The sequence below is a fragment of the Triturus cristatus genome, chromosome 7 (genome assembly GCF_964204655.1).
Source record: "Triturus cristatus chromosome 7, aTriCri1.1, whole genome shotgun sequence".
Lineage (NCBI taxonomy): Eukaryota > Metazoa > Chordata > Amphibia > Caudata > Salamandridae > Triturus > Triturus cristatus.
The window spans coordinates 1,230,850,819-1,230,922,907 of NC_140590.1; positions in this window are offsets into that span (position 1 = coordinate 1,230,850,819).

Genomic DNA, 72,089 nt, shown 5'->3' on the forward strand with positions numbered 1-72,089 from the left:
ATTCGTCAACCGGCGCCAAAGTTATTCAAAATAGAATTTTCAGATTTCCTACGGAAACACGGTCCTAACTATAACTATCTACTGGCGACCGCCAGTAGATAATATAATATATATATATATATATATATATATATATATATATATATATATATATATATATATATATCCACAAAGCACCAAGTCAGCGTGCTTTCAGCGACAAACGGACTCCACCGCTATCAAAGTATCCACAAGGTGTTTACACCTTGTGGATACTTTGATAGCTGTGGAGTCCGTTTGTCGCTGAGAGCGCGCTGACTTGGTGCTTTGTGGATTCAATTACCGGCGTGCTCCGCCGGTATGCGCGCCACTACCTCATGGGTCCCCGGTAGTTAAACGGAGCAAAGAAACATATGGAATATATATATATATATCTACATATATACCCCAACCTACACAAAAAGTCGCTTAATCTTCCAGCCGCTTAGCTACATCGACTCGCAATGGGGTAGCACACCCCTTCATATCCAAAATACCCAATCTTCAATCGAATCACTCCCATCCATGGGGTAAGAAAAAGACGATCACAACTCCTGTGCAATATAACAAGGATTTATATGAAAATAGTAGTGACAGACAACAGCCAAACGCATTTTGGAGAACGGGTTTCCTTGATCACATATCAGGTGACGTCCATGCCAATCTTACTTAAATCACCAAATGTGCTCAGTTTTAACAGTATTTAACAAGTGAATACAGACTCACATGTGATCTATGATGCCCTATACAAAATGCTTTTATTATCATGACTATAACCATTTTAAACAACACAGGGGCATATACACAAGGAACTATCGCCGAGTTAACGGCACTTTATCGCAACCAAAGATGAGATAAATTTATCGCCCCATTCACAAGCTGGTGTTAACAGCCCACAGCACCAGTTTACCCGCGATAGCAGCCGCAAATAACATCGCCACGGATGACCCCCGCAACTGTCGCTATTGAGATGCAGAGTAGGCATTCCCATGCCAAAAGCCGCGATAACACAACTCCACAACATTCAGAACGAACAGCCAGAACTGCGATAAGAACACAAAACAGGTGATAAGGCGCGTTAGCAGCAGGAAAATAACACCTGCTCTGACCTGGTGTTAAGTTGGACCGCAGCCTGCACCACAAAAGGGAGCACAGCCCACAGCCACATTGGAAGGGCAGCAGATGCCATGGAGACACTGTTCATGCGGCCCGGACACCCAGGAGGGCCACAACACTCACCACCACCACCCTGGGACCCCATACAGCACCCGGAACATCCACCCCGGACCACCACCCAGGCAGCGCAAAGACAGCGGACCCCAGGAAAGGCACCAGCCTCACAGACCCAACCCCTGATAATGTCATTGCCCACTACAGGCCTAAAAGGACAACCATCCTACGCATCCTGACCAACAACGCCCAACAGGCCAATGGCACCAACACAGCGGACAACCAACATCCCACCCCACACAAAGCTGCTGGCTGTTGTGTACCTGTTGGCCCCTGGCACCCCCCAACCAACACCCGCCACAATCGGAGAAGTCACACAGCCAGCCACATACAAGTCCCTCACACCTGACCTGGACAACACCATCAGCCTGTCACCCCAGTCCTCATATGTCCAACACAATGCGCAGGATCCGCTGGACACCAAGCAAGGACCATATGCCATAGCTGGATGCACGCACATGTTGGGGGCAATCCACAGCACACATGTCATACCTGTGCCCCCTGCTGACACAGCACACAATCACTGCAACAGAAAGCACACGTCTCACAGCAATGTGCAGACAACAACAGAACACCATGGAACCTCCACCAATCTGGCCTCCAAATAACCAGCCACTGCATGATTCCCCCATCCTCCGACAGTCCATCATCAACCAGCGCTTACAGGATGGCACCAATGGAAATGCACAGCCACTTGGCTAGTTCCGAGTGAACAATCCACTCAACTCAACTCCACAACCATGCAACTCACAACTCTGGCAATGCACACGCCACAAAATCAAAAGCAACATACAAAACAACATGTCCACCCACCAAACACGACAGAACAACTCACAATGGTAACCTGGGCAAGCCCTGCACATGAGCCATCAACAGCATGGCACCTCAGCCACACACTATCCCAATGTGGGGAGAGGTGGGGGAGAGGTGGCAACCAGGCATGTGTGAAGGAGGCAGGAGAACCATGACTGGGAAAGCACACAATTCCAAGAGTGGCGGAGATGTGCTGGACAGACCGCAATATGCAGAACACACCCATATCCATGGCGACATACACGGAGTGTAGTGGACAGTGGACGCAACCATGTCACCCCGGCCAGTGGGGGAGTTCGCGCAAATCTTGTCTGTTACGTCCTACCCTGTAAGCGTGAGCGGAGTGGGATTGCCCGGCGTATTCCAGGCCAGTGTAGGGGTGTGAATAAAAAGCACGTAGCCCTGGGCGTTGTCGACATCCGGAAAGCCCAACGTCTCTGCCAGGGCGGCGCCTCTCACCACAGCACGAGGCAGTCGCCGTCCGCATGAGCGGAGTTGACTGTGAACCTGTGCGCCTGCCGTACCACCGCCCGCTGGACCCCGAACCACCAGGCCCACCCCTGCACAGCCAGGCCACACTGATCACCTGCCGACAGAGGTGTGTGTCAAGGAGGGTCCACCACATGCCGGTGCAAGCTCCAAGCACCAGTTCCATGACTTCTGTAGCCTCCGCAGACCATTCCTGGCCCCCCGACGCTAGCCCACATTACTCCTTCCACATTCACATACTACACCGGCGTCCTCTTCGGCCCAGTAAGTTTTATATGTGAAACTGTGTCCTGAATGGCAGTGACCCCAAAGCCTGGGCAGCGGCCACAGCACCAGACCCTCCTGGTCAGTGAGGTAAAGTTCCATATGGGCATCTTGCAACACGTGGTGCCACTAACCCTGTTCAATGCCAGCCGGGGACACGTGGTGCCACTAACCGTGTTCAACGCCAGCCAGCGACACGTGGTGCCACTAACCCTGTTCAACGCCAGCCGGCGACACGTAGATGAGGGACCAGGACTACCCTGCAGACCAGTAGGTCCCACATCCAGCACCTAGTCGCGAATCACGAATGGCAGAGTTCACACCAGTGGTCGCACGGAGAGGAGTAAGAGGAAAATGCGGCTCAGTCCGGACGAAAGCTGGGTCACAGTCACAGAGGTGCCCGAACCCTATCAACAACTGATCTGGTGCCATCAACTCTGTTCATCGCAAGTCCGCGTCACGTGTTGCCACTGAACCTGATCTACGCAGGCCAGTAGGGCCATCCAACCTATGCCGGTGACACTCATGAATGGCCCGTGCTGACCGCTACCTCAGGCCTACAATGCAGTCCATTAGGGCACACATGTAGAACTGTGTCTTGGGTAAGATGTGGAGGAATCCACACCATTGGACACACCTCATCGCATGCAGCATCCCCTAACTGCACTGGTGCCACTGACTCTGTGCGCAATGAGTCATGGGCACCATCTGTTTGGATCCTGGTGTCGTCAGAGCCCATGGCCTGGTGTTTTTCTGCATCTTCTTCTGGCTGGATCGGACTTGGTGTCCAACATGTGTCTGTTCTATTCATCTCCACAATAGTGACTGTATCAGCGTGGTCCTGCACTCTGCATCTTGCCCTGGGGGTACACCTTCCACTATCCATAGAGACACCCCGTGACAAGGCCCCTAGTCATCTCGTGGACCTGCTCTGCACCCTGCCCCAGTGCACCGCAAGTCAGCGGCCTGTGGCGGCAGGCCAGTGCAGGACGTTGTGCATCTGGGCCACTAACTCTGTGCAGTACCCGTCATAGGGCCTTTATGGTTGTATGGTTGTATCCTTTATGAAGTACACTGTTGTTGATTTCTGACTGCACCAGGCAGCCCTTGCCGGCTGTTGTGCACACACCCCAGACACATCCAACACAGGTGTCACTCAGTAAGTGTGCCTGCTAATAAATGTGGCCGTGCGCCTGTGCCCATAGCCATTCACACCATCTGAGCAAGTGTGTCCGTGTGTTCATTGTGTCAGCTTGATGAGCACGGGCCCTGCAACAGTGTGCTGTATTCTGCGGACGTTGCCATGTCACCTTAGCATTGGCAGTGACCCCGTGACATGTAGCCCCGCACCTGCCCCACGGCATGCACAGGCTGCGTGTGCTGGTTCGGCAGGGGGGCAGAGCATGGTCCAGATCTGGCCCGGTGCAGGAAGTGCAGTAAGTGTGTCTCTGTATTGGGGTTTTGTCGCCACCAGGGCCACAGTACACGATGTTGAAATGTGGCATGTACCAGGAGGGCAGGCCCGCAGGTATGGGCACATGTAGGTGTGCTAGGATGCTCCGGTTCCTGGCACATGCATGCCAGGTGTGATGTGTATCAGTCTTCTGGATGCATGAGTCTGTTGTCTGGCCTCATTCGCTGTGCGATCCCAGTCAGCCATGGGCTGGACACCTGTGTCCGCCCTGTCCTGACCATTGGCCTATACCCAAGTGGGCGCACACCTTCAAAGGCCAGCGTCGCGGTGTTGTTGGCATGGCGCTGTACATGGGTGGACAGACATTAGAATAGTGTCCGGTAGGAGTGCACGTGATGCAACTGTGCAGCGCACACAAGTGTCGGTGCCCAATTCAGGGCAGAGCAGCTGTGTGGCAACGTAACACACTGAGTCCGCTCATGTGCATCGTGCTGGGCATATCATCAATGATTCACAGGGTTGCAGACATCCCACCACAGCCACGACCGACCTCTGTACGTCACTTGTATGCATGCAGCTGGTGAAGTTAACATAGGGATGAAAGGTCCTTTGTCTGTACTATCAGGCGATAGCAGATCTGCAGCTCCGAGCAGGAACTTGCATGTGCCCAGCACCCCCTGACAGCTATGATGGCATTTGCTTGTGACTCCCACAACACGCACTGCCCGGCGTGAGACCAACTTGTACACATCCCACATGCAGTGGTCCTTGTTTGTAGTTGGCGTGCATGATATGGCCTTCACACGTATTCCCACCCCACCCAAGGCCTGCACCCGTTGCACACAGACACTGATCATTGCACCGAGATGTGCCATTTCATCCACCGGACTGTCTCAGGGCAAGCCAGTGCTGCTTCAAGCAGAGCCACTGACGCAATGGCAGACCATCCTGGACACATGGTCTACTCCAGCCACATAGAGCTGTACCGTGCATGTCTGCTGCATGTACTGGGGGCACTGCCATTGGCAGTGCTGCAGATCAGTTACCGGGTGGGCTTCCCCCTTGCGCACGTCACCTGCGTGCAGCCTGTGTTGCATTGTCGCTCGTGCATATTCGAGTGGTCCATGGATGTCTGCCTCTCCAATATAACGGTAGCTGACCTGGATTTCGACGTGTGTGTGTGTCCCCTGTTAGACCACGACCAGGAGTGTCACCAGGATGACCGCTTATGGCATGCATGGATGCTCGGCATGCAGGCTGGAGACTGGACCTGGGAGATTGCACAAATCGTCGTGTGGAGTGAGCACATTCAGCTACTACCCGATTGGGCTTTGGTGCACATTGGGTCCACTGGTTGGAGTCAGCACATCTGTCCTGGTCAGCTGATGGATTACATCGACGACATGTCAGATGTGATGGCCGACGATCACTCGTTGGAGATGTTGGCCTAAGCAGCTGCACTCGGATTCATGGACGAGTGACAAGGTACCTGCAGCCACAACTGGATGTGAGCCATTGCACTTGTCATGACACATCGTTGCATGTTGTGGATATTGTCACAAGTCCAGAGACGACAGTGGATATGGCTACATTGGCTATCATGTTCCAGGCGCAGGCAACCAATGCGAGTTGGCACTGACTTGTGTTGGTGAGGGACTCCTCCGAGATGGACATGGGCGCTTTCCTACGTTCCTCATTCAGACATGCTGCTGCATTGGTCTGCATATCATGGCACTTCTCTTGGCCATACTGACTCCCATTTGTTGATAAAGTTTCCGCACTTTCACTTGTTGTGTCTTGATTTGTATGCCAATGTGTGTCACAAACTCTGGCTCCCTGCCATCCGTGCATTGCTACCCCATCAGGACTGTGTGTTTGTACATGTGCATTATCATGTCCCTGTTTCGTGCTTTGCCAGATGCGTATGGCTATTTACCGGCCACAGGTGGGTGCACTTGTGTCCTGTGTTTGGTTGTGCAGAAGTTGGTGTTTGTACCACATTGTGTTGGATGTTGGGGTGCTCTGCTTCCTATGTGTGTGTGCTGCATTGTTTGTGAGATGTCCCTTCAGCTCTGATTTGGTTCACCCTTCTCCCTTTCAGGCGGTGTTGTGTTCACTTTTGTGCCTGTTCAGTGGTGTGACATTGCCGTGTTGTGTGACTTGCTCACCTGGTTGGTGTTGTTGTTCATGGGCATGGTTTGTCTGCAGCTGTGCTGGGCTTAGTTGTGCATGTGTGCCATTGTGCCCATCTCCCGCCGTCCACCAGTCCCTGCTGCTTCCTCTCCCTGTTGCTGTTGTGTCTGTAGTTTGGTGCAGTTTGCGGTCCCTGAGTCCTGCCACCATCTCCAGACTGATGTGGTGGAGACCATTTCCTCCATGTCATCTAGCTCCTGGTGGGCGCTGGACTTCCACCTCCGGTGTACATTGCTGCCTTCTTGTTGTTGGCGTGTTTCTGCTTGTTTGTGCCTTTTGCATCATTGCTGGAGTTCTGGTGTTGTGCCATTGTCCTCCTCCGCTCTCAGGCTGCATTCATCTTGTCCAAGTTGGCCTGCCATGTACAATATTTTGTTGCCAATGGGTTGGTGGGGTTGTCTGCTGGCTCGAGTTGCCTCCATTGTGGTTGGCTGTTGTTTTCTGTTTGGTCTGTCTTACTTTTTCAGGCTTTTGTTGTGCTTATTCCCTCCTGCCGTGTGTTTCGCGGTCCTGGCGGTGCTTATTCCTGCTTTCCTCATAGCGGATGGGCTCACCGCATGTTTTCTGGTGTTGTGGTTTGGGTTTTTATCTCCGTCGGGGTGGTTGTATCGCGGACACTGTCCGCGATTTCAGAGGACTTTCGCATGGTAGCACCTTGTTGTGAATTCCACGTTGACACTGGGTTATTTTCCCGCTATGGACAGCAATCCACTGCTGATGACGTCAGATATTACATCACTGTATTTATTCACTTATTTACCCATTTTTCTTTCCTTTAACCTTTAGCTATACATATTTAATAAATATTTATTTTACAGAAAGACACATATGTCATCAGTGGTGTAATATCTGACGTCATCAGCAGTGGATTGCGGTCGCGTGAGTTATAGTTCCCTTTACTAACTATAACAGGAGAATTTCATTGGTTTTTTACGAGGGAAATGTCCAGCTAACTATAACATGTGTGAAACCTATGGTTTTTTAAGTGAATTTGCAAGGTTTTTTAAATGCTAATTCCTAACTATACCGTGTGTGAAACCTATGGTTTTTTCAGTGAATTTGTACGGTTTTTTAAATGCTAAGTTATGTATTTATTATTTAAATGATTTTTTTTTTTTAAGGTTTTTCACCGTGCGCGTACCGTGCGCGCACGGTGCACTTCGCGCACCGTGCGCGCTCTGTGGTCGCCAACGTTACGCCGTTCGCGTAATTTTCACGTTTCTACCCTGCGCGCATGGTAAGCGCACTGCGATTTTTCGTAAAAATATTAAAAACATTTATGGCCCTTGGGGGTCCTTTGGGGACCCCCTGACAATGGCTAGGGGGTCAGGAACTGTCCACCCTGCCCCCTTTTCATGTTCTCCACCTTTATTTTTCACCTCCCTCGGACTGCGAGAGACAAAATGGAGGCCGACACTTCCTGGTTTCGACCGATTCGAATGTTTACTAAGATCTAACAACCAATCAGAATTGCGCTCGTGCACGGCAGGGTGCGCTTACCGTACGCGCACGGTGCGCGCCTATAGATATATATATGCTTTTAAATGCTATTTTCTCAGAAAATACTGAACAGATTTACACCAGACCTGCAAAAGGCACATCCCTGACCTGAGGACTACCTCTCTGCCAAATTTCAAGGTTTTCTGTTCAGCCGTTCGGGCTGTAGCGCGGACTAAAGGTCCTATGGGAAAATGCATGGGGAAAACGTGTTTTGGGACCCCCCCTTTTTCTCAGCCCCCGCTAGACGAATCCCCCCGAGACTTTCAGGGAAGGAGCGGAGCGGAGCGCCCCACCTATTTTGAAAATTTCGCGAGGATTCGTCAATCGACGCAAAAGTTATTCCAAATAGAATGTTGCAGATTTCCTATGGAAACACGGTCCTAACTATAACTATCTACTGGCGACCGCCAGTAGATAATATATGTATATTTATATATATATATATATTCACTTAAAAAACCATAGGTTTCACACATGTTATAGTTAGGTGGATATTTCACTCGTAAAAAACCAATGAAATTCCCCCGTTATAGTTAGTTCAGATAACTATAACTCGCGCGCCCGCAATCCGCTGCTCATGACGTCACATATTACATCACTCATGACATGGTCAGTGGCATCACTCATGACATCACTGATGACATCATCCTTGTGATAGAGTGGCGGTCGCGCGAGTTATAGTTATCTGAACTAACTATAATGGGGGAATTTCATTGGTATTTTACGAGTGAAATTTCCACCTAACTATAACATGTGTGAAACCTATGGTTTTTTAAGTGAATTTGCAAGGTTTTTGTAAATGCTAATTCCTAACTATAACGTGTGTGAAACCTATGGTTTTTTCAGTGAATTTGTACGGTTTTTTAAATGCTAATTTATTTATGTATTATTATTATTTTATATATTTATTTTACAATAAACTACGTATTAAAAATTATTATTATTTTTTTTTTTGGTTTTTCACCGTGCGTGCACCCCCGCGATTAAAAATAAATAAATAAAATAAATAAATATTTCTGTGCCTTCGGGGTCCTTCAGGGACCCCCTGACAAAGGCTAGGGGGTCAGGAACTCTCTACCCTGCCCCCTTTTCACGTTTGCCACCTTCCTTTTTGTTGGACAGGCCACACAGAGGGCTTGCTCCCTCCCCGCACGACAGGGCCCGAGCTCCGGCCCACCAGGCATACCCCCGTGACAAGCCCCTGTACTCCGTCTCCCGACGGACCCTCTGCCCTCGGACCCCTACTCATCACGGGGTCCAGCCCCACCGGCTTCCCCGGCCGGGTCAGGCCGCCATCTTGGGCCCTGCACCACGCGGCCGCGTGGCCTCACCTCGACCCTAACCCCGGGCCTGGCCGGCCCCGACATCCCGGCACCACCATCCACCCAGGAGGTGAGCGGACCACTTGGCAGGTCAATGGGAGAACGAAGTGTCAAGAGCTCTTCCCCCGCCAGGTGCCGATCGCCTCCAGCTCCCCCAGGCGCTGGCTCCACCCCCTGCTGGGTGTCTGGACACCTTCATCCCGGACCCTCCGACCTCCAAGTGCGAGGGTCCGGACATCAAAGGGCACCAGCCCTATAACTAAGGCAGCTCCGGAGCAGGAAGGCAGTTGTATCCTGGAGTCGAGAGACACCGAGTGAACTCAACCCTGACGGTCTACTGGCGCTGCCGTAGCCCGCTCTTGTGAACCATCGTCCTGCCTGCTGGCGCTGCCGCGGCCTTCTGCAACCTTCATCTTCCTGGGACCTGCTGGCGCCGCCGCGGCCCGTTGTAACGACCATCCTCACCGGGACCTGCTGGCGCTGCCGCGGACCGTCATCTTCCTGGGACCTGCTGGCGCTGCCGCGGCCCGTTGTAACGACCATCCTCACCGGGACCTGCTGGCGCTGCTGCGGACCGTACATCTTCCGGGGACCTGCTGGCGCTGCCGCGGCCCGTTGTATCGACCATCCTTACCGGGACCTGCTGGCGCTGCCGCGGACCGTACCACCTAACCACCAAGCTCGAGGATTGTGAGCTCATCATCATCTCATCCGAACTACCTGATTGGTAAATAGACTGACCCGCTACCCCCTTCCCTACCTTACGAGACTCTAATCGAGGGGACCCCTGCGTCCAGACCTCCTTGTACCATTCTACCGTATCATAACTAAGTACCTATAAAGAACACTGAACCTTATCCGTGTGTGATATCTGTCTGTGGGGGGGGAAGTTACTTGTCTGTACGATCGCTGGAGACGGCTCTCCCCGGAGACCTCTCCCCCTGACCCCGGCCGGCCCTCCCGGTCCGTCTACCTTTTCTAACATTGGTGGCCAGCGGCGCGATCCGAATCAACGCGTAATCGTACAGAAAGTAGCTCACCCCACGACATAAGCACGATGTCGACCAAAGATAGCAGCTCCACCGAGAAATTCCAAATGGAGAAATTAGAAGAATACAACCACCGCGAACTGAGACAATTTTGCATAGAACTTGGCATTGCTACCACCGGCCTGAGTACAAAGGATGATCTGAAGCGCGCTCTGGAGTCATGGACAGAAACGGGGGTCACAGGACCCTCCGACCAAAGCAGCGTCACACCAGACCAAACCAGCATCACACCAGAGGGGAACGCCACGGCTCCCGAGGAGCGGGGAACGGGCCTCCCGCAAGAGGAGATCCGAGAAAGAGACAGAGTCAGATTACACGAGTTGGAGATGGCACGACTCAAGATGGATGGGGAACTCAAGTTAGCTGAACAGAAACTCAACCTCGAGCATATGCGGCTTCGAGAGGAACGAGAAGAAAAGCAGAGACAGAGAGAGCTGGAAGAGAAAAAAATAACGCTCGAGCACGAGCGCCGGCTAGCGGAAATAGAACTGCGCAAACAGAATAAGGAACTGGGGGTGCCTGAGCGACCACACACCCCGGGGCCAAGTGAGAAAAAAGTTCACATCCCCAAGGATGTTGTCCGCGAATATGTCCGGGAAGACGACATACAACAGTGGTTTAAAGCCTATGAGATCGCAATGACCTCCCACCGGATCGACCGGAGTGATTGGGGAGCCGGACTTTGGGGGAGATTTATCAACGAGGGTCGCGATGCCCTGCTGCAGCTCCCCGATCACCAAATGTCGTCCTACGACCACATGAAGGCTGCCCTCCTCACCCGCTACGGCCTCACGCCCGAGATGTACCGCCAGAGGTTCAGAGATTGCACCAGGATCCCAGGTACAACTTGGGTAGAATACGTGAACTATTTCAGCCGGGCATTCGAAGGTTGGATCAAGGGAAGTCAGGTCACCACTTACGAACAACTCTTCAACCTTATGGTATGGGAGCACCTGTCAAACAACTGTTTCGTCGAGCTCAGGCAGCACCTACTCGACAGTAAGCTGACCGACCCCCGGCAGCTCGCCGCCGAAGCTGACCGGTGGGAAAGCACCCGAGTGGGCCGGAGAGGGCCCCACGACCAGAACAGAGGCAACCAAGGCCAGCACCGTCCTCGGGGAGGAGGAGGGGGCCAGGGGCGAGGGAGAGACGCCTTACCAGCAACACCCGTGGCCAGCACCCCGCCTCCGGCCGGCCGGGGCAACCCCCCGTTGCGGCCTGGGTACCGAGCCAACGTCACGTGCCACCGGTGCCAGCGACTAGGCCACTACGCCAATGACCCGAACTGCCCGCTAAATCAAACACCCAAGCCCCGCCAGGTAGCGGCCGTTGCCCTAGGGGAAGAGCAATCATCGGAGGGACCCGAAGAGTACGAGCCGGCCCAGCAAGGGTGGGAACCGGCCGCCATGGTCCTGGCATGCCTAGGGGGAAGAGACATGGTTCCGCGGGCTCCCCTACCCGCCAACACCAGAAAATACGGTCAGTGGGTGACCATTAATGGACAGAGAGCCGAGGCCTTGCGAGACACCAGCGCCAGCGTGACGGCCGTCTGCTGTCATCTGGTGAAGCCCGAGCAGATCCTGCCGAACATTCTCTGCCCCGTCCGCTCGGCAGATAACTCTGAGAGTATGTGTAAGATGGCCTGCGTCCCGTTTGAATGGGGAGGGGTCTCCGGCCTACTGAAAGTGACGGTCCGGGACGATGCCCCCGTGGACTGCCTCCTGGGGAATGACCTCGAGAGTTCCCCGTGGGCCACCGTCGAGAAAAGAGAGCACCTGGGGATGCTGGGCCTCCCGGACTGGGCCTGCATAACCACCCGATCCATGGCCGCCCGTGCCACCCCCCGATCAGAAGAAACCGAATGGCCAGCACCTCCGCCCCCGGTTGCCCCCGTCGAGGACAACGGCGAGTCCGACCTCCCGGACCCGACTATCGAAGCAGACGCACAACACCAGGACCTTCCGGATCTGGCTCAGTGGCGTCAAGAGGGGGGGCCCACCCAAGAACAGTTCCGCCAGGAACAAAAGACCTGTCCCTCCCTCGAGGGACTCCGCCAACAAGCCGATACCCAAAACGCAGGGGACACCACCGGAACCCACTGGGTCTACTGGGACAACGACCTGCTCTACAGCGAGCAAAGAATCGCCGAGCTGGGGGCCGGTCGAGTTCTGGTGGTACCGCTCCGCTTCCGAGACTTTCTGCTCAACCTGGCCCACGATGTCCCCCTGGCTGGACACCTGGGCCAAGACAAAACATACAGTCGCCTGGTGACCCACTTTTTCTGGCCAAAAATGAGGAATGACGTCCTGAACCACTGCCGATCTTGCCCCACGTGCCAAGCCAGCGGGAAGAGTGGTCGGAAGCTGAAGGCCCCTCTGCAACCCTTCCCTGTGGTCACCACCCCGTTCGAGAGGGTGGGGATAGACATTGTGGGGCCTCTGGACCCCCGCACGGCACAAGGACACAGGTTCATCTTGGTACTCGTGGACCATGCCACCCGCTACCCCGAGGCGGTGCCCCTACGGACAGTGACAGCTCCGGTGGTTGGCCGGGCCCTGATGGGGATCTTCTCCAGGGTAGGTTTCCCCCGAGAAGTCGTCAGCGACCGAGGTACGAATTTCATATCTAAATACATGAAGTCCCTCTGGCAACAATGCGGGGTCACCTACAGATTCACGACCCCCTATCACCCCCAAGGGAACGGACTAGTGGAGCGTTTTAACCGCACTCTCAAGGGGATGATTGGGGGATTGGAAGAGCCTCTCCGTCGCCAGTGGGATGTGCTGCTCCCGTGCCTCCTCTTCGCCTACCGAGAAGTCCCCCAGAAGTCCCTCGGCTTTAGCCCTTTCGAACTCTTGTACGGGCACCCTGTGCGAGGGCCCCTCAGCCTAGTCAAGGAAGGTTGGGAGATGGCCCCCTTAACGACCCCTCCCGACGTCTTCAAATACATCCTGGCCCTACGAAACCAGACCCGGCGCTTCAGGGAGATGGCCAAGGCGAACCTCGAGGCCAGTCAGGAGGACATGAAGAGGTGGTATGATCACAATGCCTCCTCCGTTGAATTCGAGCCTGGGCAGCAAGTATGGGTGATGTCCCCCACCGAACCATGTGCCCTGCAAGACAAGTGGACGGGGCCCTTCAAAGTGGTCGAGCGTAAAAGCCCCGTCACTTACCTCATCGACATGGGGTCCACCCGGAACCCCCTGCGGGTCCTCCACACCAACCGGCTCAAACCACACTTTGTGCGCTCCGAACTAAGCCTCCTGATGGCGACAGACAGTGGTACAGAAGAAGACTCCGAGCCCCTCCCGGATCTCTTAAAGACTCAGGAGAAGGACGGCTCCGTGGATGGGGTCCGGCTCTCTGACGCCCTCACTTCGGAGCAACGCCAGGACTGCCGGGACCTCCTGCTGCAGTTCGCTGCCCTGTTCTCCCTCACCCCCGGGGTCACCCCTTGGTGTTTGCACGACGTAGACACCGGGGACAGTCCCCCTGTCCGGCACCGGGCCTACCGCGTACCAGATCGGGTACGGGCCTGCATACAGGAGGAAGTGGCCAAGATGCTCACGATCGGGGTCATCGAGCCCTCGGACAGTCCCTGGGCCAGTCCGGTTGTATTAGTTCCCAAGGCCGCTGCCCCCGGCACCGCCCCTGAACTGAGATTCTGCGTCGACTACCGGGGCTTGAACGCTGTCACCCGGACCGACGCTCATCCCATCCCCCGAGCAGACGAGCTGATGGACCGGCTGGGGGCCGCCCGCTACCTTAGTATCTTCGACCTAACGGCGGGCTACTGGCAGATCGGCCTCACACCCAGGGCTCAGGAACGGTCAGCCTTCTCCACCCCCGATGGCCACTATCAATTTAAGGTCATGCCCTTTGGCATGAAGAATGCCCCCGCCACATTCCAACGCCTTGTGAACCAGGTCTTGGCAGGGCTCGAAGAATTCAGCGCTGCCTACCTGGACGATATCGCTGTATACAGCCGCCACTGGTCCGACCACCTCCGTCACCTCCAAGAGGTCCTCCAAGCCCTCCAGCGGGCCGGCCTCACCATTAAGGCCGGCAAGTGCCAAATTGGCCAAGGGTCTGTGACCTACCTTGGGCACCAAGTGGGAAGCGGGCTGGTGGCCCCACTACAACTTAAGATTGCTGCCATCCAGTCCTGGCAGCCCCCCGTCACCCAGACCGAGGTCCGAGCCTTCTTGGGGCTCACCGGCTACTACCGGCGGTTCGTGAAGGACTACGGCAGCATCGTGGGGCCCCTCACGGGACTCACATCCAAGAATCACCCGAAGCGGGTCCACTGGACTCCTGATTGTCAAGCGGCCTTCGAGGAGCTGAAGGCCGCCCTGTGCACCGCCCCGGTGCTCCAGGCCCCCGATTACAGTCGGGAATTTGTGGTGCAGACCGACGCCTCCGACCACGGCATCGGGGCCGTCCTCTCTCAGCTGAACCCCGAAGGTCATGACCAGCCGGTGGCCTTCATCAGTCGACGTCTCCTGGCCCGAGAACAGCGTTGGAGCACCATCGAGAGGGAGGCGTTTGCAGTAGTGTGGGCCCTCAAAAAGCTCCGACCCTATCTCTTCGGTACCCACTTCCGGGTACAAACCGACCATCGACCCCTGCAATGGCTGATGCAGATGCGGGGGGGGAACCCAAAACTCTTGCGCTGGTCCATTTCCCTGCAGGGAATGGACTTCACTGTGGAGCACCGGCCAGGCCAAGACCACGCCAACGCGGATGGCCTGTCCCGCTTTTTCCGCCTCGACGAAGAGAGTCCCCAAGGAGATGGGTGACTCTCCCCGCCTTCAGCTGGGGGGGACGCATGTTGGACAGGCCACACAGAGGGCTTGCTCCCTCCCCGCACGACAGGGCCCGAGCTCCGGCCCACCAGGCATACCCCCGTGACAAGCCCCTGTACTCCGTCTCCCGACGGACCCTCTGCCCTCGGACCCCTACTCATCACGGGGTCCAGCCCCACCGGCTTCCCCGGCCGGGTCAGGCCGCCATCTTGGGCCCTGCACCACGCGGCCGCGTGGCCTCACCTCGACCCTAACCCCGGGCCTGGCCGGCCCCGACATCCCGGCACCACCATCCACCCAGGAGGTGAGCGGACCACTTGGCAGGTCAATGGGAGAACGAAGTGTCAAGAGCTCTTCCCCCGCCAGGTGCCGATCGCCTCCAGCTCCCCCAGGCGCTGGCTCCACCCCCTGCTGGGTGTCTGGACACCTTCATCCCGGACCCTCCGACCTCCAAGTGCGAGGGTCCGGACATCAAAGGGCACCAGCCCTATAACTAAGGCAGCTCCGGAGCAGGAAGGCAGTTGTATCCTGGAGTCGAGAGACACCGAGTGAACTCAACCCTGACGGTCTCCTGGCGCTGCCGTAGCCCGCTCTTGTGAACCATCGTCCTGCCTGCTGGCGCTGCCGCGGCCTTCTGCAACCTTCATCTTCCTGGGACCTGCTGGCGCCGCCGCGGCCCGTTGTAACGACCATCCTCACCGGGACCTGCTGGCGCTGCCGCGGACCGTCATCTTCCTGGGACCTGCTGGCGCTGCCGCGGCCCGTTGTAACGACCATCCTCACCGGGACCTGCTGGCGCTGCCGCGGACCGTACATCTTCCGGGGACCTGCTGGCGCTGCCGCGGCCCGTTGTATCGACCATCCTTACTGGGACCTGCTGGCGCTGCCGCGGACCGTACCACCTAACCACCAAGCTCGAGGATTGTGAGCTCATCATCATCTCATCCGAACTACCTGATTGGTAAATAGACTGACCCGCTACCCCCTTCCCTACCTTACGAGACTCTAATCGAGGGGACCCCTGCGTCCAGACCTCCTTGTACCATTCTACCGTATCATAACTAAGTACCTATAAAGAACACTGAACCTTATCCGTGTGTGATATCTGTCTGTGGGGGGGGAAGTTACTTGTCTGTACGATCGCTGGAGACGGCTCTCCCCGGAGACCTCTCCCCCTGACCCCGGCCGGCCCTCCCGGTCCGTCTACCTTTTCTAACACTTTTTCACTCTCACACTGAAAACAAACAAAATGGCGGCCGACACTTCCTGATTTCGACCGATTCGAACGTTGACTAACATGTAACCACAAATCAGAATTACGCTCGCGCACGTTAGGGTGCGCGTACGGTGCGCGCTTATAGATATGTATATGCTTTTAAATGCTATTTTCTCAGGAACTACTGAACAGATTGACACCAGACCTGCAAAAGGCACTTCCCTGACCTGAGGACTACCTCTGCCAAATTTCAAGTAATTCTGTTCAGCCGTTCGGGCTGTACCTTCGACTAAAGGTCCTATGGAAAAATGCATGGGGAAAACGCGTTTTGGGACCCCCCTTTTTTCTCGGCCCCCGCTTGACGAATCACCCCGAGACTTTCAGGGTAGGAGCTGAACGGAGCGCCCCATTAGTTTTGAAAATTTTGCGAGGATTCGTCAACCGGCGCCAAAGTTATTCAAAATAGAATTTTCAGATTTCCTACGGAAACACGGTCCTAACTATAACTATCTACTGGCGACCGCCAGTAGATAATATAAATATATATATATATATATATCTATATATATATATATCCACAAAGCACCAAGTCAGCGTGCTTTCAGCGACAAACGGACTCCACCGCTATCAAAGTATCCACAAGGTGTTTACACCTTGTGGATACTTTGATAGCTGTGGAGTCCGTTTGTCGCTGAGAGTGCGCTGACTTGGTGCTTTGTGGATTCAATTACCGGCGTGCTCCGCCGGTATGCGCGCCACTACCTCATGGGTGCCCGGTAGTTAAACGGAGCAAAGAAACATATGGAATATATATATATATCTACATATATACCCCAACCTACACAAAAAGTCGCTTAATCTTCCAGCCGCTTAGCTACATCGACTCGCAATGGGGTAGCACACCCCTTCATATCCAAAATACCCAATCTTCAATCGAATCACTCCCATCCATGGGGTAAGAAAAAGACGATCACAACTCCTGTGCAATATAACAAGTATTTATATGAAAATACTAGTGACAGACAACAGCCAAACGCATTTTGGAGAACGGGTTTCCTTGATCACATATCAGGTGACGTCCATGCCAATCTTACTTAAATCACCAAATGTGCTCAGTTTTAACAGTATATAACAAGTGAATACAGACTCACATGTGATCTATGATGCCCTATACAAAATGCTTTTATTATCATGACTATAACCATTTTAAACAACACAGGGGCATATACACAAGGAACTATCGCCGAGTTAACGGCACTTTATCGCAACCAAAGATGAGATAAATTTATCGCCCCATTCACAAGCTGGTGTTAACAGCCCACAGCACCAGTTTACCCGCGATAGCAGCCGCAAATAACATCGCCACGGATGACCCCCACAACTGTCGCTATTGAGATGCAGAGTAGGCATTCCCATGCCAAAAGCCGCGATAACACAACTCCACAACATTCAGAACGAACAGCCAGAACTGCGATAAGAACACAAAACAGGTGATAAGGCGCGTTAGCAGCAGGAAAATAACACCTGCTCTGACCTGGTGTTAAGTTGGACCGCAGCCTGCACCACAAAAGGGAGCACAGCCCACAGCCACATTGGAAGGGCAGCAGATGCCATGGAGACACTGTTCATGCGGCCCGGACACCCAGGAGGGCCACAACACTCACCACCACCACCCTGGGACCCCATACAGCACCCGGAACATCCACCCCGGACCACCACCCAGGCAGAGCAAAGACAGCGGACCCCAGGAAAGGCAGCAGCCTCACAGACCCAACCCCTGATAATGTCATTGCCCACTACAGGCCCAAAAGGACAACCATCCTACGCATCCTGACCAACAACGCTCAACAGGCCAATGGCACCAACACAGCGGACAACCAACATCCCACCCCACACAAAGCTGCTGGCTGTTGTGTACCTGTTGGCCCCTGGCACCCCCCAACCAACACCCGCCACAATCGGAGAAGTCACACAGCCAGCCACATCCAAGTCCCTCACACCTGACCTGGACAACACCATCAGCCTGTCACCCCAGTCCTCATATGTCCAACACAATACGCAGGATCCGCTGGACACCAAGCAAGGACCATATGCCATAGCTGGATGCACGCACATGTTGGGGGCAATCCACAGCACACATGTCATACCTGTGCCCCCTGCCGACACAGCACACAATCACTGCAACAGAAAGCACACGTCTCACAGCAATGTGCAGACAACAACAGAACACCATGGAACCTCCACCAATCTGGCCTCCAAATAACCAGCCACTGCATGATTCCCCCATCCTCCGACAGTCCATCATCAACCAGCGCTTACAGGATGGCACCAATGGAAATGCACAGCCACTTGGCTAGTTCCGAGTGAACAATCCACTCAACTCAACTCCACAACCATGCAACTCACAACTCTGGCAATGCACACGCCACAAAATCAAAAGCAACATACAAAACAACATGTCCACCCACCAAACACGACAGAACAACTCACAATGGTAACCTGGGCAAGCCCTGCACATGAGCCATCAACAGCATGGCACCTCAGCCACACACTATCCCAATGTGGGGAGAGGTGGGGGAGAGGTGGCAACCAGGCATGTGTGAAGGAGGCAGGAGAACCATGACTGGGAAAGCACACAATTCCAAGAGTGGCGGAGATGTGCTGGACAGACCGCAATATGCAGAACACACCCATATCCATGGCGACATACACGGAGTGTAGTGGACAGTGGACGCAACCATGTCACCCCAGCCAGTGGGGGAGTTCGCGCAAATCTTGTCTGTTACGTCCTACCCTGTAAGCGTGAGCGGAGTGGGATTGCCCGGCGTATTCCAGGCCAGCGTAGGGGTGTGAATAAAAAGCACGTAGCCCTGGGCGTTGTCGACATCCGGAAAGCCCAACGTCTCTGCCAGGGCGGCGCCTCTCACCACAGCACGAGGCAGTCGCCGTCCGCATGAGCGGAGTTGACTGTGAACCTGTGCGCCTGCCGTACCACCGTCCGCTGGACCCCGAACCACCAGGCCCGCCCCTGCACAGCCAGGCCACACTGATCACCTGCCGACAGAGGTGTGTGTCAAGGAGGGTCCACCACATGCCGGTACAAGCTCCAAGCACCAGTTCCATGACTTCTGTAGCCTCCGCAGACCATTGCTGGCCCCCCGACGCTAGCCCACATTACTCCTTCCACATTCACATACTACACCGGCGTCCTCTTCGGCCCAGTAAGTTTTATATGTGAAACTGTGTCCTGAATGGCAGTGACCCCAAAGCCTGGGCAGCGGCCACAGCACCAGACCCTCCTGGTCAGTGAGGTAAAGTTCCATATGGGCATCTTGCAACACGTGGTGCCACTAACCCTGTTCAATGCCAGCCGGGGACACGTGGTGCCACTAACCGTGTTCAACGCCAGCCAGCGACACGTGGTGCCACTAACCCTGTTCAACGCCAGCCGGCGACACGTAGATGAGGGACCAGGACTACCCTGCTGACCAGTAGGTCCCACATCCAGCACCTAGTCGCGAATCACGAATGGCAGAGTTCACACCAGTGGTCGCACGGAGAGGAGTAAGAGGAAAATGCGGCTCAGTCCGGACGAAAGCTGGGTCACAGTCACAGAGGTGCCCGAACCCTATCAACAACTGACCTGGTGCCATCAACTCTGTTCATCGCAAGCCCGCGTCACGTGTTGCCACTGAACCTGATCTACGCAGGCCAGTAGGGCCATCCAACCTATGCCGGTGACACTCATGAATGGCCCGTGCTGACCGCTACCTCAGGCCTACAATGCAGTCCATTAGGGCACACATGTAGAACTGTGTCTTGGGTAAGATGTGGAGGAATCCACACCATTGGACACACCTCATCGCATGCAGCATCCCCTAACTGCACTGGTGCCACTGACTCTGTGCGCAATGAGTCATGGGCACCATCTGTTTGGATCCTGGTGTCGTCAGAGCCCATGGCCTGGTGTTTTTCTGCATCTTCTTCTGGCTGGATCGGACTTGGTGTCCAACATGTGTCTGTTCTATTCATCTCCACAATAGTGACTGTATCAGCGTGGGCCTGCACTCTGCATCCTGCCCTGGGGGTACACCTTCCACTATCCATAGAGACACCCCGTGACAAGGCCCCTAGTCATCTCGTGGACCTGCTCTGCACCCTGCCCCAGTGCACCGCAAGTCAGCGGCCTGTGGCGGCAGGCCAGTGCAGGACGTTGTGCATCTGGGCCACTAACTCTGTGCAGTACCCGTCATAGGGCCTTTATGGTTGTATGGTTGTATCCTTTATGAAGTACACTGTTGTTGATTTCTGACTGCACCAGGCAGCCCTTGCCGGCTGTTGTGCACACACCCCAGACACATCCAACACAGGTGTCACTCAGTAAGTGTGCCTGCTAATAAATGTGGCCGTGCGCCTGTGCCCATAGCCATTCACACCATCTGAGCAAGTGTGTCCGTGTGTTCATTGTGTCAGCTTGATGAGCACGGGCCCTGCAACAGTGTGCTGTATTCTGCGGACGTTGCCATGTCACCTTAGCATTGGCAGTGACCCCGTGACATGTAGCTCCGCACCTGCCCCACGGCATGCACAGGCTGCGTGTGCTGGTTCGGCAGGGGGGCAGAGCATGGTCCAGATCTGGCCCGGTGCAGGAAGTGCAGTAAGTGTGTCTCTGTATTGGGGTTTTGTCGCCACCAGGGCCACAGTACACGATGTTGAAATGTGGCATGTACCAGGAGGGCAGGCCCGCAGGTATGGGGACATGTAGGTGTGCTAGGATGCTCCGGTTCCTGGCACATGCATGCCAGGTGTGATGTGTATCAGTCTTCTGGATGCATGAGTCTGTTGTCTGGCCTCATTCGCTGTGCGATCCCAGTCAGCCATGGGCTGGACACCTGTGTCCGCCCTGTCCTGACCATTGGCCTATACCCAAGTGGGCGCACACCTTCAAAGGCCAGCATCGCGGTGTTGTTGGCATGGCGCTGTACATGGGTGGACAGACATTAGAATAGTGTCCGGTAGGAGTGCACGTGATGCAACTGTGCAGCGCACACAAGTGTCGGTGCCCAATTCAGGGCAGAGCAGCTGTGTGGCAACGTAACACACTGAGTCCGCTCATGTGCATCGTGCTGGGCATATCATCAATGATTCACAGGGTTGCAGACATCCCACCACAGCCACGACCGACCTCTGTACGTCACTTGTATGCATGCAGCTGGTGAAGTTAACATAGGGATGAAAGGTCCTTTGTCTGTACTATCAGGCGATAGCAGATCTGCAGCTCCGAGCAGGAACTTGCATGTGCCCAGCACCCCCTGACAGCTATGATGGCATTTGCTTGTGACTCCCACAACACGCACTGCCCGGCGTGAGACCAACTTGTACACATCCCACATGCAGTGGTCCTTGTTTGTAGTTGGCGTGCATGATATGGCCTTCACACGTATTCCCCCCCACCCAAGGCCTGCACCCGTTGCACACAGACACTGATCATTGCACCGAGATGTGCCATTTCATCCACCGGACTGTCTCAGGGCAAGCCAGTGCTGCTTCAAGCAGAGCCACTGACGCAATGGCAGACCATCCTGGACACATGGTCTACTCCAGCCACGTAGAGCTGTACCGTGCATGTCTGCTGCATGTACTGGGGGCACTGCCATTGGCAGTGCTGCAGATCAGTTACCGGGTGGGCTTCCCCCTTGCGCACGTCACCTGCGTGCAGCCTGTGTTGCATTGTCGCTCGTGCATATTCGAGTGGTCCATGGATGTCTGCCTCTCCAATATAACGGTAGCTGACCTGGATTTCGATGTGTGTGTGCGTCCCCTGTTAGACCACGACCAGGAGTGTCACCAGGATGACCGCTTATGGCATGCATGGATGCTCGGCATGCAGGCTGGAGACTGGACCTGGGAGATTGCACAAATCGTCGTGTGGAGTGAGCACATTCAGCTACTACCCGATTGGGCTTTGGTGCACATTGGGTCCACTGGTTGGAGTCAGCACATCTGTCCTGGTCAGCTGATGGATTACATCGACGACATGTCAGATGTGATGGCCGACGATCACTCGTTGGAGATGTTGGCCTAAGCAGCTGCACTCGCATTCATGGACGAGTGACAAGGTACCTGCAGCCACAACTGGATGTGAGCCATTGCACTTGTCATGACACATCGTTGCATGTTGTGGATATTGTCACAAGTCCAGAGATGACAGTGGATATGGCTACATTGGCTAGGACTCATGTTCCAGGCGCAGGCAACCAATGCGAGTTGGCACTGACTTGTGTTGGTGAGGGACTCCTCCGAGATGGACATGGGCGCTTTCCTACGTTCCTCATTCAGACATGCTGCTGCATTGGTCTGCATATCATGGCACTTCTCTTGGCCATACTGACTCCCATTTGTTGATAAAGTTTCCGCACTTTCACTTGTTGTGTCTTGATTTGTATGCCAATGTGTGTCACAAACTCTGGCTCCCTGCCATCCGTGCATTGCTACCCCATCAGGACTGTGTGTTTGTACATGTGCATTATCATGTCCCTGTTTCGTGCTTTGCCAGATGCGTATGGCTATTTACCGGCCACAGGTGGGTGCACTTGTGTCCTGTGTTTGGTTGTGCAGAAGTTGGTGTTTGTACCACATTGTGTTGGATGTTGGGGTGCTCTGCTTCCTATGTGTGTGTGCTGCATTGTGTGTGAGATGTCCCTTCAGCTCTGATTTGGTTCACCCTTCTCCCTTTCAGGCGGTGTTGTGTTCACTTTTGTGCCTGTTCAGTGGTGTGACATTGCCGTGTTGTGTGACTTGCTCACCTGGTTGGTGTTGTTGTTCATGGGCATGGTTTGTCTGCAGCTGTGCTGGGCTTAGTTGTGCATGTGTGCCATTGTGCCCATCTCCCGCCGTCCACCAGTCCCTGCTGCTTCCTCTCCCTGTTGCTGTTGTGTCTGTAGTTTGGTGCAGTTTGCGGTCCCTGAGTCCTGCCACCATCTCCAGACTGATGTGGTGGAGACCATTTCCTCCATGTCATCTAGCTCCTGGTGGGCGCTGGACTTCCACCTCCGGTGTACATTGCTGCCTTCTTGTTGTTGGCGTGTTTCTGCTTGTTTGTGCCTTTTGCATCATTGCTGGAGTTCTGGTGTTGTGCCATTGTCCTCCTCCGCTCTCAGGCTGCATTCATCTTGTCCAAGTTGGCCTGCCATGTACAATATTTTGTTGCCAATGGGTTGGTGGGGTTGTCTGCTGGCTCGAGTTGCCTCCATTGTGGTTGGCTGTTGTTTTCTGTTTGGTCTGTCTTACTTTTTCAGGCTTTTGTTGTGCTTATTCCCTCCTGCCGTGTGTTTCGCGGTCCTGGCGGTGCTTATTCCTGCTTTCCTCATAGCGGATGGGCTCACCGCATGTTTTCTGGTGTTGTGGTTTGAGTTTTTATCTCCGTCGGGGTGGTTGTATCGCGGACACTGTCCGCGATTTCAGAGGACTTTCGCATGGTAGCACCTTGTTGTGAATTCCACGTTGACACTGGGTTATTTTCCCGCTATGGACAGCGATGTTGAGAGTTGTGTTAAGCTACTCTTGCAGTAGTTATCACACATTCTTGTGAATATACCCCACAGGTTTTTAACATGGAGGTGTTTTACAGTGATTTTAAACCAAGTAGTATCAAATGAGATGAAACAGGAGCTAGCTAAATGGTAGGGGCACAAATCTTTACAAAGTTATTTAGATGTGGGCAGAATCCCTAGGGGCTTAAGGATCATGATTGCCCCAAGTTACGAAAATCCTAACCCCAGAATGTTGAGAGAATGGGCAGAATGAAACCTGGAATCTTCCAAAAGATTGGTTCAAATGTTGGTAAAATATGTGGAGTCTGACCGCATAGAGCTTCAAAAACAAATGGATGAACTCAATGATGAAATCAGCTAAATGGGATCAACAGAGGCGTTAACTAAAATGAGTGAAGAAATGGTAGCAAGACTACGCAAAGAAGAAAAAAAAATCAAAGATATAAAGGCTTACAGATTTCAGCGTGACAAAGCTGACTATAAAAATGGGCAAATCTTTACATTCTCCAAAAGATATGATTCACTTAAAATCCTGAAGTCCAGTGGGAGAAATGACAAACTACAAGCACCATTTGACCAATAGGGAATCAAAAGCCACCACATCAGCCTCTGATTTGACCTCTGTACTGGAGAGACTGTTGGAACCTGAAACAAATTGACCTGAAACAGGCCAACCAACGCAAAATCTCTCCCTAGCAGACAAACTGGATTTTTTACACCAGGATAGAAGTCAAACATTGCGTCCAAGAACGCCAAACAACAGAGTCGGCAGAGGAGAAACAAAAAAAGAGCGTGAAAGGAGAAAATCATGCCGGACGTGAAAAAAGCAAGAAGCAACCCTTGGGCAGGTGGAGACGGAAATAAATCAAAGATCTTGTGTTGCCAAAACAATAATCAACTTGGCACAAAGTGATCTGAACAAGGTTGAAACACAACTTCTGTCTCTAGGTTTAGCTTTCTGTCCTGAAAGCAGCTTTAATTATGTACAGACAAGAAGGGAGGTTTTCAAATTTGCACGCAAATTGAAGCTTAAAAAGTACCATCTTCTTCATAAAGCCAGATGATAAACAAGCTTTATTCGCTTTTTGTCATAAAATCATAAAAGCATACAGTTAAAAAGACATTTCATAAAAAAAGCTAACATATGTTTAAATTTACAAAACAATTTACACAGTAAAAAAGGGATTCAATTAGATGTAGTCACAGATATTTCGGATTTCATTTCAATTAAGGTGGATAAAGTGCAATATTATTTTACTACATTTCGCTATAACTTATAAAAAGAGCCATGGCTAATTTGTGCTCTGTATATCACAACCTAGGTTTTTTTTCCTAGCATAAAAACTTCCCATAAAAAAGACGTCATTCTACAGCACATCTCCAATGTTGATAATGATTGTAAATACAGATATGCAGGGAGACATTGAGCAAAGACATGTGCTTAATGAGCGGTAGGACATCCCCTTTCTATGTGTTGTATAAAATGTACAATATAGCACCACATGCATTGTATTCTAGGGCATGTTATCGGTACAAGGTCAATTAAGCAAATTTGGAGACCAATCGTTCATAGTAGGGAAAGTGATTAATCTATGGAATATATCTAGTTTTAAACGTGTCAGAGCGAACCTGTGATGAATATTTAAAACAAATTTAAGATAAGGCTGGATAGTAAAAGTAGTTAAAATCTATTGTTTTTTTAGGACACTGGGTTTAGAAGGTTCAGTAGTCAATTTAAGAGCTTCCAAATGTGCCATTGCTTCAGTTTAGCGATTTTCTACTGATAATACCCAGTGTTTCAGGTTTCTCAAAATACTCAGAGTGAGCCATGTCACTAAAGAACCTTTCAACATATGCCAGCCATGGAATAAGTGAATAAAATTATGATTTTAAACAGTCGCCTATTATTGCTTTGTTGAGTTTTGTATGATCAGAAGTCCACATTTTATGCCATAACAATATTGGTTCTATCTTAATCATGTCTTCGACAAAGGGAGCGCCAAGTTCAGAGTGGGAAACATATACTGACGTGCTTTTGGAGATCGTTAGGCGGTATCTAATAAAGTTGTTTTCTATACCTTGTACACCTTCACACTTCTTATATCCCCATATGCCCGCCCCATATAATGCTATGTTGAGGCACTTTGCCTTATATATTTTCAGCATAGTCTCAGGGTGGTTCACTCTTTTTATATCCCCATATGCCCGCCCCGTATAATGCTATGCTGAGGCACTTTGCTTTATATATTTTCAGCATAGACTCAGGGGGGTTTGAGCCCAATTGTGTGGCAAAGCGCCTGAGAGCCCAACATGCCTTAATGAATAGATTCTGTCTATTTTTGATTACATTGTTCCATGTACTGGCTTTGTCGAATAGGACCCCTAAATATGAAAAGGTGTCTGTGAACCCAATCTTTTTTCCTGTTATTACTATATCCCTACATTTTGTGGTTTTCTTCCCACACTTCATGATGTAGGTTTTTGATTGGTTCACGTGGAGCCCCAAATCCTTCGTGTAATCAACAAAGCCCGTCAACAGTGACTGCAAGGCCAATGGGGTACGGGCCATTAGGACTGCATCAACAGTGTGGAGGAGGGCGGGGACAGGGCGTGTACCTATCTGCGGAAGATCTTTTGCAACCACCACTAATGCTTCCCCCACACTGTTGAGTATAGTGAAAACAGGAAGGAGGCTAGGATGCAACCCTGACTGACACCTCTCTCTATGCTGAAGTTTTCTGTACATTCTCCTTTGGCGTCAATCCTAACCTTTGTCCTGCACCCTGTGTATAGGTCTCTCAAGAAGCTAATAGTGGGAATATCTACCCCCTTGTCTTTCAGTTTTGACCAGAGTTTTCATGCATCACACAATCAAATGCTGATGAGAGATCTGCAAAAGCTAAGTAAAGCATCCCCTTTCTAATCTTAACGCAAATCCCGATAAACATGTTTAATTTAAGACTCTGTTCAATTGTGCCTATCTCACTACGGAAGCCATATCGGAGGTGCGATAATTTCTGATGTTCTTCTGCCCAATTCTGTCACCTTTCTAAAATAATGCATCCTGCTATTTTGGCTAGCTAATCAATCAGAGAGATTGGCCTATAGCTTGCTGGGTTTAAACGGTATCGCTTTTTATAGATGGGCACAATAATTGACTCTCTCCATGATGGCAGGAGGCCTAGAGTGCATTTGGCCCTCAACACTATAGTCAATAACGGTCCCCAAATGGTGATATTACTTTTGTACAGATCTACGGGGATGGCGTCAGGACCTGGTGCTTTGCTGCATTTACTTGATTGTATCGCATTGATGACTTCGTCCAGGGAAAACGGGGAGATAGGGGCAGTTTGATAGGAGTTTAGATTATCATTATGAAGATGACCTTGGGAATGTGAGTTTATCAGGGAGGGTAGAGAATAGATGTTTGAGAAGTGCTTAATCCATTCATCTTCTAGGATTGCGAGATCAATTTTGGGGGCCACATCTGTGCTCCACTGGGATGAGTTAATTATCTTCCAGAAGGATCTTTCATCCTTACAGACGCTTGCCTGCTGTAATGTTTCCCCGGCAACCTATCTTAACTGCATTTTCCTTTTCTTCAATGCCTGTTTATACAGTACTCTGCAGTGCTGGACCTCGTCAGTACTTCTCGGTGTTCTTTGCAATGCCTCACTAAGAAGCTTATGAGCTTTTGTACACAGTGCATCAAACCACCCCTTTTCCCTCCTTTCTCTGGTTCTACCGCCGTTAACAAACAGAACCTCCCTCACGCCCTAAGTTATATTCAGGAAGGCAGCGATAACTTCAGTTGGAGAGGAGCTGTCCTTTAGATATAGATCAAAGGCCTCTTTGTTTTTACCCTATCAGAAGTTCTTCCGGGATGCCCTGAGTCCAACGTAAGGTATAACCATTACATTGGGCTAGTTCTATTCTTTCTGTCTGGTAAGATGTCCAATCGGACCCCTTTTTTTTAAAGAACGGGTCAGGTGATAACTGCACACTCAGTGGAAAATGGTCACTGAGCAAGACTGAATAATTAGACACAAGTCCAACCGATCGTTTTGTCACTAGAATATGATCTGTAATACTATTACTAGAACTCCAATTACAAGTTTCTTCCTGACGGTGTGAGGGATTGCGATCTCATTGGCGAATTTCAAATCAAATTTGAGCAACAGTTCATTAATCTTGTTGCCATATATACTGTGCATAAAATGAGACTGGTCCTCGCCCTCAAGGTCTGACATACCACACTGTTTATTCGAGTGTGCCATACACTGGCGCTTATTAAAATCACCACCCCACAAGATCGTCATGTATTTTTTACTAGTATTGACTATACCCTCCAAATCATTATTTAGTTCATGTATGACATTTATGATTTGTTTTGTGGTGCCATTATTATACAAATTGATTATTGCCATACTTACATCACCTTTTGTCTCACAGCCCTTATTTGATGAAAGCAATTCTTTGCATTGGGCATAATATTCGTGCATTGCAGCATATTAGCTATGTAAGTACACAGACCCCCTTTTGCCTTGCCATATCTCGATGGAGTGGCTGAGGTAGAATAGGTTCTATACCCATTTATATGGATGGGTTCTGTGAGCCATGTCTCTTGTACACATATGATCAGATAATCCACTATAAAGCCCAGCCAATCTGTAGTCTGTATTTTATTCCGGAGACCGGCCACGTTCCAAAATAAACAGCCCAGAAGCTGTAGTGTTGTACAGTTTGCCTTAATATTTGGCGTGTCTGTTAGGTCCAATGGGGGGTTGTCCACTATCGATTCAGGGGGTATAACATGTATCCGCTGCAATTCCTGTGGTATGACCCCTAGATTATTGTCTATATAATTGACTAGGTCACTACCTTCAGCCGAATGGAAGTCTGTGACCTGTATTGGCCCAATGTTCTGGGGATTAACCTAAAGGCCTTTCCATCAACGCCTGTACTTAAATTGCCCTGTCTACTTTCTTCACCAGCTGGTTGGGCCTCCCTTTTAAGTCAATCTAAACCATCCAGTGTAGACAGAAAATGGAATCTATTTGAAGTTTATATACTGTAAATTGGGACCCTCGGTATCTGGAGTGCACTACTGAGAGGTCTTCAGTTATTCCTTGGATGTAGAGAATGGTAAAAATAGTCCAGGGGTCGAACGGTGATCCCATTACCGTCATTATTACTGTACCCCGTTCTGTTAAAAACTGCCTCGACCATCTCCGGTGAGCCAAAGGACAATACCACGCAGTCACCAGTCTGTTCTTTCTTGCCCTTCTCTACCCATTTCACTCTCCTTGCCATCTTGAAATTATAAAATAGGTGGTCAGTTAGGCCCGATCTCAGGCCCAGCCAGTTAAGAGATTTATTTCTTAAAGAGGTCCTACATTTTTATTTACTATTTGGGGTTAATGGAGGTACCTTTGTCAGGACTACCACGTAAGGAGCCGCTGGTGGTAGAAGATCCAGGCAATCTGACATATGTTCTCTAGGCTCAATGAGCCGTTCTTGTGTATCTAATGCTGGACCAGTAGTGCCCGATCCTTTGTGTTTGTCTCCAGTACGTGCTCCATTCACTTTCATTCCTGCGACATTTTTACTTGCTGTATGACCGTGGGGACATAGGCTAGAACCTATTAATACAGTGTCATCTATGGTTCTCTTGCTTGATGATTCTGTGGCAGATTCTGAGGGGAGATTAGAGACTGTATCATGTACTGCGTTCATCTTTTGCCCAGAGGAAAAGATTTTCAAAAGTTCCAGACAGGAGCTGGTTTTTGTCTCTACTTTTGATAGCCTGTATTGTATTATCCCTAGAACTTTATTTACATGTTGGTCAAGAATTTTCAGTGTTTCTACCAAAGAATCCAATTTATTGATAATTATATTTTGGTTAGGATCTGGCAGGGTCTTATCAGGGGCAGTTTCATTTTGGACCAGGCCCTGCAAGTGTTTGGTTTCCTTTTTTTCCTTGTAGTCTTATTACCTAGCTTGGAGACTGTACCCTGTGATCTAGTTTTTTTTGTGTGTTTGGGTGGCAGAGAATTAGACCTAGTGGGGGACAGAGACTCAGAAATAAATTGTAAGCACCCATTTCCCTTGTTTACTCCCACCTCTTCAGTCATCCTGCTAGAAACGTTCCCCTCTGTCGTATTTCCGGGGGTTATTAAATCATTGACCAGTGCCTGGGCTGTCGTGGCCTTAGTGGCCTCAAATAGGGATTCTTCTACTGTTAGTATCTGCTTTTCTATGGCCCCCATTGCTCCTGTGATATATTATGGTGATGACATTTGGGATTTGTCAGGGGAATGAGTTTTTCCTAACGTAGCTGTATGCTTTCTTTTGCCCATTTTTAGATTCCCTATTCTATTGGGTAGCTTAGACTTATAGGTTTGACAATAAAATGTATCCAGTTGTTTTGGTGCGATTGGTGAAGGGCACGATAAAGGGACAATAAGTTATAGCAGTGTTAAACCAATCTACGTGCTTAATTAGATGTATGTCTACCCTTGTCACTCTCCCCCTCTCCGAAGGTCAGTTAGTGTAGTTTCCCACACAATGGAAATATACCTTTAAGTCTTCAGGCTACTGTCCGTGGGATCAGTATGGCACTGTTAAGTCATATGAAATGCTCCCTCGGTTCCGCTGTTAGGGGGGTGGCCCTGCCCCACCTCCCCCTGGCACCGTACAGGTGCAGGATGGGCCCGGCCTTGGCCCAGGCTTCGCCTGGGCACGGCCTGTGTGCGTCCTGTGCCGCGGTGGGAGAGGCAGCGCTTTATGCGTGGTTGGTAGCACCTCCCCCTCGTTAGCGGTAGCGGGAAGGTGGTGAAGTGCACCTTGGAGCTTGCAGTCCTACCCAGGGTGTTACTGCAGGTGAAATGAGCAGGTGTGAGGGCGGGCAACAGCAGTAGTTCCTTCTACTCTGGGACAACGGTCCCACCAGTGCACTTTTGCGGCAAGCAGAGATCCCCAACACACGGCAGGCAAAGACAATGTCCCTAACTTTATGATATTCGGTATTCACAAAAGGCATTTAGTAGTAGTAAAGTTAGGAATCAGTGACCAATGTTAATGATATTGATCTTAATTTCACTGCAACAGTGAGTACACAAACAGTTAATGTTCTAGATGTACAGGCCTGTATTGTTGACAACAAGCTAGTAACTACGCTATATCGCATGGAAACAGCCAGCAACTCCGTGCTGCATGTTACCAGTTTTCACTCTAACCATTTGATTCAGAGTATCCCCCATGGGGAAATGCTTAGGTTGAAAAGAATTTGTAGCAACAATACCGAACAAGATAGTAAACTCAGATTTTTGTCAAGAGGTTATTCCGATAAAACAATCGACTCAGCAATTACTAAGTCACAAAAGTGCATTAGATCTGAGCTCATGTTTGGTAAGAACAGCTGTGTTCCAACCTCCAAACTTATGTATAAAAAAGACGTGTAAGAACAAACTAGATTAATTATCACATAAAACAAACAAGAAAAACAACTGAGGAACATGATCAGGCGAAACTGGCCGCTAGTATTGGATGACCCAATTATAGGTCATCTATTGCCCAAATCACCATCCATTACATAAAGAAAAGCTACCTCCATGAGCAATGCTCTTGTCAAAAGCAGTCCAGAACTAATGGAGGGTGGTACCTGGTTATCACTTCGAAAAGGTTTCTTCAAATGTACCACTTGTCGAGCCTGTAAATTTGGGGTGAATAATACATCATATCCTTTCCCATTTAGTGACAAACCCACCAAAATTAAAAGGTCCTTACATGTAAAATGGAGTACGTGGTGTATGTGTTGGAGTGTTCCTGCGGACTGTGCTATGTTGGCAGTACCAAGCTAGAGGCGCACAAGCGGATACTCCAACACTTCCGGGCAATCACCAATTCTGACCCCACCTACCCAGTTTCCCGCCATTTCAAGGACAGACATGACAATAATTTGGAACAGTTTAGTGACTATATACTGGACTCAGTTCCAAATCCTAGAAGGGAAGGCAACAGGGAGTCTGTACCAAGGAAATTGGAGACCCGGTACATTTTGGAACGGATACAAAGATGCCTTGGGGGCCTCAATGCCAGTGAGGACCTTTTTACCTATCTGTAGCACCAATAAGGAGATGTGGGGTGTAAAACCAGTACCGATCTACTAACTGGATCCAGACTACCCTCCACCATGTAGTATGATAACCATAACCCAAACATGCAGCAAGAAGATCTAGGCAAAAACCAGGGCACCACCAGTTAAGATTATAGCCAACTCACTTAAACCATTTATTGACATACAATAGGAACTTCAAACATTTGAAATATTTCTTTCTTGTTGTATAAGTCTTGGCGACATCACCAATAATGATATAGTGATCCACAAGTAATAGTTTGAGGATCATATAGAGTCGTTTAGGACATTTTGTTTCTACCTACCTGTTGCTATTTTAATTGCACTTTTGCACTGTACAATTAATTGGAAATATAAAAAGAGGAGGTAATAATCCACATATAGCACTTTATTCTTCAGCACTTTATGCACTTTGCACTTTTTCAGACTGCTTTCTGGTGTGATAAGACAATACTTGATTCAATAATTATCACTGGCTAATATTGGCCAGTGATAATATGATAAATAGACAAGTTTAAGCATAAGATATGTTATAGGGAGCATCATGATGAGGTTACTGAAATACATTTATGCTTGTACTGCATTTTAAATACATGATGTGTGATCTATGATGCCCTTTACAAAATGCTTTTATTATCATGACTATAACCGTTTTGAACAACACAGGTTTTTAACACGGAGGTATTTTACAGTGATTTTAAACCAAGTCGTATCAAATGTGATTTAATCAAGACATTACATGTTTAAATGTATGAGTAATCTGTTGTCAGTGTTTATGGCATTGGCAAAGCACTTGTCACTTCAAATATCTTTGTCCCGCAATGCAGTGGCGTCATGTGATCAAGGCCTGTTCAGGCCGAAACGCGTTATGGCGGACTGTCTGCAATAAACAGTTTTGCACTTGCAAGTTGAGGTCCGTGTCCATCTTTTTACGGTGGATGGAAACGAAAAGAGCAGAGAACCCGATACATATATATATGTACATTTCAATGAATTTTGAATGTATCATTTTGAAACGTTTCCGGCGCGCCTGATGACACCGAAGAAGGCGACTGTCGAAACGCGTTTGTTTTGCACGAGAGATTAAAATCTTTATATAAAATACATACTATAGAAAGTGTCCAAATGGAAAATGCAGAGTTGTGCAATTATGAAGGATTTATCTGTGCATACGAAAAGATGGAAATGTTCACTTTCTTGATGCATTACACTGGATGAGAACTGTATCACAATTGACTCATTGCCCCTTTAGAATTCACGATATATAGACATCCTAGTCCTTCTTCATTGTTTGGAGCTACACTCTAAAAAGATCAAACAAGACTGCCATTATTGTTTGTATATGATTAAGGCTTGCAGGAGCTGAAACGCGTTATGCTATTAGCTTTGCCTCAAATAAAGAACCTTCACTAAAGCACGTCTGGTGGGCCTGTTTACACAGCACTTAGTGTGTGTTTTCATTTGGAATATTTTAGGTGTTTGCCGCACTACTTAGCTGCATCGACTCGACTGGCGATGGGGTATCAAACCACTTAATATCCAAAATACCCAACCTTCAATCGAATCACTCCCATCCATGGGGTAAGAAGAAGAAGACGGACCACAACTCCTGTGCAATATAACAAGGATTTATTTGGAAATAGTAATGACAGACAACAGCCCAGAGCATTTCGGAGAACGGGTTTCCTTGATCACATATCAGGTGACGTCCATGCCAATCTTCATTAAATCACCAAATGTGCTCAGATTCAACAGTGCATAACAAGTGAAAACAGACTCGCATATAGAACGCAGGTGGAACAAATGTTTCAGCCATTTTACAATGAGTTTAAATACAAATCTTGTTCTTTTATCCCCTATCGTAATTCAAACGCAGTACTCGGTATGTATGAATTTGATACTTCTTTCACAGTCATTAATTACCCCTCATTGTACGGTAAGTCATTTGTAATTTAACCAGGTAATAATTCATGTGAGAATCGCAGTATATATTAATACAGTAGGGACTAAATTGAAAAAAATCGCATTACGCACTTGCATGGCTGTGGAAAAAATTAAAATGTTCCTCATTTAAAGAGAAAACAGTGTGTGAGCATATTGCATGAAGAACTCAAAGAAAGCACATGGAAATATGCTTATCATGGTACATGCTAATGCCTTCTGTGAGCTGCTCTGAAACTGAAAGAAGGGCCACGAACCTAGCTTTCTGCCAAATTTGGTGTAATTCTATCCAGAGTTTCAGGCTGTAGTTGTGTTCAAAAATGCTTTTCCTATGGAAACAAGATCCTAACTATAACTACCTACTAGCGACCGCGAGTAGGTAATATATGTTTTATTTCTATGACACCTGACTCATGGCCATGTCTTGTAGCCCTACAGGTATGAGTACAACCAAAATAACCCTTTAATTTCTTTCTAGGGGTTCTGGGATCAGGGTAGGTGCTTGAGAATGAGGCACCCCATTCTCCCATGGCCTTTAAGTCGCAGATCCTCCTCTTCAGCTTCCACTGAGAGAACATCCTATCAAGGGAACAAGCATAGGTCAAATAATGAAAAAGCTTACCCGAGCTACTGTAATGTAAAATATAAAGAGCAAAGGCACTGCCATTCTTGTCACCCATCTACACATCTGTTGTTTGACTTCTGAGCCGTGTATTCAAGCTCTTAACACCGGCAGGAGATTAATGCCTGACTTTGCTTGACTGTGACTGGTGCAACAACACAGCGAAAAAGAAAAGTACGGTTCTTGCTTTTGGAAAATATGTATTTGCACTAGTTAAATATTTAAAACTGTGATGTTAATTTTGTTTACATTGTTTTAGTGCTTGGCTCATGGAATTATCATGATGTTTTTACCCCGAACCAGACCTAAAACACCTTTTCATAAGTAGGCAGCATGGGTCCCTTTACCAGGGGGAGACACAAAGCAGCTTTTGAGGTGTGGTGGCCCTATTTAAGAGGCTTAAAGCTTGTTTTTCTCCAAAACCTAAGAGTAAGTTTGAACTATCTGTGCGCTTGTCTTGGGGTGAGCATCATTCTGAAATGACTCTGATAAGAAGGAGAGACAAGAGCATAACTCACGTTTCCATTTCGTTTTTAGGTCTCGTCTGACCCAGCGCATGCGCTGGTCTGGCGAGACTTATTGAGAGGGCTCCAAAAAGTGCTACCAGGCCAGCCTAGAGCTACAGTGCAAGTGCGCGGGCGCGCGCGCTGCTTTTACCGCGATTACTTTCACTTTCACGGCCGCTTTGATGTTTGATCGCATCGCGATCACTTTCACTTTCGCGGCCGCACGGCTGCTTGGCATAGCCAATAGGTCTCACTTTTGCGACCTTATAAGTGTTTAGTTATGCAACTGTTGCATGGCTAAACACTTATAAGGTCCCAAAGGCGAGACCTATTGGCTATGCCAATGCTTGTTTACATTATTGAGCTTTCACAGGATAGAATGAATATACTGCAGATTCCAGCTTTATGTTCCGAATTATCCTAAATGCTTCTGATCACGTGCGGAAAAGGAGAACATTGACATCACAATGGAAATTTGTGTCACTGGAAGCAACATGATATGGCTGAGTCTGGTGCTCCTAGGAGACACGCGAAGGTGAAACCTGCCCGATTTGCATTCATTCAAAAGATGGACTTATACAAATGATGCCAAAGTAATTAAACCTTTCACACCTGCGGCAAGTTTCCGAGAGTCTAGAGTACCTCATCCCGCAACACACACATAGCACACCTGCTGACACCGGCACGGCTATTCCAGGCATCTTCAAAGATCCACCGAGGAGAAGGAGTGAAAATGATGCATCTAATTACTGTGGTTTCTTTGATTATTATTACAGTAACGAGTATCATTGGGATACTCTCCTGTGCTTTCATTGCTGCTTTCAATCTGTGGGACTGGGCTCGTGGCCGCAGCCTGAACACCAGTGATCTCATCCTCATAGCTCTCGGGATCTCAGGCGCTTGTAGTCAGTGTCTGCAGGTAGCAGAGTGGAACATTTCAGTTTTATGGAGAGATGTTTATGATTCATCTTATAATTTTCAAATTTCACATCAATTTGAATTATGGGCTGACAGTTGCAATTTCTGGATCATCGCCTCTCTCTGTATCTTCTACTGTGTGAAGATCGTGGACTTCAACCATCGCCTCCTCATCTGGTTGAAGCTGAGGATCTCTAAGCTGGTAAACGGGATGCTTCTTGGATCTGTGGTGGGGTCCCTGCTCCTAAGTGTCTCCGTGTACTCCAATGTATATGTCACTTTCAGTCCTAATTCAACAGCTGTCACGACTTCTAATTCTACAGATCAAGCTGCAGCAGTGCAACGTTCGACACTACAGCAAAAAGCACTCTACACTGTGTTACTTTACATTCTTTGCTACGGCCTGCCTCTTCTGCTTGGCATTTTCTCCATCACACTCATCCTCACATCTCTCTACAGGCATGCCCAGCGGATGAAGGAGAATGCATCGGGTTTCAATGAACCCCGACTGGGGGCTCACATTGGTGCAGCTAGAATCGTGGGCTCCCTCCTGCTTGTGCACCTTGTGTCACTTCTAACATTGATTTTGAATAGAGTTTCATCCTCTTCTCTGCTCAACCCAGTGCTTTGGACAATCGCTGCCTCATGCCTCCCTGCAGAATCCGTCATCCTGATCCTGGGGAACACCAAGCTGAAGCAGGGGCTCTGGAGGGTGCTCAGACCTTGGAGTTGGTGAAGAGCGCTCCACTGAAGAGATCTATGAGCACTGGGCCTTCTGTGCCCTGACAATCCTTCTTCTACCAGCTTTGCAATTTATATTGTTTTCCACAGTGTGTAACATTGAGGGGCTTTTAATGAAGTATGTCTGCCTATATGCGGCTCTCATAAAAATTCTAAATTGTGCAGGATCATATTTTGACATTTTGGTTTAGGTTATTGATATAATTTCTATAATATTCTTGCTAAAAGCGAATGCATTGTAACAGAAATATACTTCATGGCATGTTTGTTGTGTCAGTGGCTTCTTAACGTTCACAACAGAGGCTTCTTAGCGAGAAAGTATCTGAAAACAGCAAATTTACTATGCGTAATCCATTACTGTTTCACTACCACAATCACATGTAACTCCTGCAGCTACATTTGTTTTAATTTCCAATAATACTTAGTGTATTTTCCCTGTTGAATAACATATGTGCAGATACTAAATATTGACATGATTGACAGACCAATCTATCAAAGAGAGGGACTGTAGGGCTTTTTATAGCGGTCCAGCACATATGCCCTGTCAAGTACTATCACCTAGAGATATGCAGTTCCTCTATTATAGTGCCAGTGAGACCAAGGTCTTAGAGAGGGAGGGGGAGGAAGGAAATGCTTCCTGTCACACGGTGCTTGCAGTCTGTAAAAAGAATAAAGCAGGGAATTAGGATTGTCCTTGTGCAGTCGCTCGTACAATCAACAGAGCATCCCCTGTTCCGCCTCATGACTAATCGAAAGCAGAGGCAGACCCGCTGTTACCGCGGTGGTGCCGCACAGAGGCCGGGTGAGCCACTATTATGTTGCAAAGAGAGTTATACCCATGGCTGGCACACCCAGGAGAAATCCAGCTCCGAAATCAGCGAAAAGCAGAGGCACATTCCCCCCACTGCATCTCAGGTTCGCTGCTTTATTCTTTTTACAGACTGCCAGCAGCGTGTGACCCACTGGGGTCTGATTGAACTACAAATCCCACCAAGCATCTCTGCTCATTGGAGCAAGTACTTACGAGAAGTTGAAATAAAAGAGGGCAGGATTTGTTCCTCACAGCTGTTGCAGGTTTTGATGGGTCCTTGAGGAAGAGTCACACTCGAAACGCGTCGGACCTGAGATGCAGTGGGGGGAATGTGCCTCTGCTTTTCGCTGATTTCGGAGCTGGGTTTCTCCTGGGTGTGCCAGCCATGGGTATAACTCTCTTTGCAATGTATATATATATATATATATATATATATATATATATGGAGAGAATGTGGCCTTACGGCTAGTGCGGTCAGCTTAAAATAAACACTCACAACATCAAACTAAAACAGTAAATCCAAAACATCAGCTAGAGTAACAATATTATGAGATATGCAATAAAACGTATAAATAAATGTTTTAGTAAGAAGCTGAACGATGTAGTATTAAATAAATAATTCACACTGACTTCATTAGACATGTCATCCTTGTAGAATGTATTGTATTGTATTGTAATTGCATTTATATAGCGCTTGCTACCCATGATGGAGCTGTGGATATGTTAGTCTGTTATTTGGATTGAGAAGGATAGTGGATGGATAGAAGAGGGAAAGGTTTGCATTTATACAGCGCTTGCTACCCCTGATGAGGTGTTGAAGCACTTTTCGGCAAGTAGCACGCTACTCCGGAACTCAAAAGGATTAGTAGTGAATTATTACAGGGAAATATGGAATTAATTTGAGAGGTGGACATGTTTGTCTGTTATTTGGATTGAAAGGTAAGTGGAGGGATGGAAGAGGGAAGGGCTTGTTACTCCTGATAAGATGTTGAATCACTTTTTGGCGAGCAACACGCTACTCAGGAACGCAAACAGCATTAGTGGGTAATTAGTATAGGGAAATATGAAATTCATTTGAGCGCTGGACATATTAGTCTGTTGTCTGGATTGTAAATGGATAGTGGCGGAATAGAAGAGGGAAGGGTTTGCATTTATATAGTGGTTGCTACTCCCTGATGAGGTGTTGAAGCATTTTTGTGAGGTAGCACGCTACTCCAGAACCCAAATTATAATGCATAGCCAAGCTCAGAAGTGTCCCATATATTTATTATGTGCTATGTACTGCAGCATACATGCAATGCATGTTTTTTTTAATTTAAAAAATAAAACCATTTTCTCTTGTAAACATTCACTGTAAAAAGACACATTTTGAAACAAAGCTTAGTCTGACCAGTTTACCAGGTCAAAGGGTAAGCAATGGTAGCAGCTACTATTACTGGCAACTCCTAAATGACATCCATGCCTCCATTGTTTCTTTCCTTCCAGCACATAAACAATCAATTTAAAAAAATGAAGTTTTGCAACTTCTATGTGTGCTGCATTAAGCAGCACACATAGAAGTTTCAAAATACCATTTCAGTTTGTTTATGTACAGGAAGGGACACCTTGCTGCACATAAACAATCTTCCCCAACCACGCAGGCACCCTTGCATTATGGTGCAATGCTGTCTGCGTGGAGCTAGGCAGCTGAAATTAGCACCACCGCAGGGGGAAACGCAGGGCTTCAACGTATCCTTGTAAATACGGTGCAGCGCTGCATTTTGGAAGTGGCAGAGCGAAGCGTTAAGCCAAGGTGGCTAATGCCACGCTCAGCCACTTCCTACTAAATATGCCCATAAGTCTGCCTACAGAGGCTCACTTTCCACAGGGTTTTTTGTGGTTCCTTCCAAGAAAATAGTGTCCTATAACTCCAAAACATCCAAATGGGGCATCTAATCAATTTACCCAGATCACACATCTAATCTGCTATCATCCAGCACCGTTTTAGTATTTTCTTTTTTACCATCTTGAAATGCAGCAACCAGGGTTCATGAAATTATTATTTGTTACATATCGGAAAAAATACCTTGGGTTAAACGATCTTTGAAGATTAATTTCTTCCCTTTGTTAATTGTTCAAGGTAGCGAACTGTTGAAGGGGAATTCGGGATTTCAAGAAAAAGATTATTTTCTGGTAAGTGGCTTGCACAGCAAAGTTTAATAATCTGCTGAGCAGTTAACTTACAACTGCAAAATCAGGGAAGAAGACAAAATAACCATTCCCTGTCATTCACACATATATGTGAAGGGATACAGTTTTGCAGCACTAGATGTACATTTAGTTACGCCAATAATTTAGCTTTACATTTATTCCAAATGAAAGAAAACATAGGACAAATGAGTGGTATATAATGTGGCAAGGGAGGGTGAGCCACCGCTGCACTCATACTCATAAAAGGACCTCTGGAGGATGTTGTTCTGCTTGTGGGTTACAGCTCGTATAAAGCAGCGGGTCACCAGTCACTCGGAGGTGGATCTCTAATTTCCACTGGTAGTGTTGCTCAGTTTGGGGCTTGGTCCTCTCTGTCACCAGCCTAGAGGGTTTGGTAGGTCATGCAACATGGAATGTTGTCTGTCTCACTAGGTGAAGAAATATTGTCACCTAGCTCAGTTTAGAGCTGGTGCTGAACAGTCTGGTCTCTTGCTGCTAGTAAGTACTTTCTGCCTGGTACTGGCTACCTTGCAGATAACAAATATAGATCTCTGATCCTTTTCACAAGAACATGTACTAGATTTGAATTGATTTTGTAAAGTGCACCAATGAAAAGTGCTCTGGTACTGAGGGAGCTGGACTGTACTGCAGCAGAATCATGGAGAGAAAAGGTAGGTTTTGAGAAGTTGGCTGAATGGAAGGAGACACTTTTTAGCACAAATGGCCAACGAAAGCACACTCTGAGCCTGGAAGGTGTCCACCGAGAAGGAGCAGCCGCCTATTTCAACTTTCCTGAATTTGGGAATGTTAACTGAGTGCTGGAATGGAGTCTAGGTCCAATAAACTAAGAAGAGAGAGGTCATGTATCCGTCAGGGGCAGGCTGTGTAAAGTCTTATGACAGATGCAGAGGGCCTTAAACAGACAGCATTTCCATATGGAAACCCAGTGGATGGCAGGAAGATGATCAGTAACTCTTACTTTCCTACTGAATTCAAGCATGAGGCGAGCTGCAGAAGTATGGATGAGGTGCAGCTTGTATAGTTGGATAGGCCTAGGAACAAAGCATTGAAATAGTCTGGGATAGAAATAATCGATGCTTGGACCAGAGCTTTCATTTTGGATCTGGGATGCAATGGAAAGATTTTCCTGATCGCCTTTAACATAAAAAAGCATGTGGAAGAGTGATTATTAATAAAAGTCTCAAAAGTAAGCCTTTATTAAATATAATCTCTATGGTTCGGAGCAGAAGAAGAAGGGATGGAATTTGTGCCAAGGACATTAGACTACCAGGTGAAGGTCCAGTTGGAAGCATTACCAAAAACAAGGAGCTCTGTTTTATCAGTATTTAGCCTGAGGGAGTTAGAAGATGTCCACTTGGCAACTGCACGGTGGCAATCCTTGATTGGTTCTGTAAAAATCAAGGACTCCATCAACACGGAGGATCAGTTTGGGTGTCATCCACATAAGCATAAAAGAGTATACCAAAGGAAGAAATAGGAGTAAACAAAGGAGCCAAATAGATATTAAAAAGCATATCCCTCAGTGATGAGCCCTGGAGACTCCAGGGGTGACAGGTTTGTAGTCAGAACAAAAGTGAACTAGTGACACAGCTTGGGAGTGCTGCTGATGAAAGTATAAGAACCCATTTTTGACAGTGTTCTGAGTTGCAAGAGCGTTGAGTCTGTTTGGCACGATCTCATGAGAGACAGTGTTGAACGCTGCAGAAAGGTCTAAGAGAATTAGGGCAGATGATCCACCTGAGTCTAGAAGCAGCCAGCCCGATGTTGTTGGTGGCAGCTACTAGAGCAGTTTCTGTATAGTTAATTGGACGGAAGCCAAACAGTAACTTCTTTAATAGGGTATGACCCTCAACATACATAAGCAGTTCATGGTTTACGCAGCATTCAGCAATTTGGGCAATCAATGTCAGCAGGGAGATGGGCCCAGAGTTGGATAAGATCATAGGGTCAAGTGACCGCTTTTTCAAAAGGGTAGTTTAATCTTGGAAGAAATCAAACTAATTAGAGCAGAGTTACTAAGTAGGTGGAACAGAAGTGGAGCTAGCATTGGAGCAGGAAAGCACACATTGAATTGAAAAGATCTCACTGGAGGGGCTTTAGTATACAAAATTCGAACATGATAGTTGTTAGCTTGGGTGGTCTCTGAAACAGTCTTTTATAGATGTGGAGCTCCCTTTTGCATGTGTTTTTATCAACTAAGATGTAGAAGGATATCCATTGTTTTTCAAACTTCTCTCAGGGTCTCTTGGCATCTGGCAGTTCCCCTGTGTCCCATGAACCAGAAAGTTGTGTTCTGAAAGAGGTTCTGACCTTACAAGGAAATGTAGAATCAAGTCTTTTAGTAACCTAGGTAGGGTAAAGTTCAGAGACAATGTATATGTTCATGCAGGGACAAGAATAATGCTTTTGAGTGTGAAAGCAAGATCAGAAGGATGGCATTTAGACCATGACTGTTATTGTAAAGATGTTAATTGTGAAGATGGTTGTGTATTTAAAGATGGGATTGTGGGACCTCACCATGTAATACACTCACAAAACTATCTTGGGACCAATCAGGGTTGTTTGTAAAACCTCTAGCACAATCCTTGGCAGGCTGTGGCTTAGAGCAGCAAGGCTTAAGCAAAGTAACTAGTTTAAAGCATTTAGATGTACCGAACAACAGAATAAGAAAGTCACACAACACGTGAGAAATTTGACACCAACTCATAATAATAGTTATATTTTAATTATTTTTTTAGACACCAAGATTAGCAAAATCCACCAGAGGGTTCTGGCTATATACAAGCAGTGATAAAGTTTAAAACAGTTGTGTTTGACTACTCTGGCCCAACTTGGCTAAGTAGTTCCTAAAGGGGAAATTTCAGGGTGGCCAGAATGTAGGCTATGGACAATTACCTGGTCACCACAGCAGTCTCAATTCCAGTTCTACACTTTATATCCGGACGCCATATACTTTAATGGAGTGGTCCTTATGCTGGGGAAGTAGGAAACTGAAATGCGCAAAGATGGTCTTTATGCTGTGCAGGCAATGGGGGCTTCTTGTGGTTATTCCTCGGTTCACGGGAAAGGTGGGGTGACGTTGGTCATGGAAGTTGGGGTCCCTCAAAGTCATCTTTGAGACAGTAACAACCCAGTAGGTGAGGGTATGTGTCTACCTTTGGCAACCAGTCCACCCTCTGATGACTCTCCCGGGTTCGACAGACACAGGTGCAACTTTTGAGTGTTGAGTTGGGGTCCCCTTGGCTGCGAATATGATACGTTATTTCGCATGCCATTACTTCGCATGCTTTTACTACGCGGTTATTACTTAGCAATAACCGTTACTACGCAAGTTTTTACTTTGCATACCATTACAATGAAAGTGTTATGGTATGCGAAGTAAAAAATTACCTAGTAATAATAATGGTATGCGGAATAAAGTGTCATACTACACTTAACCCTAAAACTCTACACTACACTTCACTAACACACAACACTACCCTTAACCCTAAAACACTAGCCCCCCGACACTACACTAAACCCTAAAACACTACCCTAGACTTCACTAACCCACAACACTACCCTAAAACCTAAATCACTAACCCCACAACACTACACTAAACCCTAAAACACTAACCCCACGACACTACACTAAACCCTAAAACACTACCCTAGACTACACTAACCCACAACACTACCCTAAACCCTAAAACAATAACCCCCCGACACTACACTAAACCCTAAAACACTAACCTAGACTTCAATAACCCACAACCCTACCCTAAACCCTAAAACACTAACCCAACGACACTTCACTAAACCATAACACACTACACAAGTACACAACCCTGCACTACCCTACACAGCCCCACTTACCTCTTAACACACGTGGTTCAAATCTTCTCCCCTTCATGCTTCCTCCATCAGACTCTCTTTGCAAATGTTCCCCGTGACTAGTATCCGCCCCCTACGCATGCGTTGTAGAACGCATGCGATGTAACAGCATGCGTACTAGAGGGACGCGTTGTTACATCGCATGCGTACTAACGCTTGCGTAGTAACGGTACGCGAAGAAATGTCCGCGTACTAGTGGATGTTTCCCCTTGGCTGCACCTTGGTGGTCAGTGGTGATTCTTTGAAGATTGCTGCTGACTAGCCAGAAAGGTGTACCTCCTCTTTTACGGCCCTTTGTGTTGGAATACGGAATTTGCAAACTGACCTTCAGAGTTCACTTTTTCTGTCTAGGGCTGTGGAGTGACTTTTCCAAAAGCCAGGCACCACAAGCACAATCCTCTCTTCACTAGCCCAAGGATCAGCATATGCAGTTCAGCAGTTGGTGTAGCCTCTCTTGGCCAGCAGGGTAGTCCTTCTTTGGTCTTTTCTTCATTTTAGATCTGATCTCAGGTTCATGGTGCCCGAAGTGTCGATATATAAAACTTTATTTCGGACAGTCAGACCTTAAAAGTGCCAATATACATATACATAAATGATTGCTTATTACATATTCATAATTCATTAATTTCATCAAGCCAACTCTTTAAAACATATGTAATAAAATTGTTAAAAGGAAGCTATATCCATACAAAAGCAATGATACAATGTGCCTCAGACCTCCTAGTATTATAAATTGATGAATTACATACTTTGGAACAGTCCAAACTACTGTTCACTGACCAAGGTTAGGTAGTCGCAGTAGAGTAATTTATCAAGAGAGACAGTATCCATCATAACTTCCTTCTGTACCTTTCTAGCAAACCTTAAAAGTGCCAACGTGTATATACAAAGATTATTGCTTGTTACATGTACATAATTCATTAAATTCATCAAAGCACACATTAGAACATGATCCAATTTTGCATATGAAGTAAGATAGGTAAAAATGGACTATATATATCCATTAAGAATCATTTGTATAAGATAACAAATTTAAAAACAAGCATTTGCAATGCAATAGGTCTCGCATTACTGAAAGTTTGAGCTATTGGCATTGCATTATTATTTGCAACGCCACTAGGTAAAACTTTCAGTAATATGAGACCTAATGCAATGCAAATGCTTGTTTAATCTTGATCTTACCTGCGGATACCATGATCGTTTTCAGCAGGCCAGTGACCTGTAGAAAAGGGCCTAACTGATCCCCCTCCAGATAACGACATGGATGAGGGAGCAAGCCTTCCCTGCAGTGCACACAAGGGGTAAACTCCACTCTACTACGCACAAGCCCTTACATACAGGATGTGTGAGCAAGTGCACACTAGGAGCGAGTCTTCCCTGCAGTGCACGTGGGGGTGAAGGCCCCCCACTACCCAGAAGCCCTTACATACAGGATGTGTCACAAAATGCACACAGGCACCAAGCCTTCACTGCAGTGCACACATGGGTGAACGCCCTCCTACCAAACCCAACCCCTTACCTACAGGATGTGTGAGCAAGTGCACACAGAGCGACCCTTCCATGCAGTGCACATACGGGTGAACGCCCCCCCCCACTACACACAAGCCCTTACATACAGGATGTGTGAGCAAGTACACACAGGGAACGAGTCTTCCCTGCAGTGCACGTGGGGGTGAAGGCCCCCCACTACCCAGAAGCCCTTACATACAGGATGTGTCACAAAATGCACACAGGCACCAAGCCTTCACTGCAGTGCACACACGGGTGAACGCCCTCCTACCAAACCCAACCCCTTACCTACAGGATGTGTGAGCAAGTGCACACAGAGCGACCCTTCCATGCAGTGCACATACGGGTGAACGCCCCTCCCCCCTACTACACGCAAGCCCTTACATACAGGATGTGTGAGCAAGTGCACGTACAAACAGGGAGCGAGCATTCTCTACAGTGGACAGGGGTAAGGATGTGTGCACACAAGGAGCGAACCTTAGAGGTTAGGACATGTGCGTATGCGGGGAGAGAGCCTTTGTTGCAGTGCACTTGGTTACGGACACATGAGCAGTGAGAAGTCTTACACGTGAGTAGTGAGAGGTGAGCAGTGAGAGGTGTTACACGAAATAAGTGAGAGGTGTTAATCGAGCAGTGAGAGTTGAGTAGTGATAAACGTTACACGTCAAAGGTGTTACACGAGCAGTGAGAGGTGAACAGTGAGAGGTGTACGTATGAGCAGTGAGAGGTGTTACTCATGAGCAGTGAGAAGTGTTACTCGTGAGCAGTGAGAGGTGTTACTCGTGAGCAGTGAGAGATGAGCAGTGAGAGGTGAGCAGTGAGAGGTGTTACTCGTGAGCAGTGAGAGGTGAGTAGTGAGAGGTGAGCAGTGAGAGGTGTTACACGAAATAAGTGAGAGGTGTTACTCGAGCAGTGAGAGGTGAGTAGTGATAAATGTTACATGTCAGAGGTGTTGCATGAGCAGTGGTAGGTGAACAGTGAGAGGTGGGTAGTGAGAGGTGCTACACATGAGCAGTGGGAGGTTTTATACATGAGCAGTGAGAGGTGCTACACGTGAGCGGTGAGTTGTTACATGTGAGCAGTGAGAGGTGAGCAGTGAGAGGTGTTACATGTGAGTAGTGAGAAGTGTTACACAAGCAGTTAGAGGTGAGTAGTGATAAATGTTACACGTCAAAGGTGTTACACGAGCAGTGAGAGGTGTACGTATGAGCAGTGATAGGTGTTACTCATGAACAGTGAGAGGTGTTACTCGTGAGCAGTGAGAGATGTTACACGTGAGAGGTGAGCAGTGAGAGGTGAGCAGTGAGAGGTGTTACTCATGAGCAGTGAGAAGTGTTACTCGTCAGCATTGAGAGGTGTTACACGTGAGCAGTGAGAGGTGAGCAGTGAGAGGTGAGCAGTGAGCGGTGTTACACATGACCACTGAGGCCGCTGACGGGTGATCGTGTAATATTCCTAACTCTGCTGGTGCTCGAGGGCGAAGCCTTGTCACACGAGTTGTCCAGAAACCCTCGTGTGCTGCGGTTTTCATGATTATTACTTTACCACATAAATCGTGCATACTGTAAGCTGTGCAGGTTTACGGCTGCCAATCAATGTGAATTCCGGCCTTCGGTTTGGTTGCAAAAGTGAAAATCACCAGGTGCTCAAGAAGTTTCTTTACACTCACTTCTCGCTCGGCACTCCTGTCCTCCGCACGGGAAGAAGTGTCCCGACCTCGTCCCCCTTGCTCGGGAGGGTCCATGGGTGGGGGCAAAGAGACAGGATTCTCTGGAACAATATTGTGCAATATTCTACTAACGTGCGCCGCCGGACAGCACGGCGGGGGCGGGGTGGGGAGGGGGGGGGGGGTAATGCGCCAAATGGACCCAGAGACACAAGTGCACTCCACCCCCACCATAATACAGACAACAAGAACAAGCGGCGCGAAACTGAAAGTGATCGCAATCGCGATAAAACATCAAAGCGGCCGAGCGGCCGCGAAAGTGAAAGACTACGAGTGCTTTCAGGCTGCCAAATGGTGCGCGCGCCCGGCACACATGCACAGTAGTTGGCGGCCTGAAAGCACTCGTTTGCACTTCCAAAAGTGCTTACTATAAGTCTCGCCAGAACAGCGCTAAAGCGCTGTCTCAGGCGAGACCTAACAATGAGTCAATATGCCCCAAACCTTCTGCTACTATATAATAATACATTGTATGCTTTAAAACAGTGCAGATTGCAGGTAATTGGCCGAGGTTGGGAATCACATTAGGACAAATTGTCAGGGTACATAGTTTCAATCGTACCTTCCTTCTGATTCCCCACACATGGCTTAAGAACTTAGCAGTCGCACAAGCAAACAAAGGTCTTGCATCAGATTTTAAAATGTGAAGTGCCTCATTATGGTCCCTAGAGCCCTGTTGTTTACATATGGGAACAAGCTATCTGCTCCTAGGGACTGAGTATGCTGGGAAGCCAAAAAAGACATGGCCTGTAGATTCTCTAGGGGCATGACAGCATGGGCTGCCCTTACTAGCCATGGCATTACCTGACCAAGAACTTGTAAATGTGTTCAAAGAATTTGTACCATGTCTAAATTGGATATAGAGCTTTCAATCAGCCGGGACCTCTCTCAGATTGAGGAAACTCTCCAGCGATCGCTGCAGTTTGAAGTCTAAGAATTCCCCTGTTAGTTTTCCTAAGTTGCTGCTCCTGATCTCATTTTTCTGAAAACCCAGTCCCAATACATGGATTGTAGCTGGTTTTTTGTGGGCAGGTCTTTGGAATGAGTGCAGCTTCTTGTACGTTTTTTAATAAAATATTTATATTTCTTATCCAGCCTATCTTCTTGTATGTATCTAAAATACATACTTCCACCCAGGCGGAGGCATAGGGGTGCAAATTTGGAGTTGAGTGGAGTCTCAGCCAAAACAAGAGAGGACATAGTTTGGCCAGGTCCTTTATGGATTTAACACCCATATCTAATTTCAGATGAAGTAATGGTGTGCTTGGTGGGAGAGGGACCAGGTTCCTCAAGTACCTCTTCTCAGTTATTGTGAGATCATCCATTTGTCAAACCCCCACAGCTCAGCCCCATAGAGAGCACTGCTTACTGCTTTGGTTTTGTAAATATCTAAGGCTGGAGCAACCGTTGTGATCATATTGAAGGCCAGAAAATACCCTGGGGGGATGAAGGGGTCACTAGCGAATGATTTCCCCACACTATGACAACTTCACGCTATGTGTGGCATCTAGCAATCCAGAGTGCACTTTTCTGCCAACTTTCACGATGTCTGAACCTTTACTTGACAGTTAGAAGCTTGGTTGCCCACCCTAGAGGTGTGGCTACTGGTGGGCTGCACAGAAACACTGGTTTAACAACTAGTTTCTCCTCTCTGTTCCCGCCACTAGCCTGTCTACCTGAACAAAGGCAGTCCTCCACCAATGTGATTGTCATATGTCAAACAAATGTGGCTTCCCCTTTGAAGATCTCCTTTTGGGCCAAAACCTAGTTTTGCTTCTTGCAAAGGGGAGGTAAGTACTCCCTCTGTGGCAGGCCTCTACTGTTCCTGAACCTGGGTGTTGTTCACAGTACTCCCTTGGAGGGCAGAAGGCTGTATGTTGGCCAGCAACTCCAAATGGCTACCAGATAAACTAGGCAACAGAGTGACTACATTCTAAAACTTGCTTTTCTTTAAAAGTGACATTTAATTTGACTTCTTAATTATTAACAAATGTTACAGACCCAAAACTTATTGGGTTAGTTTTTAAGCAATTTAAGCAAATGTATTCTTATATGAGAGAGAAAGGAGTAAATATGTGTTTTCATAAATACTAGAGAGAAAACAAAACACTCTTTATAGGGGAACAAATGACCTTTATCTTTTCTTTTGAATAATACATCAATAATATATGTAAATACAAATGACATTTCAATCGACGGTTGCCCAGAAAAGGTGCATAGAGGAGTGCTCATGTGCAGAGTGAATGATAGAAAGAAAAATCTGGACAGAACAGGGAGGGAACAATTTTTCTCATCTTTCACATGGGCACTGGCTGGTATAACTTTAAGATAATAGATCAGTGTGTAGTAGCCTGTTCCCAAGACACTTTTTCTTCTTCAGTGTCCGTATTGGAGGACAGTGATCATGAAGTATAGATGTACAATCCAATGGGGACTAATAAATTGTAATCCAGGCCAAACATTAGATAGTGTTGACGTTTCAACACGACTTTAGCGTAGAGGGTTAGTTTAGACCTCCGCTTGTCCACTTTTTTCAGGACAATATGGCTTGTGTAAGGCAACCTAGATAAAGTAAGACAAACAATTAGATAAAATCTCCCTCGTATTTGGGCTCTCTCTACAAAAAGAGGGAAAGGATACATACTGCCCCTTAACCCCTTGCATGTGTCGGACGGCCCCCGTCCATCTGATGTCACAGTTGGCGTGTGCGGAGGATGGCCGGGGGCCGTCCGAACCCCGTCCACTCATTATTTCCCCAGCACCGCGGCAGAATTTGCGCCGCGGTCAAGAGGTTAAATGCTCCCAAGGGGTCAACGTTTCTCAATATCCAGCTTTCACAAGGGGAAAGTCTGCAATGAAAACATACAAGTATGGAAATGGGGTGGTTTTAGTTGAAGGTCAAAATGCATGCTTGGGATCAGCAAGATCTTACCACCACAGTCGTGTGGAAAGTTTCATGTCTCTCAGTTGATCCATGTGTCAAAAGTGACCAAATTGCCAAGATCCTCTATAAGATAAAAAAAGGAAAAAGGAAAAATCAGTGTTTCCATCTATACATACCCATTTAAGATCTTTATATGGGCGCATGGGAAAGATTCACTTACTTGCTAGACAAGCATCTGTTCACCCTAGGAACGTGAGGGTTAATCAACCTTTTGGACAGTTTGTCAGGTTGTGGAGAAGCTGCACAAAAGAACTGGATTCCTTCAGGGAAACGGATGAACTCATTATCCGTCTGTTAGAGAAGGGGTATCCCACGAGTCTGTTGAAAAAAGCTTGCAATTGAGCATGGTTCTGTCATAGGGAATTCCTTCTAGAACCCAAGTAACAACCATGTTCGGAACACAAAAGACTGATTTGTGTAACTACATTCTGCACATGGAGTAATGAGATCAAAACAATCATTAACCACCACTTGCCCCTTCAACTAAAACCACCCCTTACCATACTTTTATGTTTACTTTGCAGACTTTCCACTTGTGAAAGTTGGAGATTGAGCAACTTTGACCCCTTGGGGGCATTTAACGGTCAGTATATATCCCTTTCCTCCTTTTTGTAGAGAGCGCCCAAATACCAGGGAGATTTTATCTAATTGTTTGTCTCACTTTATCTAGGTTGCCTTACACATGTCATATTGTCCAGAAGAAGACCTGTTTGTGGCGGTCTAAACTAGCCCTCCATGCTAAAGTTGGGTCAAAATGTCGCCACTATCTAATGTTTGGCCTGGATTAGAATTTATTAGACCCCTTGGGTTTTGCATCTAGACTTCATGATCAATATCCTCCAATATGGACACTAAACAAGAAAAAGTGTCTTATGAACAGGCTACTACACACTGGTCTATTATCTTAAAGTTATACCAGTCAATGTCAGTGTGAAAGATGAAAAAAATTGTTCCCTCCCTATTCTCTCTAGATTTTTCTTTCTATCATTCACTTAGCACATGAGCCCTCCTCTTTACACCCTTTCTGGGCAACCGTCGATTGAAATGTTGTTTGTATTAACATATATTATTGATTTATTATTCAAAATGCAAAGATAAAGGTGATTTCTTCCCCTATAAAAAGTGTTCTGTTTTGTCTCTGTTATATAAGAAAACACATATTTACACCTTTCTCTCTTGTATAAGAATCAATTTGCTTACATTGCTTGAAAACAGACCCAATACGTTTTGGGTCTGTAACATATGTTGATAATTAAGAAGGGCTATTAGGGACCACTCTTCTTTTGTATCAGGATATACCCAGGTCCTTTGGCATATCATGGGTTACCCCATTCGTTTGTAATTATTAAATCTGAGTTGGGCATCAAGTCAGGTTTAATGCCACATTTAATTTGATACCTTAAAATACCAAATTTAGTAGTCCCATTCAGAAGTTAGAGCAGCTGAGAACTCAGCCTGTAACTCTGTACAAGCTAATGGGGCTACCAGCTTTTTCACATCAAAAACACAGTTTGGACGTTTTACTGTTAGGACATATAAAAGACAATGCCCACTTAATAATATATAGCTCCCTGCCTTAGGGCTCTATAGGCCTTCCTTAGGGGGGACATATATATTGTCAATGGAAGTGGGGTCTTGGCCCTTGATTTGTTTATAGTTTTGTAAAATGCACAGCTACCCCAAGGGGTTTCCCGGTGCTTAGTTTGATGAAACAAATGAACTGTCTACGTGAAATAGCCATGTCTTCAAACCTTTGTGGAACGCAAGAAAGTAGGTACTGTCCCTAATGTATTTAGGGAGAGAGCTCCACAATTTTAGGCCTAACACTGAAAATGAACAGCCTACCATCTGGCCAGATGGAACCTAGGTAGGGTACAAAAGGCCATGTTGGAGGATCCCAGGGGACGAGAAGGGATGCAAGATGTTACTGGATCCTGAATGTAGTGTGGCTCTGTTCTAGCTTTGGCCTTAAACCTATAGCAAAGACCCTTACATTGGAACCGTTTAGGGACTGTCAGCCAATGCAGTTTAAGAAAGAGATGTGAAACTGAGGCTCATTTGGTAAGCCGGTACAGCACTGTGGCCGCCGAATTCTGAACCATCTGCAGGCGCCTCATAGATGCCTGGTCTATTCCCAAGTATAAGACATTACCGCAATCCAGTCTAGGTAGAACTAAGGCCTGTATCACAGTCCTCTTAGCAGATTGAGGGATCATCCAAATGATCTTCCTCACTTGTTTCAACACAGCAAAACAGGTAGAGGTAACTTTAGACACTTAAGGTTTCATTTATAGTCTGTTATCAAGGACAAAACCAAGGTTCTTAACCTTGGAAGACAGAGTGGGGAGAGGTCCTAGGGAATGGGGCCAATGTTGAGGGCCTCACACCTGGACATGTTTACCCAGGATCATAACCTCTGTCTTATCACCATTCAGCTTTAGGGACTTAGCTTTCATCCAGATAGCAACTTGACTCATGCCCAGATTAAGGTCAGAGGGTTCACGATCCTGCGTAGAGGACAAGGAAAATATAATGTTTGTGTTATCTGCATATGAAAAACTGGTCAGGCCGCAACTCTCCACTATGTCTGACATACGGCGGACATAGATATTAAATAGCAGAGAGCTTAGCACAGAGCCCTGGGGGACACCAGAAGTTAAGGCTCGTATTTCAGATCTAGCACTGGTTTAACAATCTTTAAATATGCGGTCCTTAAGAAATGAAGTAAGCCAGGCAAGAGCCGTACCTTCAAACCCAAGGAAGATAAGCGTTCGAGCAAGATAGGGTGAGACACAGTGTCAAAAGATGCGCTACGGTCTAATAAAAAAGCGCAGCTGTAACGCTCTCATCCAGAAGTTGTCTGAGGTGTTCGGTGACTCCAAGGAGGGTGGATTCAGTACTGTGACTTGCCCTGAAGCCTGACTAAGAAGAATGAAAAAACTCTTGAGTTTCTACATAGGATATAGGAAGAGCATTAACGTGTTTCTCCAGAATTTTATATAGGCGAGAAATCGGTCTGAAATTCGACCAGATCGATGTGTCCAGATTAGGGTTTTTTTTGAGAGTGGAAGCACCATAGTATGCTTCCAACTTTGAGGGACAAGGCCCTCACATAATGAAGTGTTCAGGAGATCCACTATCATCTGTAAAAGTATCGGATCCAGAAGGTAGAGTTTGGATAGTGGTAAAGGATCCAATGGGGAGCCTGACTTAATAGATTGTAGGATAGTAGAAAAAGTGGAGAGGTCAAGGGTGAGCCAGGATGACATGGTGGGCACCAAATCAGAACTGCTCACACTGTTACTATGTCCTTGTTGAGGCTGGTTCAATGGATGGTCAAAAATATCTGAGATCCCAAGCAATGTTCCCTCTAATTTTTTTCCTCTGTGTGCGGCAGTATAAGGTCTCTGTGCGCTGCAATTAAGGCTATGTGCGCCAGGAACCAGACCGCGCGTGTGGGTGCAGCGCCAAATATCACTCCAAACCTTTGCTTTAAAAAATGAAAAGAGAGTGCATTTCCACACATGTAGGGCCCCATGAAGTGTCTTAAGCCAGGTTTTCAATTTAGATATACACGCAATTACATGAATTGGTTACACAGGCAAGTACACTTTGGGTTTAGAAAAGCATAGGACCTATATGAAAGTATAGCGGTTGGCACATGCCACGATCCAAACCACCAGCTGCACAGGATTTAGGGCAAAACAGAAAAACAGTTCACATAGATGATTTCATAGCTCCCAATCTAAACTACAAGTAATGTTTGTATTTACCCGTGTTTTATATTGCAGGACAAATATGTGATAGTATTTTCAAGGCACATTTTATTTGTTCTTAAAAAAATTAACATATATGCTTTTTAAAATTAGATGAATATATTGAATCACATTCTGCCTACAAAGCTAATAAAGACAGCATCCGCTTTACAACTACTTAATAAAAACTGTCCTGCGTTTTCATTTTTTCTTTGTTTTGGGTTTGAAATGTAGAAGACCAAAAGATTCTGATTTAAATATCCTTTACCTTTTATAAAATAGTACAAATGGCTTGTGCCTTTGCGTCCTCACATATGGAAGGCCTCAAGGTATCTCTATTTCAAACATATGACATGAGCCTAACACCAATAAGGGTCTCTCTCTCTTCTTTTGTTACCTCCTTGCGATTGGTGATAGCTGATCACTGCAGGGTAATGACACAGTGATGGCTGGTGCCATAATTAATCCATGCAGGGCAGGAGAGCTGCGGCCTATCATTGGAGAGGGTGCAGTACATAATATTTAAAGAATTACAAAAATAAATCACCATAAAAAGGAAACACAGGGGAGAGGGCACAGTAAAACAAGTATGAAGAAAAGTAATAGATGGTGTAGAAGCACTAGAGTATAGGTAGCCTAGAAATGAATGTGTCCGTCTGTAATGCAACTGGTGCTTATCTAAAGCACTCTGATACCTACGGATTGAGGTAGCCCTATATAAAACTGACAAAGGCCTACAATCAGCTCCGCAGCCCTGCACTCATAAAAGAAATGCAGTCTCAAACATGATGTGGTCTTTCAGAATCCTGAAAGCACAAGTCGTGCTTGTTGACTTTCTGCACTCCTTTTCCTAATAGTGCACGGCTACCAGCCCTGCCAAGTACCACGCATCAGGCGTGATACTAACGCATTTTTGTGCAGTGGTCCGCATCACCGCACAAAAATGCAAGGTCACGCATTTGTAGTGCCTCCTTAACACCACCGCCGGTGCTGAGGAAGAGACAAGGAGGACCGAAATGGCCGACCCTGCCAAACACTGCTGATGAGCAGGCAGCACAGACTGCGAGCTGCTATGGCAGAGCGTGTCTTGCAGGAGTGTCAAGACAAGTGTGCAAAGTCTATTGGGAATGGCAAGTCAGGAGTGTGGCACCGACCACTGCGCTAGCTGCTGCAAAGAGCATTCACGATTAGTACAGCTACTGGGGCCGGCTCAACTGGTGTTGCCATAACTTGCTGAGCGCGTGGACCGGCAGGTATGTGTTTTAGTTTGCTGGGCCCGTCACGCGCCAGTCATTATGTTCACTAGGTGCCTCTTGGATCCGGCGGTCACTGGACGGTGAGGCGGGCTCCACAGTCACGGCAGAGTCAGGAGACTCGAACCTAATTTCCCAACCACATCCTCGCCCCTCCCAGACTGAGCTGAGCACCTCTGCCACAGCTTTGAAATCACGCTTGAGAAATTTATTATTTCAGAGCCATAGACAACGAAAGTTGTAACACTCCAATGATGAAAGTTTTTGGTATATGGGAAAAAACACAAGAGGTCTGGCCAGGGTAGCTGAGTTGACCCGCACGCTGCTGCTTGCACTACCGCAGCCTGCCTCGGCCTCTTCGAGGTCACCCGCCCCCCCCAGCCTTGTGGGCTGCTGACTCGCCCTTGTGGGCCTGCTGCTGCCCTGAAGAAAAGAGAGCTGCTGCTCACCATTCAACCGACTCGGTGGGACCGGGCTGCTGCCTGCAGTTGTGAGAACATGTACGGGGGGCGGGGCAATTGTAAGTGTGAGATTCAGCATACTCTCTACTTGAGGTGAGCAAGTGGCAGGCACACTATAAGCCAGGTTTCAAAACAGGTAATCTGACCCTACTACAATAATTGACTTTTCTGAAATTTGCAGAAACTTCCTTTTGTTTGCAGTGGCGCGGCGCGCACTCTCAACGAGAGATTTGCAGATCTGACTCCTCGTCTGTTTTTTATTAGTATGATCAGCCTAGAAGGGAAGCAGGTGCTTCAGTTTCTGGTGCTTTCCAGCAGTTTTAACACCTTCCTAGAGTGTTTTGTTGCTCAAATGGGTGTAATTGCTGATATTTGTTTTCCTAGTCTTCACTGCATTTTGCTTCCGAAAAAGTGTCACTCATATTCGTTGAAAGTTCACTCACAATTGCACTAAAATTATTCCCAAGTAAGGAGTTACTCTTAATGCCTTGGAGAGTTGAAGATGAAATGTCTGACACTTCTTTAAAGAAGTACTGGGTAAGCTCCTCGCATTGACTCTTGGAGAGTGAGGACACAGAAGACACATTATAAGGATCAGCAAGTTCCCTGACCACCTTAAAAAGAGTCTTAGGACAGTTCTGTACCAGTGTCATTTTATCCAAATAGAAGGAAGCGCGAGCTGTTCTACTTAGTTTATGATAGCTTTTGATTGGATGTATGACGCAACAACGCGAGTCATTACAAAGCGTGCAGTTACATCGCATTCGTTACAACGACTGCGATGTTACTACGCTATGCCATTACACCGCAAGTCTTTACATCGACTTGCGCTAGATGGCGTGCTAACATTAGAAAAGCGTAATTTACTATTCCAACTCCAGTCCACTTAACAGTAGAGAAGGTGTTGGGATAGTAAACTACACTATTTGTAATGTTAGCACGCCATCTAGCGCAAGTCGATGTAAAGACTTGCGTTGTAATGGCATCGCGTGGTTACATCGCGTTCGTTGTAACGACCGCGATGTAACAGCATCGCGTTGTACTGAATGCGATGTAAACGATGTTTCCCCTTTTGATTGCTAATGTATACTAATATACATATACACTAATATCTATATGTCCACATTGGAGGAGGTTATCACCCCTTTCGGAGTGAGTGTCGTCAGCTATGCCGACGACACACAATTAGTGGTGTCTCTGTCCCACCCCAAACAACAGAAAGCTGATCTCTTCAACTGCCTCACGCAGGTCCATCATTGGATGAATAGATCAGCCCTAAAACTAAACGGGACAAAAACTGAGGTCCTCTTACTTGGCCCAAAAGGAACCTCACTCCCCCTGGACATGTGGCCAACCTGTCTAGGTCCTCCCCCAGACCCAAAGACTGAGGTGAAAAGTCTGGGTGTATGGATAGATTCTGAACTCTCATTCGCCCCGCAAGCAAAGAAGGTCGTAGGGACCTGCTTTGGTCTTCTAAAGTCCTTGAGGAAAGTCCTGCCCCTTCTTCCTCCTAAATCGCAAAAATTACTAGTCCAAGGTCTTATAATATCAAGACTAGACTATAGTAACGCGATGTATTTGGGCGCACCGGAAGCAACTCTGAATAAATTGCAGAGAATCCAGAACACGGCTGCCCGGATTATAACCAACACCCCGGCCAGATCATCGGCCAAACCCGCTCTCAAACTCCTTCATTGGCTCCCCATAAGGGAGAGAATCAAATTTAAAGCCCTGTGTCTTGTGCATAAAACTTTGCACAACCAAGGCCCCCCAGTCCTCTGCAATTTTATCACCCCTTACATAGCCACTAGATCCCTCCGTTCCAACGCAGAAAATTTCATCAGCACCCCTAGATTTAGGAAAGTCCGTTTAGGAGGAAGACGCTTCTCGGTACAAGCGGCCCGTCTCTGGAACTCTCTTCCTCGTGAACTACGTCTTGAACCTCAATATCTGCGTTTCAGGAAGTTGTTAAAGACACATCTGTTTCCCTAGTTCCTACGCCCTCCCCGTGAAATTCAGCCTCGGCTCTCAGGTTTTACTGTTTTAGGGTTCTCTAGCGCTGGGATACCTCCGGGTGACTATGCGCTTTATAAAAAATAAATAATAATAATAATAATAATAATAATAAATAATAATACTTCTTTTTAGCATCTTTAGCATCGGAATTTCTCCAAAGTCTCTCAAGTCTCTTACAGAGCTTTTTTACATTGGCAGACTGAGAGCTATTTTGTACTTTGTCATGCCCAGGGTGGCACAGTCAGTGCTGCAGTCCTGGGTGGACACTAACTTACATGCCCTGGATACCCCATGTACCATATACTAAGGACTTGTAAGTAAGGTAGCAAATGCCAATTAGGGGTAGCCAACTCAACATACATTTTCCAAGGGGTTAGAACACTGGCACTGAAGTCTGGTTAGCAGGACCCAGTACACTCTCAGAGTCGAAAATCCAGCAGCATAGGTCCAATGCTTTGGGAGTGATCATGCAAAATAAGGCATTTCCTTATATTTGGCAACTGGTATAGGATCTAGGGTGGGGGGGCATATAATGTGAATGAAAATGGCTTTGTGAACAGTAAAGACAAGCTTGCTTAAAGAGGTGACCTTAAGCAACTCTTTGAGAGTGAAAAAGAGATCCATGCTATGTTCACCTTTGTGTGTGGTTCATTAACTAATTGACCGAGCTAGAAAGTCATGCAAGAGTGCACCAGGTCTTGGCAGTTTTTTCAGAAGAGTTGTTGACATGAAGATTGGACTATAATCTGGTTGGTACCTAGACCTGATGGAAATAATACTGTGCAATAAGGGAAAGCATTCAATAGGGCCGGGAGGTTTGTAGAATTATTTTCATTGGAAATTTGTGATTGATCGTGTAGATCATAGATAAAAATTCAGAATCTTTCAAAGGATGAGTCATAAAACTTTTTACAAAGGAATGTGCTTTAGCATTTACTGCAATCCTTTCTAAGCGGCAGGAGGTTAAATTAATTTGTTTTATATAGTAACCAGGGGAAACTGCCAGAGTAAAGACTGGAGTAGAGTTCCATTTCAGCCATGTTTCGGTGATAAAAGCAGAAATCTAGGTCATAGTCAAGCAAGCGGGTCCTCATCTGCAGATGGTGTTTGACCAAGGAGCGGGCATTGCGTAGAACACAGCTTTTGTTTAAGGGGCGATAGCTAAAAATAAAGGAATTGTTTTTTAGATAGGAGGGGAACAGAGTGGTAAAGAAAGAGGTTCACTGCAAAGGAGTGTAGAAGGGCCAGGCTGAGCCATAGTGGAAGGAGAAGTCCTGTTTAGATGGTAGAAAAGCTATGGGATGCATCCAGAAGCAACAGAATAAGTGGTCTCTTTACCTGTGCAAAAGGTGACGTCGTGTCTTTGGCCCAGTCTCCCTATGAATGCATTTCATTTTAAGCTAACCATTTTCCAAACGGTTCTTTATAAAAATCCACCACACTACCATGTAAAACATATAACCTATGAAGATGAACAGGCACTATTAGCGGCTATAAGAAGACCCATTCTAGTCAAAGAGTAGAACGCCCCACCAGGAGCATGAGATGCCAGTCTTGCTACTCCAAAAGATTCCTGCCAAATGACATTCTCATTAATCCAGTTATGTAAACAGGACTTGTGATAGCTCAAAAACGTATTCAATCATTGGAAAACCACTCTGAAGTGACCACACACACTCACTCTTTAAAACCAAATAATGGAGAAGAAAACCAAAAGTCGACGAAATGAACATTCCTCTTAAGAGAAGAAGTGCACAATCAACAAAATGTAACATACTCCTCTGATCATCTTTTGCACCTAATCTAAGACCTGTTCTGAGTCACTCCACACAGTGGAGGACATGGCCATGAAATTGTGGTTTCAGATTTACTCACCAGTCATACGCATTTCACATCTCATATATGTTTAGGCAGCATGGTATCTGAGAGAATATAAATCTCCTCCTTTGCCATTCCATACAGTCCTGTGTGCAGTCCACTACATTATTTTCACCAACCTGACTACTAGATGTTTTTACCTGAAAATGAAGGAAATATCTGACAGTTTGAACCCATTAAGCTGCTTACTCAGGGTTGACCCATCAGCTGAATGCTTTGAACGTCTTCCTGGGAAGAGCAGGGTCCATGTCTGAGCAGACCACCAAAGTGGATTACCGCAAACCATCGTTGTTAAGGAAATGATTTACAATATATTTTACTTCTGCCCGGCCCCTCCAATCACCAGTGATTTTATCTAAACTAGACTGAGTCTGCATGGTTTTGGTTGACATGGTACACTAGCACCGGGTGCAACTATTGAAAGGTGCGCCCAGCGCAAAGAATGAAAATGCGCTGCATTATTGTGACTGCGCTGCCCCTAGGGCAGCTGCAAACTCGCGCTGCCCTGGGGGAGCACATTCCTTTGAAAAACGGAGCAGCTTTGAAGCAGCCGCTCCGTTTTTTCACAGTTCAGGCGGGAAGCCGACTGCGCTTTGAAGGGGGGGAATAGAGATCCCCTTGCAGGCGGGTGCAGTGAGTGACTGCACCCGTCTGCAAGGGGATGTCAGGGGTGTCCATGCGACCCCCCTTCCCCCTTCCAGTGGGCTGCCATGAGGGGGCGCACTAATAGTGCGCCACCTTTTGAGATGGCCCTCTGCCAGTGTACCTCCTGAAAGCTTCTTTGCCTCTGTGCCTCTGTAATAAGGCGCTCGCGCAGAGAAAAGGAATTTCCTTATTTGCATGGGGCATGCCCCCATGTAAATGATGGCACACCCTCTAAAGATAGCGCTGGTGCTTTATGTGAGCCAGCACTATCGGTATTACAGAAGGGGCCGCACCCCGGCGTAAAACGGGCACAAATGCCAGTTGCACCTCCGGGGCACTTGTATATTACGGCCCCGGTGTATCACAAGTAACATGTGTGTGCCTTTCTAGAATGAGCCACTGCAAGATGCTTACCCATATTTTAAGAAATGAAATGTATGTGAATCACAGGTGCAAGCCTTACACTGCTGGTAAATGGTGGCTCAAAAAGCATGGTTCTGAACATGAAAGTGTCCCCCGTGATCTCTCACATTGTTCACCAGTTGGTGCAGTATCAGAGTGCTGCCAGGTTGTGACTGAGTACCAGCATTGCTCAAGCGATCACATATGCCATGCCGTACATATTTTAGAGTGAGGACTGTTGTGAACTGGCATTGTACCAGTACAGCCTATTGTGGCTGAGACAGGCATTGTGCATAAACCCGGAAACCACTGAATCTAGCTGCATTTGCTGTAGATTTGCATTTGACACGCAGTCTTATAAAGAACATAATTCTTTTATCACTACTCCCTTTAATAATAATGCTCAGCAAAAATCCTTTTTAAAAACATAGCTATTCACTTAACAAGGAATTTACCTTTTTCAAAATCAACTGCCGCTCGCTTCTTAAGCACAAGGCGGATATCTTTGACCTCCTGAGAAGAGAGCAGCCTGACGTTATTTTTCCTACAGAAACATGGCTGCATGGGAGCTCTGGCCCTGATGTAGCGTCTGCTTTGCCCTCCAACTATGTGATAGATAGGAAAGATAGGGGAGTCCAAATGGGGCGGGCATTGCGGATATTTACAACAACTCGTACACGTGTAAATTTGAAGATTTACCCTTTAGGGGATGTGAAGCCACTTTATGTAAACTTACCTTGTCTCCCCAATTTACATTCTCAGGAATCCTGCTCTATCGCCCCCCTGGGCCTGCTGGGTCATGGGCTACATGATTTCCTGATCTTATTACTCCTTACCTTCTGGACGCTGCCAATTTTACCATCTTGGGCGACTTGAATCTTCATTTCGATGACCCAACATGTGTGACGAGCACTACATTGATCTCTGACCTGGCAGCAATGAATATTCTGCTCTGTAATTCAAGCTCTACCCATGTGGCTGGCCATTTACTGGATCCCATTTTTTCTAATTTAGCTAATATTCTTTGCTCCCCAGCTTCCAGTACTCTGGTCAGATCACTTATTGGTTGGTTTACGGGTCAGAAAAGAAATGTCGAAAAACACAAAACGAAAATTATCCTTTGCAATGTCTCTCTCTGTAATTCTGTGCGGTAGTGGCGTCCGGGGTCACAGAGCCCTGCCTCTTATGTGCAAATGACGAATAAAATCTGTTGTTAAAAAAAAAGAAAAGAAATGTCGAGCTTATCCATGACCGCTTTGGGTACTAAATCCAAATCAAGAAATTGGGGGAAATTGGATATCGAAACTTTTAATAAGCTCCTATCTAAAAATGCCCCGGCCATCAATCAAGTCTCTATGACAGATTTGGATAGCATCCAAAATTGGATCTTAAAATCCATTGATGTGTGTCTCCCACCTTCTATTAAGAAGGTGCACAATCATCGTCCACCTGCCCCTTGGTTCACCGAGAGGTTAAAGATAGAGAAAAGTAAATGTAAAGCGTTAGAAAGACGCTGGAGGAAAGACTATGCACCTGAACCCAAACTCGCATATAATATGGCTAAAAGAGACTACCATTCACTCTGTAATGCTGCTTGAGCTGACTATGTTAGTTCTACCATCTCCAACGCGCAGAATAGTTCTAAAACTTTGTTTAAGCTACTTAAAGAACTGTCTGGTGTAACTAGTCAATCCACCCCTTCTGTGCTTACTGAATCAAAATGTGAGGATCTTGCTAAGTTTTTCCTTAGCAAATTGGAAAAAATACACTCAGCACTGAATGTTAAGCCAGTTAACGCTATACAGCAAATTAAGAATCCTCCTTTAACACTGAGAAATACTGAACAGCTGGACTGTCAGACTGCGGAAAACACCAATAAATTGGAAAATTGGTCACTCCTAGATAAAACATCTTTCAAACGTCTCCTAGACAGACTTAAATCTGTCTCTCCTAGAGATCCTCTCCCTGTAGCTGTGAAGTTCATTATGGAGCTACTTAATGCTTCCTTACAGGAAGCAACTGTTCCACCTGAATGGAAGCACACCATGGTCCTTCCACTCTTGAAAAAAGCCAATGCTGACCTGACGCAACTGTCTAACCTTCGGCCTATTTCTTTACACCCGATTTTCTCCCAAATTTTGGAAAAATACATTTATTTACAACTGACTCACTTTGTTTATTCTCAAACGTTTCTGCATCCCTCACAGTCCAGTTTTAGAGCAGGCATCTGGGCAGAAACTACTCTTCTTGAAGTAACAGAAATTATGCAAAACCGTTTGAATGCTGGAGAAACAGTGACACTTATATTGCTTGACTTGAGTGCCGCTCTCGACGCGGTATTTCATACCGTGTTATGAAAAGCTTTACAATCAATGGGTGTTAATGGCTCTGCACTCAATTGGCTTGTTGATTTTTTGATAGACCACACGTTCCAGGTCTTCTCTCCTACGGCCAGCTCCAAAACCCCTGGTTTCACCTTATGGGGTACCGCAGGGCTCCATTCTCAGCTCTTTATAGTTTAATGTTTATGTCAGGCCTTTGGCTGCAATTGCTGAAGATGCTGGGTTGTCTATTTTCTCCTACGCCGATGACACCCAGATAATCTTCTCCCTTTCTGCTGAAAGGACGTCTAAGTCATGTTCTTTTCTGACTGGATTGAGGAAAATTACAGGTTGGATGCAAGCCAACTTGCTTAAACTCAATGGCGAAAAGACGGAAGTGTTAATTTTGGGTAATAATAAAGATCTGGGGTCCTCAACACTGGCCTTCTGAAATGGGTGCTCTACCCCAGCCTACGCATCAGGTCCGCAATTTAGGCTTTATCATTGATGACCAGCTATCAATGAAGCAACAAACGGTGAAGGTTGCCTCGACCTGCTTCACCATCATTAACTGGTTCAAGAAAATCCTTTGGATGTTGCCCGGCCCCACTCAAGGAACTGTGATCCAGGCTCTTGTCACTTCTAGATTGGATTATGGCAACATCCTGTATCTAGGAGTCAATAAGGATGTGATACGTAAATTGCAAGTGGTGTAGAATGCTGCTGCTAGGCTGCTTTGCCAGGTTCCCAGAATGGCTTCCATCTCAGGTTATCTTCAGGACCTTCATTGGCTCAGGGTGGAAAATCGTATTAAATTCAAAGCCCCGAGCTACATATTTAAGATCAAATCGGGCAAGGCACCTCAGTACCTGAATTTGTTAGTTCACCCTTACTTACCACTGCGCCTTCTTCACTCTTCCACTCAGGCAAAATTTTCGTTCCCTAGGACCAGACTGTCGTGAATGGGTGGTCGGTCCTTTTCTTGCCTGGGTCCCTCTATGTGGAATTCCCTCCCCTTGTCACTTCGAAATGAAACAGTTTATGGGAATTTTCAAAAATGTTTAAAAACTTGGCTGTTTAATCAATAGATCTTCTATCCTCCTTCTGTTCCTGTCAGGCGGCGCCGGGAAACCTTTGGGTAGCTGTGCACCTTATAAGATTAAAATAACATAACAGAACATACCATATGAAGGTCTGTTATCAATAGTGTCCTTCTAACATACTCTTGCAGGCTTCATTATTTCTGCTCTCAGGTTTATTTCATCCAGAGAACACCATTGGATGCACTTATTTCCCTTTTAGGTCAAGTTAGAGATGGCTTAGGTTTAGTGGCAAGACATCATGTCAGCACAACTCATAATATTGATATAAGGATTTTGGATTAGCCCTCTTCAATCATTGTTTGAGTAAGTCCCCATTAGGCACTGACCAATAGGCTGTCAGTCACATTAGGGATTAGGCTTCAGTATTTTGCAGATGTGTCTGCTTTACAGAGTTCTTTATTACTTAAACAAAGTAGTTACATGAACAATTTAAAAGTCGTTCTTGATTTTATTGTTGGTAGTACAGGCTTTTTCACGTTTTCCACTTGGATACTATTATTTTGCCATACTTTGTGTGTGGGCTGCTTTCGCCACTGGCAGCATGATATGATTTTGATAGCACAGTTTCACTTCTAGAGTTTGAAGCCTCAGCTTCAAGCCTTCATGCACTGAAACACAGGGAAGAAAACCTTTACCGCTCATCATTTAATGGGCATGCAGCACTCTCATCATACTAAACATCAAATACCTTCTTATAACATGGTACCATACGATGTTGTGGCAAACTTAGATGAGGAGATGTTCCAGTAATGCACTGAGAGCACCGTCGTTTTCTCAATGATACGCAGTATCGTTTTTATTACTTTTTATTGGCTATTCATTTATTATGCAGAGCAAACAACATTTAATGCAGCTGATGCTGTTATGCACAGTTCCAGCATCTGTCCTGCACCACCCTTAACCCTGGGCTAAATTTAACTTCATCCAGAGTGTAAGAAATTGGTTTAGTAGTTGTACAGGATGTGAGGCATGCACAAGTAATAGGTCCACAATATCCCCTTACTTGGAACCATGCACACCTCTGTAGCACTTGACACTCTTAGGGTAGCAAAGCAGCCCAAGGCCTACATTGGGGAGGTGGTGTGGGCTAGTAATCAGTATTCGTTGACAAGCAATATTAACAATCAATAAATGATTGTGTACTCGGTGCTTTTTCTTTGAAAAAGAAAATGTACATTTATTACACACACTCACACACTGCTAAATACAACATATTAGTTAACAAATATATACATCGGGCAGACAGAAATACCTTAGGTGACACCCTGAAATCACATTTGACCCTTAAAGGGTCATGACTCCTAAAATCACAGTACACCCTTCCACACCAGATAGAACATCACAATATAGGGGAAGGCACTTTAAATAAAACAAGCCTGTTGACTTTGTCACAAGTCACCACACCAATATATAAGGCAAGCCTATCAGCTTTGTCAAGTGGTCACCACAGCAATATATAACGCTGAGCCTTTGAGCTTTGTCAAGGGGTCGCAACATTACAAATACCAATAACCCCATGTTATTAACCCTTTCATCATATTATCTTAATCATTATTCATGTATAACTGCCAATCATTATTACCAAGAAGGCATTTCAATGTTTAGCAAAAACCAATGTCACACATATATAATTAATAAAGCATTTTAAATGAACAACGCATGTGTTTGTGTCTATCTTTTACACCTTTAGTTCACATAACATGTAGCCATAAAAACAACAACTAAAGGTAGCTTCACTCCCAGGCTGTAGAATAAAAGGCTTAGAAATACGCACGTGGGTACAATAAGTTCAATTCATTTCAGGTTGCTTTCCCCATGCATTCTGAAAATGTTGCTAACATCTTATAAAATGTATGGGGAAGACAACATGAAATTAATTGAATCTATTGTACCTGTATAAGTATTGCTATTTATTTTATGATCATCTAAATTTAGTAGTTTTGAGATGATTTCTATGATAATCTTTGGAGATGAAATAGAGTGTAATTTGTATGTAATTAATGAATTATGCAACTAATTGGTGGTATGTACACAAACAAATGAATTGCTCAGTAGTTCTTTTATGTTTATGCACTTGTTGATTAAAATGCCCTCTCAGGATAAACCTCATTGTCATGACCACGGCTACACTGGTAGCCAAAACGTGTTGAGCTTTGTGAGGTATTCACATGCCATACTCCATAATGTGTAAAAGGCTATTTATTAGTACAGGATTGCAAACATTCAAACCACTTCAACGTTTATCACAACATAAAAACATCTTCAACGTGATCACTTTCTCCTACCCACCATTATCTCACCACCCCAATCTTTCACCCCCACACCATCTTGCTTCACTTATTCTTTTTACCTTTCTCTCAATAACCTCCTTCAATTCCCAGTCTCTTTCTCACTTCTTTTTCCCAAGCATCCTCCAATGAAGCCTCCTTTTCATGCCCCAGGCATCCCGCACACCATTTTCCTTTGCCTGTGCTCCCACCAGGGGTGGATCCACCCACATCTGACTCTCCACCTACCCCAACTACCACTTGAACCTCGCAACCTGTTCTACTATGGTAACCTGTTGCCACGCAAACCAACCGGCCCACCCCCTCTTGCCATTGTTCCAAACTCAGTAAAGACCACCTTGTTCATGTGCAAGGAGTTAGGAAGAGGCTGTAACCCATCTCCTGACTCCTTATATTTCTTTTTGACAAACCTCGCTCCCATCCACAACCCACCTATCCTGTCCAGCCCCGCAATACCCCCATGAAGTTAACCGGGGGAAGACGCTTAGTCTCTAGCTGTAAACAAGACCCTCCATCATAAAGTAATCACACGGCATGCTCTATAATGTGTAAAAGCCTTTTATTAGGACAAGATTGCAAATAGGCCTGGCAGAAAACTCTGCTTGCTGAGTTTTGGGAATTTGGGCACTCTGTGCTCTATGGCAGAGCACGGAGTGCCTGGATTCCGCCTAATGGCGTGAAGTTCTTTTTTTCGTTTGCGTTCAAGATTTGTTTTTGGGATCTTGCTCGTGAGCACCACAATATTCTCAGGGCACTAGTTAGTGTGCGCAAGACTTCACGTCAGCTTGCACGGCTTCCGATGGCGACAATATAGTCCCGATCGCAATCACAAATGCACCCTTTTGTGCTCGAGCAGCTGCAAAATCTACCTAAAAAGATGTTTTTGAGTGGATCTTCTTCTCCAAAGGACTGTTCAAGTTGTGTTTTAATGCGAGTAACCTTTTTTCTTCAACAGGAAGGAAATGCCCCAGAGAATCCAACTTCCTGGTCCTGTCCAGCAGGTTCCTCCCAGTGCTTTTGTCCATCCCTTGGTCACTTTCATTTGGATTTGGAGCTGGAAGGATCACTCTCTTTTTCTATTACATTTATACCATTGGAATTAAGGACTTAGTACTTGAGATTTCAGAACTAAGTTAAAAAAAAACTTTTGTATGAGGATGCTGTTTGTTTGATGGAGGGCATGCCCCAGTATTTATCTGTACTTTTATTTGTCTTTTCAAATTTGTTGTAATGGGTGGCCTGCAGTTTCGGTGGGGGTGTATTTACATTTTTTCATTTAATTTTTCTTCTTTTGTAAAGGAAAAACATTGCATAGGTTAGAACATATTTCAAATTGTTTTGTGTACCAAAAGTATATATGTGTGGTAATAAATGATGCTTTGGGAGGACGTGCGCTGTTGAAAAAGGTTATATCTCAGTTAATTTTCATTGATGGCATTGCTGAATTAATGCAATTGTTTTCTTCAGTGTTAACATGCCTCCTTTGTCTAGCCAGTGAGTGTGCCTGCCATAGGTTACCATCTTCTTTGCTCTACATGGCATGTGGCCAGGGGCCATTTTGTGGAGTCTGTATCCATAAGCCTGAAATTGTTCCTCATGCTTTCTTGCTCTCTGTTGATTTTTGACCTTTGAAGCTAGCAGCCAATTTGTGCATCCAGCCAGTGTGTCTTTGCCATAGGCTTGCATGTGTTCTTTGTTCCCCGTGCCTCCTACCTCACCGTTGCTGTTTGACCATGTGGCTAGCAACCATTTTGTGCATCCAGACAGTTTGCTTTTGCCATTGGCTTGCATGAGTTCTTTGTTCTACATGCCTCCTTGCTTACTGTTGTTGCTTGATCATGTAGTTGGAGGCCATTTTGTACATCCTCCCAGTGAGCCTTTGCCATAGGCTTGAATGGATGAATGTGATATCAGTTTAATAATATGCTTGAAAATGTTTGTAGTATATGGATAAGAATATGATTTTGATAAATAGTGCTTATATGTTGCATGCATTTTTTTGCACCTCCTTGCCTCACAGTAGGTTTCTTCTCCTCCCATACAAACACTAGGAATTCTTGACCGTATTTTTTTTCATTTTAAGTTGTTACCATTTGAATTTTCAATGTTTTTACTTTCAATTGTTTTGTATTTTTTATTTTAATTTTTCACTTTAATATTTTTTATTTTAATGTTTTTTATATATATATATTTTTTTAATTAAAAAAATTACAATTTTTGTTTTAATTAATGTATATACATTCTTATTTGTATTTTGCCTCCATCCATCCACTATAGACTCACAGTCGTGCAGTAGCATTCATTTTGTTTAGGCATAATTCCATTTCCTCCTGGAGACCCTCGCTGAGGTGCACTGCAGACACATCAGCATCATTCATTTTCTCTAATGATTATTTCACTTCCCCCTGGACCACAGTGCCTGCCATAGGCACGCACTAACCTTCACATTTTTAAAGATTATTCCATTTAGCCATGCACTTCCCTAAATGCCACAGGTGTATAGTTTGGATAGATTGACATAAAGCAAAGAGCAATATCTGTATGTTTTGTTACTCTGATTGGAAATTTCATTTTATGGTATGGAGGTGTGGTTTGGTTTTAAAGTGGTTGATTTATTATTGCATAAGTAACCAACCACACTAATATTGCCTCTGTCTGTGCTAATTTAAAATGCAAAAATGCCACGTTTCACTAAATGTTTTCCTTGCTTGTTTGCTTTTAGGTGCACAAGAGAAGAATAGACATCACCCGCAGTTCTGTCAAACAGAAGGCCTGTAAAGTGACCTCAGTCCTTTAATCTCTTCCACATGTGGTGCTTAGTGCCACTGCCAACTGAGAACTTTAAGATGGCCCCAAATAAAGTTGCTCCCAAGAAAGCATTCAGTGAGAAGGTGCAGCTTTCCACCAGTTGCTTGCCGACAACAACCTTTTTCAGGAGCCGAGTGCCTGCCAGACCTGCCTATGGGAGGAACCTGGCAACAGCTCTTTCGTATCAACAGCACAACCCCAAACTAAGCCCAAGACCATGTCTGTCAGTGAGGCAGCCAATGCAATCACGGTGACGCTGATGAGCAGTGACGCTGAATTTGATATGTCTCTTTTGCAAAGTAGTACCCAAACTTTTCAGGAAGCAGGGCAAAGTGGACAGCAGCCGCAGCCAGCAATAGTAGCTATTCTTGAAGTGGAGCAAAACAGGAGTTCAAGATTCCTGCCGAGCAAGAACCTCTTCTTTTAGAATCATTGTCTCCCAGATCTCCTGAAAGAAAAAGAAAGGTTACAACTCCACCATCTTCTCCAAGCACTTCTTCTGATGATGATGAAAGGGAACTGGAATGGACCCTGGCAGAATCTGGGAGATGCCAGGGGAAGCAAGGGAAAAGAGAAGTTTCTGAAAGCCTTTAATTATGGAAGGGGATGATGAGGAGGATGAGGATGACAAGCTAATCATTGTGGGAGGTGGCACAGATGAGTCCGACATCTCTACTCAATCTGCTCTAGGGATGTGGCACAGGCAGCACCGCCAGCTCCCATATTTGCAATGCCTCATCTGAGACTTGCACCAACCCCTGCCTAAGTAGAAGTATACACTGCAGAGAGGCAAACAATGACACACCCATCTACCTCCAGTTCTTCTTCAGACATTGACAGAGGCACAGTAAGAAAGTACTTCTCCCCAGTTGTAGTGAATGAGCCACATTTGTGGTCTGACACCCTATGATGACCCTCAACCACCACCATTTTGTACTGACTTAAGTGTGTTATGTTGCCCTAGCCTTAATGTAGGATGGGTTTGCATATGCCTGCTTTTCTTCTGTCTTTTAGTGGAATAGTCTTTCCAAGAATAGAAGGTATGAGATATTGAGTTGCAGTGTTGTGGGTGGTGGTGCACACATGTGCTCAATGTTGTATACTGAGGGATTAAGTGTATAATGTTATTTGGGTAGGTGAATTATGACTTTGACCTATTGGCTTTGACGTGGTCTAATGTCATTCTGTTTTCTGACTTTACCTTGCTTTATGGTAGTGCTGACTTTTGCCTTTGACATGTTCTCATGTCATCTTGCTTTGCGTCTTTCTGTGTGCATGGCTTAACTAACTCCATTTTCTGTGCCTGCACAAAGAAGAGGGCATGTTTTGCTTTCCTTCCTGTCTTTACTGACTAGAGAGAACTGGTTCTTATCAGAGGAATGTACATGGTCTGTCTTGTAGTCATAGCGAGGGCCTGATCAACCGTTGCTGTGACCTTGGAGCAGGCTGGTACGGGCTCTCATGAGAACGAGGGGGCGGGAATTGCTAGAAGCTTCGCTGTGTTTGAATGTGTATTAAAAAGGGGAGCCTACACTGGCCTGGTGGAAGTTCATCCGTGGAGCAGACGTGTTGTCACGGAAAAGTGGTGTCACCTCTGAGCTTTCGCCCGGTTCAAGCAATGGACTCCCCTTAAGCAAAGTGGGGTGAAATGATGGAGCATTAGGTGAGGTGTCTCTGCTACTAACTGTCTCTTGATTCTTTATTGATTCTCTTCTTTCCTTCTTATTTTCTGATTCTTATATCCATACATATATATATTTCTACATATATATTTGCCTTGATTGTGTTTCAATCATACTATTGATATGTTAGAGTCTGCTATGATTGGTGCATTTGGCTTACTGTGTGGTGCTATTTACTAATAAATACATCTCAGATATACCAATTCGTCTTTTCCTTGTAGCAGGAGGTGTGGACTCTTGTTGGCCAAGTATTCTGTTGTAGAAGGATGGGTGAATTCCCTTCTAGCAGGTAATTGTGTTATAGGAAGTTGTTCTACTCCTGGCAAGTGATGTGCAAAGTCTGTGTATATATTGTTTTCTTGCCTTGCCTTTGGGGGAGTGTTAAAAGTTTGCCCACCTTAGGAAGTGCTGTGTATATGTTATATTCCATAAGTTTGGAACTGATATTCTCTCCCTGGGAAAGTGACGGTACATTCCTTGGTCCAGGGGAGATCTAAAGTTTGTCATTACACCAGTGTGGAACTTTTGTTTATTACTTGCAAACATGAGGAGAACATTGCAATATGCATTTATCCCACAAGTGTTTGTTGAGGTAATGGCTGATTCACATTATGTACTGGAGGCCACATGACCCATTTGAAAAAACATCACACAATATGGTAGATTGTTAATTTTGGTTGTGGTGGTGAAGGTGAGGAGAGCAGGAAACATCAGGAACAAGTCCAATCATGGTGGAAGGTGATGAGGAAGAAAGAAGGTGACATCCTCACGGAACGCAGCCCTGTCCCCAGCAGTGTGGCACCAGAATCACACACCTCACAGACTTCACAATGACATAAGAAGATTCAGATTCAGACTGAGACATCATGGCATACACTGACTGCCAAACCACAACACACACTGAGTCTACCGTTTCCTACTTCTGAAGTGTCGCCTGCACCAGTGGCCCCAGAAAAGAAGAAAATACAGGTGACTTTTATGGGCATGTTAAGGAAGGTGGGGGCCTACAACTCAACCACCCAATAGCACATTTGTACAATGAGAAGCTGGCAAAAATGTTAGCGCTGGACATCCTCCCTTTTTTTGTGGAAGGAGTGGGATCCTTAGAATCTGTGGCAGCCACCTGCCTGAGATGGCAAGGTTCTAAACCAAACCTATTTTGCCAGAGCTGCTGTTTCAGTGCTGCATCACAATGTGCTGCAAATGGTTGGACAAGCTTTGCAGCAAAGTGCTGTTCACACTATCCACAGGACAACAGACATATGGCCAGTTGTAAGGCAACTGATTACATGTGCATCACTGCACACTAGATCTCTTTTGCGAGGCTAAAGCAAAAGCTTTCTCCAGGTCTTGACCCTGAAGAAAGTTTTAAGAGGGTTTGGGGGCACAAAACAGTAGCCATGTTCACCATGGAGAAATCACATACAGCTGCAAACATCTTGGAAAAATGTAACAGCAAGTGTCTGAATGACTGCGGCCCAGATGTCTCAGAATTGGATTTGTTGCCATGGACAATGACAGTAACAAAGTCAAGGCCATTTCAGGGTCCTGTGTTTGGCGCAATGCATCAGTCTGGTTGTGCAAGACATAGTCAGCAACAGACTGACCATCTACAGAAGAATCTGCACTCACTTCGTCCATTCTTTACAAGCCCGGAAGCGGATTGTTCAGCGTG